General features: G+C 39.0%; 1 protein-coding gene across 1 annotated transcript; it reads right to left on the bottom strand.

Moving 5' to 3' along the window:
• Nucleotides 1–23,442: 23,442 nt before the first annotated feature.
• LOC138081850 (mucin-2-like) lies at nt 23,443–33,030 on the bottom strand. Its single transcript, XM_068974964.1, has one exon. It carries the CDS (start codon nt 33,028–33,030, stop codon nt 23,443–23,445), a length of 9,588 nt encoding a protein of 3,195 aa, XP_068831065.1.
• Between the last annotated feature and the right edge of the window lie 39,059 nt (nt 33,031–72,089).

The following is a 72,089-nucleotide window of genomic DNA, read 5'->3' as shown; positions in this document are numbered from 1 at the left end:
TGATGAGGTTGACAGTAGTCCTTTGTGCATCAGTGTCTTCCTGATGGACACAGTGACAATAAGAGGTTCTCAATGAATAATTTACCTGATTGATTAGTATGATAGTGATTGATGACACTTAAGGAGACTCGAACAACCATGGCCAAGGTCTTCCAAGGAGGAACAAATCTTCCACTCCTTCCTGTTTTCCGGCCTATCCAAGTAAGCAGAGGGATTGTCCTGACAGTTCATGTGACAGAACACCATTTTTCTCCCATCAAGAAATACAATTTAACAAAGTAGGATTTAAAAAAGCAACATGATGCTAAATGCAGTTGACCTTGAACAACTTGGGCATTATGGGCGCTGACCTGCTCAGTTGGAAATCCATGTGTAACTTTACATCCACAGGTTCGGCGACCACAGATCTTCTGGTGCTATAGCATAGGTTTTTTTTTTTTATAGTATAGCTTTTATTAAAAAAAAAAGTCTCTGTATAAGTGGATCCATGCAGTTCAAACTCATGTTGTTCAAGGGTCAACTGTACTGGTGAAGGACAATGGGTTCAGAGCTGAGAGATAAACAGTGAATTTTATCATATGAATAATTAAAACATTTTTGCCTTTTACTTTGAAAAATATTCAAGCATACAGAAAAGTGAGGATAGTAGTATAATTCACAACCATACACCCACAGATTTCACAGTAGTTAACATTTTGCTATTGATGCTTAATCGATTGCTTTACTGAAGTATTTTAAGGTAAATTATGGAAAGCATGACAGCTTGTCTATAAATATTTCAGTATTTATCTCTAAAAATCCATTCCTTTATTATACAACGTAGCAATGTCTAACAACATTAATAACTCACACATTTAGTCTAAAACTCAGTCTGTATTCAAACTACCTGAATTTTGCCAGAAGTATTTTTAGTTGTTTTGTTTAAACCAGGACTCAAGTAAAGACTATGTGTTACATCTACTTGCTACATCTCTAGTTTCTTTTATTCTAGAACTTTCGCCTCTCTTTCCCCCATGATATCGATCTCTTGAATAACTAGACTAATTGTCTTATGAATATTTATTTTCAGAAAGAAATTTAAGGACCATTTTAATAGAAATTTTAGAAATTAGATATTTCTACTATAAAAAAATCTTCAAACTGGAATGCAATTTAGACTCCTAGCCATTTTTTCCCCCCACCTATGGCCTCTGAGAGCAGGTTTAGCACTGTTTGGGTTTGACTTCTTGTTTCTCTACTTAGTAGAAATTTAGCTTTTGGCAAGGTATCTGATTTCTCTAAGCCTTACTTTTCTTATGTGCCAAATAGTGGTAGCATCTACTTTCCAAAGTTGTTGTGAGCATAACATTAGATAATTTAAAGAGTCTGATATGGCACTTTGAAATTGTATGCTCTCAGCTATTAAATTGCCATCAGTGGGAAGTAGAAGTAATTTTTGGCATAGCACTGAGTTTGTGTGTGTGGATATATCAATTCCCTCTTTTTTGACTGTTGTTGTTTAGTTGTTAAGTCATGGCTGACCCTTTGCCATCCATGGACTGTAGCCTGCCAGGCTCCTCTGTCCATAGGATTTCCCACGGAAAATACTGGAGTGGGTTGCCATTTTCTTCTCCAGGGACCTTCTCCACCTAGAGATTGAACCCAAGTCTCCTGCATTGCAGGCAGCTTCTTTACCACCGAGCCACCAGGAAAGCCCAAGTAACCAGTCATATGTATTTACAATATGCTTATTGTCAAAATCAACTGTGGAATAGAAATTTTATTGATGTGAAACAAGTTTTTCTGAGTCCATGGCATCATCAGAGCAATTATCAATCATCTTGAGCTATTGCCCACTTAGTTGTTGATATCTAATGATGTTCCAGAAATATCTAATAATTTCCAGTCTTGATTCATGCCTGGAGATAGCAGATTCAATTTTTTTTGAATATTGGAAAAGCATAAAATAACATATTATAACACATATTATAACATATTATAACCTAGTCCATGTCTTTCATATTTTATTTTTCAATAAATAACGACTATTGTTTGTTCTTTTAGTATCTTGCAGTGAGTGTTGTTGCCACTTGACATTTTAGGAACTCATGATTATACAGCAGCATATGTCAATCATACAAAATTTGGAAAATAAGGAAATTACCGACATATAGACTATAAATCATCCACTCCAGTGTTTTTGCCTGTAGAATCCCAGGGATGGCAGAGTCTAGTGGGCTGCTGTCTATGGGGTCGCACAGAGTCGGTCACGACTGAAGCGACTTAGCAGCAGCAGCAGCAGACTATAAATCACCATTATGCCGTATTTTGGATTAGCACCAGGTGTTTTGATATGTTGCATAAAATGATAACCTTACAGTATTCTGCCCATTGAGTTCTGCTCTTTTGAAATAGAAAAGCCACAGTTGATTTTCTGGTCCTCAGTACATTCTCACTTCCATACCAGACTGCTTCATAGTCAGGAGGAAGAAATCTTCTTACCTGATTCAGTCAGGACAGATGTTGAAAAGCCCATTAAAATACAATTCATAGTAAAAGACTGTTGTTTTTTAAAGATCATTTTTTCCACAGACCAGGGGGTGCAGGGGCTGGTTTCAGGATGATTCAAGTGCATTACATTTATTGTGCCCTTTATTTCTATTATTATTACATCAACTCTACTTCAGATCATCAAACTTTTTACCAACCTTCTTTCTACCCTGATCCTTTTATACTTTCTAAATAGTTTATGAAACATAATTAGAATATGTAGATCATCAATTATTTCAATCAATATTTTAGGATTTGTTTTTGGTGTTTTAAATGTACCTTATATTTTTACTAAAATTGACAGTTGACTTTCGTTAGAGTTTTCAGAACATTCTTAGCAGGATGGGAGACACTGTGGAATCCATTTCAAGGTTTAGAGAAATAATTTGGAGTTAGGAGCAAAAGAATTTGGTAATGACACTACAAAAGACTGGCCTAAAAAGTAGTGGAGAGCAGTATTTTAGCTTTGGCTAGCCCTGGCAGGAACTATATAATCACTTTTTGTCTGTATATGCAAGGAGAAAAGCAACAAAAAGTACGTGCTTCTTCTTTAGTTTTTGATTTTTTCTGCTACTACCTATTTTATCTATAGTATCAGTCCTGATGTCTTAAATGTGCCTAAATCCTTTCACTTTCCATGTATTTCTGTATAGTTCACAATTAACCATAATCTAGAGCAGTTATCAAAAGCAAGCACAGTGTTCTGGAAATCTGTGGGGGCATTCATTTTGCTTAACAAAACAAAGCTGATAGATTAACAATGGATAATGGTAACATTGAAATCATCTTAATACTGCTTTCTTTAAGTATCTTTATTAGAGGAAGGTTAAATAAATAGTATGTTCTTTCCAATAAAATGCTTCATTTGGTATTTTCCATTTCTCCCACTTAAGTTAGCTTGTCAATCTTTCTTTGTTATGACTACACCTTTTGTATCAGCTATGTACCTCTGGCTTCAGTTTTCTAAAACTAACCCTTTTTAGCACAGAAATCTTTCTTTTTCCTTCTTTTTTTTTTTGATTTCAAGATTTCATTTTGATTATTTCCTTCTGGCTTGGATTCAGCAAAATGTAAGCTAACTCATTCCACTGAGTAAGGTTCTTCTTCATTGAGAGAAATTACAATTACTTTCGTGATTGCCGTGTCTGCCTCTGAAGTTTTATGGCTACTTTAAAGATGGGGTTCTGTATTAGAATAGAAGAAAAAGACATAGGATAAAACAATCTTGGACTTAATGGACAGGGAAAGAAACCTGCTTTTAGAGGATAGTGAGATCTGTGAATATTCACAGCAAAAAGTAGGAGAGGTGGTTCTTGGCATCTTTCTATTGTTGGTAGGCTTTTCCATAAAAGAATTGCTCAGTTGGAGTTGGGAAGTTAATTAACAGCATTTGTATTTCATTACCTTATCATTTTAATGCAGATATGTAATAAATAGAAAAGTAGTTGGAGGTGGCAGTGATCATTCTGGCATTTTCTTGAATCCTATGAATTAAAAAATTTTATTATAGTATAGTTGATTTATAATGTTGTGTTAGTTTCTGCTGTATAGCAAAATGAGTCAGTTATACACACACACACACACACACACACACACACACACACACATATATATATATATATATATATATATATATATATATATCCACTCTTCTTAAGATTCTTTTCCCAGATAGGCCATTATAGAATATTGAGTAGAGTTTCCTGAGCTATGCAGTAGGTCCTTATTAGTTATCTACTTTATAAGTAGTAGTGTATATATGTCAGTCCCAACCTCCTAATCTATCTGCCCTCCCTCGCTTTCCCCTCTGGTAACCATAAGTTTGTTTTCTACATCTGTGACTTGTGAATTTTTGTAAAGGGTAGAATTTCACTTTCTGAACACAAGAAGAGGGTCAGTTGACAGCTATGATGAAAAGGGCTTTTAAAATGCAGTATGTCTTCTAGAAGACTTGCTTGAAACTTTTTTCCCTTTAAATGTCAGGTTTTTTTTTTTTTCTCAAGGAAAAGATAAAAACCTTAACAGAAATGTTATGAAATATGTTAAATATATTAAAATGCTTGTAATTTAACTTTGGTGTAATAAAATATTAAAATAAATCTGATCCTTTACCTAACAATTGCTGAGAAAAATATTGTTTTTAAATTTCATCTGATTTAAGAGACGGATAAGGTAAACATTACAAAGGAAGTAGAGACTCTCAGAACTGCTGTCCAATTAAAACAAAATAAAACAGGGGCCTCTACTTAGAAAGAAAGTCACCGGGCAACTTGTGTGGAAATGCTGGAAATCCATAATTTTTCTTTTCTTTTGTGCTAAATAGAAGAAAGGGACCAAGAGAACTCTGAACATGAAGAAATATTTTCTTTGATTAGCTGAACATAATCAAAAAAGAAAAGGAAAGGCATTGGCTCAAGTGAAGTCAATTTGCAATGATTTTAAGGTAGTTTCCCTGCAGTCATAGAAAGATGGACCCTAATATGTCTCACACAGGAAATCTGTATTCTGAGTAAAAAGTATGAATAACAAGAAAGGTCTAATAGACTCTATGGAGACAGTTATACAGTAAAATGTGTATTATAATTTAGGTTTAGTGAAAATTGTAAATAATTTATTGATACTGCTGGAGTGATTTGGTCATTTTAGGTTTTTGGTGAGCTGCTGAATTTCTGGGGCTTTGAATTTGTTGGCTACTCTGTGGTGCAGGAGATTTTTCATGAGGATTTGGTAGACTATGTGAATGAGGGCTATGCTTGGCTATCACTAAGCTCTTTTGTCCATTTGCTTTAGTTTGCGGTTTAGAGCATCTGGTTTTTGTTTGTATTTCACTAGCGTTGAAACGATATTTTCTCTGCTCATTTTGCTTTCTTGTAGGATTTTTTACTTGATGCAATTGTTGTTTAATAGTTGTATTCTTATGATGTTTTGGTTGGCTGGAGAGCTTTGACTAGGTTTTATCTTTGGAGATCCCTTTGGACCAGTGCGATTTAAATAGGGTTGAAAGTCTCCAAGTTTTTGTCAAGCAGATGAATTTAGCTGTGTGGTAATCCAACCATTTTTTGCCAAGCAAGGTACAGGCTGAAGTGAATCTGATGCTTGTGCAGATGAATTCACATGTAGTCTGTTTTTTTTTTTTTTTTCAGCCTTTTTGTCTCCCTTGTTTCATACTTGTCTATAGCATGAGAAAAGAAAAGTATTTAGCTTAAATAACCTCTCATTTAAAATTTCATGAATTCAAAATCTTGAATAAGTTTCTTATACATTGAGTAAAACTCTATTATTATTAGATGATAGGAAAAACTCTTTTCTCTGAGACTACTACTGTATTGGAAGTAGAGTTTTATTTCAAGAGGACTCTCCAAATGTCACATGGTGGCTACCAGCACAAAGTCACAAAGCGTGCCACATCTTCTGCCCTTGACTGGTGCAATGGAGGAGAATGAGAAGCCTTGAGTTCTCTATTAGTCAGCAATACTTCCAACTCATAGAAGACAAGGCAGAATTATATTCAGAGCCTTTAACTAGGGGACTTGTGCATTTTAGGTGCTCAATATATGCTTACTAGAGAACATATATTAATAAATATAGAAAACATAAATATATATTTATAAACTATATAAAATACAGTTTACATGTTTATAAAATAGTATATATATTTTTATAAAGATGATATAAAGAGAAACAGACTATTGTACAATACTTTTCCATATAACATTTCTCTACTACATTTTCTTTAATCCTTCTAGGCACATCTTCCAGACAAATTACTAATTAATCTTTACAATAAGATCCTCTAATCTTAGAAGTTTCATTGCAAAAATACTCCCATTCTCCAATTCAAGAATTTGTTTTTTGAAATTAAATATGTTGAATTTTCTTAGAATCCAGAATTGATCATGTCTCTCTCTTTATGATTCCATCCAAGTCTGTAATCTAAACTTTTAAATTCTGCATTTTGTATGCTTCATTTTGGACATGCTTTACTAGCTCTGTATGTTGCTTTAGTAACTCTCTGGGTGTGAAAGCTGTTGGTTCACGTCTCTGACTGTCAGAAATCCTGCACATCCTTTGACACTATAGGTATTTCTGATTCTTCTTGATAAAAGTGATTTCTTATTAGGGAGTGATATCTATTTTATTTTGTATTAATATTTTTATTGAAGTATATTTATTTGTAATTTTGTATTGAAGTATAGTTATTTATTTGTATATCATATTATTTTACTCCATTAAAATTTAATTCCTTGCCAGAAATTATACATTACTGTCTCTTCTCATCAATTACAAGGCCTTTCATAAAAAACGACCACAAAAATATTCACTGATTGAACAAGTATTTGATAGTCCACATCAGAACCATCTTAAGACTTCTCTGCTTTAGTTTAAATATTAATATCAATATATAAATATTAATAACCTTGATATTAATATTGTTTCCTTACCATTCCTTTGCCAGATAAAAATGTTTTCAAATCACATTCACCTCTTTGATTTTTTTCTACTGAACATTTTTAGTTTTTTTAGTGTTCTCTGTTAATGTGTTCCTGGATTTTATTGCTATTTTGTTATTGTGTTGATGCTAATGAAGCTCCCATACTTTGGCCACTTGATGTGAAGAACTAACTCATTGGAAAAAACCCTGATGCTGGGAAAGACTGAAGGCAGGAGGAGAAGGAGATGACAGAGGATGAGATGATTGGATGGCATCACCGACTCAATGGACGTGAGTTGGAGTAAACTCCAGGAGACAGTGAAGGACAGGCAAGACTGGTGTGCAGCAGTTCATGGGTTCGCAAAGAGTCAGACACAACTTAGAGACTGAACAACAGCAGCGTTTCATGAATGTTTATTGTGTGCTAAGATAATTTCTGAGCATGTTGTGTTATTAATTCACCTTCTGTCAATACAGTCTTTTGAGGTGGATGTGCACAGACCATTGTAGCCCTCAGCAACCCTGTTAGCACAGGCTCAGTCAACTTCATTTGTTTGAACAGCTGCCCACACTATTGACTCACTGTTGACTAATAACTAAAATGATTTGTAGTCAATGTTATGTTCCTTTTTAAACAAATTGACTTTGCTTTATGATGTTTCTTATATGTTTCTTAAGTTGACTTCGAAAAACTGAAATAGAGAACTATTTATTACTGAGAGATAGAGAAGGAACATACATACCTCAACATAGCAAAGGTCATATGCAATACTAAGCCCACAGCAAACATTATTCTCAATGGTGGAAAACTGAAAGAATTTCCTTCCAGATCAGGAATAAGACAAGAGTGCCTACTCTTACCACTATTATTCAACATAGTTTGGGAAGTCCTAGCCATGGCAATCAGAGAAGAAACAGAAATAAAAGGAATTCAGATTGGAAAAGAAGAAGTAAAATTCTCCCTATCTGTAGATGACATGGAACTATACATAGAAAACCCTAAAGATACTATCAGAAAATTACTAGAGCTAATCAGTGAATTTAATAAAGTTGCAGGATACAAAATCAAGACACTACAATCCCTTGAATTCTTGTACACTAGGAATGAAAAATCAAAAAGCAAAATTAAGGAATCAATTACACTCACCATTGCAACAACAACAACAAAAAATACCTAGGGATAAACCTACCTAAGGAGACAAAAGAACTGTATACAGAAAACTATAAGAAACTGATGAAAGAAATCAAAGATGACATGTTCTTGGATTGGAAGAATCAATATTATGAAAATTACTATAAGCACTTACCCAAAGCAAAATACAGAGTCAATGTAACCCTTATAAAATCACGAATGGCATTTTTCACAGAACGAGAACAAAAAATTTCACAATTCATATGGAAACACAAAAGACCCTGAATAACCAAAGCAATCTTGAGAAAGAAGGATGGAGCTGGAGGAATTAACCTTCCTGATTTCAGTTCTATGTATGTTAATATTTAAAAGCACAGACTGGTACCAAATGCATCTGGCTTAGCATTATGGTTTTGCCACTGACCAGTTGTGTAACCTTGGGACACTTTTCTTTCTAACTAGTCCATAATTCAGATCATAATGTATAAATTGTGGAGTTACAATAATGGTATCTCTTTTTAAGGTTCTTGTGAAGGTTAGATGAAATAAAAATGTAGTTAGGATACAGTAGACGCATAGTAAGTATTTCACAAAAGTTGGCTACTAGAATTGATTTTTTCTATATCATATTGTATCAATTCTGAACCATTTTTCAAGCCTTTGCAGACATGGCAGCCTTTGGTCCAAGGAGAGAAGGTAAAACAGTCCATGAATGCATGCTAAGTCACTTCAGTTGTGTCTGACTCTGTGACCCCATGGATGGCAGCCCACCGGACTCCTCTGACATGGGATTCTCTAGTCAAGAATAATGAAGTGAGTTACCATGCCCTCCTCCAGAGGACTTTCCTGATCCCAGGATTGAACCTGAGTCTCATGTCTCCTGCATTGGCAGGCAGGTTCTTTACCACTAGCGCCAGCTGGGAAGCCCCGTAAAACAGTGAATGAGGGTAAATATGTGAAATTTTTGAGAAAAACTGGTTTTGCTGCCTATTCTTTGTGTCCGTAGATGCGTTTGAATATAACTATCTTTGAGTAGACAGTTTGGAGCAAAATCATTATTAACATACCATACCATATTACTTTCATCACTAGGGCATGGGCATCTTCAGGTTCTGGTGGCTGTCTTATTCATAGTTTGTATACTGTGGTATACACTTATTAGTGTAGTGAGAAAGGGAGATCACAGAAATAAAGGACAAATATAGTAAACAAAATGATGAGCAGTAAGATGAGTAGGCAAAGAACTAGTTAGTTTTGACTGAGAAAATAAGCAAATATTCACAGAAAATAAATCACTTGATATTTTGAACAAAAAATAGAAGCAATGACACTTTCTGGAATTATGAACATAAAGGGGGAGATTATCCGGACCTGACACAAAACGTATTATGAAATGCCAAGTAGAGGTCACTTTTGGCAAGAAGGATCAAGAAGGCCTATAGGATCAGGAGATGTATAGATTTTCTAACAGGCAGAGGTATGAACCAATGACTTTCAGATCAAGAGAATTACTAAAACAGAATACAGAGTGAGTCTCTATTGTAACAAGATGGAGCTAATCTATTGAAGGGCAGCAAAAACGTCAGCTAACTAGATACTTGGTGCTGAGTAAAAAAGAGAATAGTAATGTTGAGAATTTGGAAGACAAGCTGCCACTCTTATGGTTTTGTAGCCTTAATTTAAATTTCTTTTCTGAAAGAATTTATCCTCATTCCAGGCCACAAAGAACGAGAAGTTCATAGTCAAAAATAACTGACCCCACATGTACACAAAGCATGTCAAGGAGAATCGGCAGAAACAAATAGCTGTATTAGACCTTCAAAAGACTTCAGTTAATGGAATTCCCAGACACAAATGTAAAAATGTATAGTCTTGAAAAGACATGCAGGAACAAAGCACCATGAAAAAAAACAAAGTAAATTTTAAAATGAGCAAATTATCTTCTAGAAATGGAAAAAAAACCCCATAAATTGAACTAAAAAAACTCAGTGGATGTATTTAACTTCAGATTAGGTGCAAATCAAAAGTGAACAAAAGAAAAGTATGAGGAAGCTACCCAGGATGTAATATAGGAGAAAATAAGTGGATTATATAAAAACTGTTAAAAGACATAGAAGATAGAGCCACAGGGACTAGAGTAATGTATCTTTTTTGGAATCCCAGAAAGAAAAGAAATTGAAACTGGTAGAGATATTATTTGAGAGATAATGCTGGAAATTTTGTAAAACTGCTAAAAGACACGAACCCTTAGATTTATAAAGGCTAATGCCAAATAAAGGAGCCCCTGGTGGCTCAGACGGTAAAGAGTCTGCCTGTAGTGCGTATGTATTATATAATTATATATTATAGTGAAACTATGAAACAACAAATACCAAAATGGAAGTTATAAAAATAGCCTGAAAATCATAAAAGAAAAAAGATTCCCTTAAGAATGAAGAAAAATTTAATCAATGAATAATATTCTTTATCATGTTTCTTGTCACATATTTTACAAATATATATGAACAACAGCCACACTCTCTGCACTTTCATTAAAAGCATATCAGAAGTTCATTCTATCAGAGTGCTTAAAAATTTTTCCATTAACTGAAAAATTCAAAGTTTAAAGAACTGAGTCTGGGTCTCTTTTCAGATTTTGGAAATGACCAGTACCTACCCTTGCGGCTTCTTCTTTCTCAATGTGGTTAAGTTATTAGTTAAATGGATTCTGGTCCATTACTGTGCTTGAGCATGTTCACAATCCAAGGGTAAGTGAAGACTGAGGACAGGAGTAAGAAGAACCAGGGCCTCAACAATGGTTTTTATAACCTGCCATTTTCCCTAGTCAGTTCTTTTTGAAGATAGCAAATATTCTGCTGGAAGAGAAGGTCATGACTGGATTGAAAAGTTCTGCTTAAATGAGAGAATAGATAGTTGTCATTTACTGTGTTTGACAGTTGTCCTTTGTCTTCCTCCAGAGGAGCAACTGTGCTGTGATTTACTGTGCCAGGTTTTTCTAAGTGCCTGAGTTCAGTTTTCTGGAAGTTTAGGTAATCTATGTGCCACAAGGGTCTCAAAGACTGAGCTTTCCATGCTTCTTAAAAATGTCTAATGGTTTTAATAAAAAAAATACCCTTTATAAATCATGCCCATTTTATCCAAGATGTAATGTGCACAAGGGGAAAGAATAATAAAAAGATTGAAGACATGACAGACACTATAAAATATTAGTGAAAGGAGCCCATTTTGCTTGTTGTATAAATCCCATTGCACTATCTTATTTTGCACCCACCTCAGTATGCCTTTTATTACAGTAACGTGGATGTCTGTCTGACTTGCCCACTTAGTTAGGGACATATTTGGTGTTTTGATCACCTTTGTACTGACCATAGCTTCCAACATAGACTATTGTGAAAATCAGGTACTTAATATCTGCCTGCTGAACCTGATTTTATTCTGTTTGATGGAAGACAGAATTTCTTTCGGAAATGAAAACTGTAACTTCAGGTACTGTTGACTTGGTCACATTCCACCTTCCTATATTTCAAAAATATGTAGAGGAATATGTGAAATATTAGATGTGCAATTTAAATAGGAATTTTTCACAACTTTTATGCATATCACTCACTTCACTCTTGGAGGGAGCTCTGTCACTTCTTTTTGATTCTGCTACTCATGTAATATTTGTCTACTTATCCATCAAAACAAAACTTCTCACATTTCATTCCTTTATGAAGCCATTCTGAGCTTTGATTATTGTTTAAAATCTCATGATTTAGTCCTTTGTTATACTCTGCTGTGTTTCTCTTGCTTTCTTTTTCTCTTGCATCGAGCCGTTCATGGTTTGTTATCTAAGCTTCTTAATATTAACTTCTAGGAAAGTGAAAGAACCAGTGTGACATAGTCTCTATTACGTTTTGAGAGCCTACTTATAGTTACCAAAAGAAACCTAGAAACTTAGTTTGGAAAGTTTTTGTGTTCTGAAGTCTTTGAACTCGGGTGTATGCTTCTGAGATTTGTTAGTTTAGAATACAAATTTGCCTTGTTTTAATAATGTTCAGTTCAGTTCAGTCGCTCAGTCATATCCAACTCTTTGCGACCCCATGAATCGCAGCATGCTAGGCCTCCCTGTCCATCACCAACTCCCAGAGTTCACTCAGACTTGCGTCCATCGAGTCCGTGATGCCATCCAGCCATCTCATCCTCGGTCGTCCCCTTCTCCTCCTGCCCCCAATCCCTCCCAGCATCAGAGTCTTTTCCAATGAGTCAACTCTTCGCATGAGGTGGCCAAAGTACTGGAGTTTCAGCTTTAGCATCATTCCTTCCAAAGAAATCCCAGGGCTGATCTCCTTCAGAATGGACTGGTTGGATCTCCTTGCAGTCCAAGGGACTTTCAAGAGTCTTCTCCAACACCACAGTTCAAAAGCATCAATTCTTTCGCGCTCAGCCTTCTTCACACTTTTAGCTTCACAGACTTTTAGCTGATTAGCTAAAATGCAAACTTTTATTTCAGCACAGGTAGTGGATACACGGGATCAGCAGCAAGTATTATTTGACATGATTTTAGGAAAAAGATGACAAGTGAAGCATATTAAATTATGTTATGCCTTAAATTATGCCTCTGCTCTCCAAAAGATATGTTGAAATCCTAACCCCCAGTAACTCAGAGTGTGATTTTATTTGGAGGTAGGGTCACTGCAGATGTAATCAGTTAAGGTGAGGTCATACTGGAGTAGGCTTTATTATTATATGTCCTCATGAGAAGATGGTCACATACAGACACAGGGAGAATGTTGTCGGAAGACAGGCAGAGATTAGAATTATGCTGCCATAAACCAAGGGATGATTTGAGCTACCAGGAAGTGGGAGAAGCAAGCAAGTATTCTTTCCTCAGAGGGAGCAAGGCCCTGCCCACACTTTGGTTTTTGAAGGTCTAGCCTCCAGAACCGTGTCAGTTCAATTCAGTTCAAGTGCTCAGTCGTATCCGACTCTTTGTGACCTTATGGATTTCAGCACGCCAGGCTTCCCTGTCCATCACCAACTCCCAGAGCTTACCCAAACTCATGTCCATCACGTTGGTGATCCCATCCAACCATCTCATCCTCTGTCGTCCCCTTCTTCTCCCACCTTCAGTATTTCCCGGCATCAGGGTCTTTTCCAATGAGTTGGTTCTTTGCATCAGATGGCCAAAGTACTGGAGTTTCAGCTTCAGCATCAGTCCTTCCAATGAATCTTCAGGGCTGATTTCCTTTAGGATTGACTGGTTGGATCTCCTCGCAGTCCAAGGGAGTCTCAAGAGTCTTCTCCAACACCACAGTTCAAAAGCATCAATTCTTTGGTGCTCAGCTTTCTTTATAGTCCAACTCTCACATCCATACATGACTACTAGAAAAGCCATAGCTTTGACTAGATGGACCTTTGCTGGTAAAGTAATGTCTCTGCTTCTTAATATGCTGTCTAGGTTGGTCATAGCTTTCCTTCCAATGAGCAAGTATCCTTTAATTTCATGGCTGCAGTCACCATCTGCAGTGATTTTGGAGCCCAGAAAAATAAAATCAGCCACTGTTTCTCCATCTATTTGCCATGAAGTGATGGGACCAGATGCCGTGGTCTTAGTTTTCTGAATGTTGAGTTTTAAGCCAACTTTTTCACCCTCCTCTTTCACTTTCATCAAGAGGCTCTTTAGTTCTTCTTTGCTTTCTGCCATAAGGATGGTGTCATCTGCATATCTGAGGTTATTGATATTTCTCCTGGCAATCTTGATTCCACCTTGGGTTTCATCCAGCCTGGGCTTTTGCATGATGTACTCTGCATATAAGTTAAATATGCAGAGTGACAATATACAGCCTTGAAGTTCTCCTTTACTGTTTGGAACCAGTCTGTTTTTCCATGTCCAGTTCTAACTGTTGCTTCTTGACCTGCCTACAGATTTCTCAGGAGGCAGGTCAGGTGCTCTGGTATTCCCATCTCTTTAAGAATTTTCTACAGTTAGTCGTGATCCACACAGTCAAAGGCTTTGGCATAGTCAATAAAATATAAGTAGATGTTTTTCTGGAACGCTCTTGCTTTTTCGATGACCCAGTGGATGGCTCTAACCTAACATGAAAAGCTCTAACCTAACAGCCTGGTCTGCTCACAGAACAAAGTATTGGGTGAATACCAAAGGAGAGCTAGCTGGCTGTGTATTGGCTGCTCCCCACTCAGAGGCAGAGGCAGGCTTGTGACAGCCAGAACCGTGAGGCTATACATTTTTGTGTTTTAAACCACCAAGTGTGTGAAGCATTTTTTAGGATAGCTCTAGCACACTAATACCAATAGATACAGTATTTCTTAATAAGTAATATCTCCATGAGGTTTCAAATGCTTTTCTCTTACTTTTTTCTCTTTCACATTAATATGTATGTGTCTAGCTCCTTGTTTTTATAGTTTAAACATCCCAGATTCATGCCCTGTGAAGTCATCCATCTCCAGCATGTTCTTTCTAGTTCCTCTTCCTCTCTTTTGTATGAAATTACATACTCTGTTTAAATTAGGACAGAACACTATTTACCTCTGTTTTCCTTTATTTTGTTTTCGGCACTGTATCATGTGTCTTAGATTTGTTTCTCAACCTAGGGTAGAGTGTCTGCATGAAAAATTTTCTTTCCTTCCAAAAGAACTGTACAGTTTGCCAACACCTTGGGTACAGATACTTTGCAAAGTTGGCAAATTGATTTGGAAGTATCTTTTATGCTTAAGACCTCATCTGTTAGTTAAAACTCTATTGGTGGTTTAGTTGCTAAGTTATGTCCAACCCTTGCCTGCCAGGCGGCTCTGTCTATGGGATTCTCCAGGCAAGAATACTAGAGTGGATTGCCATTTCCTTCTTCATAAAACTCTATTACTTAAAATAAAAAGAAGATTTTCATAATCTAATGCTTGGTGACACAGGGAGTTGAGACATTTTTTTATGTTGGGATAACAATAGAGTTTTTGGGAAGTAAAAAAGTCTATAAAGTTGATTCTGTCTCCAGGTTAATATACTTAAGAGTTGGCATCAGAAGGTTAGAGAAATTGTATTTAGCAGCAAAAGTCTCCTTTGATATTTTAATTCCTTCTCTTTCAATTAATCTAGCAGACAGTTGACATCACCTGTGTCCATGAGAGGTGAGAATCTCTGAATTGTCATATTTTAAGGATGTATCATTGTTTGGATTATTTTTTGCTTTCTAGAAAACTTTATTCTTTGGGATCTTAAATTTGAAATTATTTAGTGGTTTCTTTTGGCAGGCCTTTTCCACACCAGTCTTCAAGGCTCATAAAATACTGTCAGTCAGTTGAAGCAGTTTCCTGTTTTAGCAGAAGCATCTTGTTAGGATGAGGAATAAAGCCTTTGCTATGTTCCACAGCATGCAACTTCCTCGTTTTATAGCTAACAGACAGAAAGCCCTTCAGGTTGCTCTTTACTTCTTGGGCCCTTTCAATACTCTTTTGGAGTATTCAATGTGTTTTTTTTTTTTTCTAGACTTTGGATTAATCTCTAAGTATTTTGGAGAAGGACCTAAGTGTTTCATCTTTCACTGCATATCCTTTCAGGTGTTGTTTATGGTGGCTGAATAATGGAGATTAGTCTCCAGGCCATGAGCTTCCAAGATTCAGGCTTAGGAAAAGCAGAGAAGTGTACCTGACCACAGTGATCTCAGCTATCAACCAGGCAATCACATTAGTGTATGTACAAGGGAATACATTTCCTCTTCACCAGGGCAGTCAGGGAAAGAGGGAGAGCCTAGGTATGTTCTCTCCTTCAGTTTTGGTCTGTGATGTCCAAAACTAATACGATGAAAGTTGAGATGCCATAGTCATCCTCTGGTCATTATTGACAATATCAAGTCTGCCAATATGCTTGTATGAGTTGCTCACTGATCAAAGGTGCCCAGAAATAGGAGTAAGTGAGAGTTGAAATCTAGCCTTCTTCCTGCTTACTAAGTCATGAACTTTTGTAAAGAGTTGTATTAAATTGGTAGAAGGAGTAGTAGTTTTTTATTTTCACAAAGATGCTTTATGTTTTATTTGCAACCCTGAGACATAGTGAGGAGGTTTATATTTAAGACAATCAAACTTAGCTGTCTATCAGGTGTCTGCATGCTCTTTACTTCAAAACAGTATTTGAAAAGTGGGAATGATTACAGTCTAGCATTTCAAGTGGTCTCCCTGTAGTGAGGGTGACTTTCCTAGATATTCATATTTTTCTTCTAATCATTTCTGGAATCAGCACACACAATTATAAGATAGTTGTAAGATGTGTAGCTCAGGTAGGAATTCAATGTTTGGCTTTTCTGTATATGGAAGCCTTCAATTCCATAGAGCTTCCCTAGTAAGGTGAATCTGATGGATAATGTCTTGATCTCTAATTATTTCTTTAAAAAATAATCAAACTTTTTTCTTGAATGAAGATGAAGTAATTGGGATCCAGCTAGACTCCTTGATCTCTTGGCATCAACTCGTTGCATGAGTTTGTGCCGTATTTTAGGTTCTCTTTACCTTGTCTCTTAGTCTTCCCTGTTATGTTGCCCTTCATGAGCTGACATTGGCAAATCATAGAAATCAGTCAGTCAATAGATGCAACATAAAATTAAAAATAACAACAACAAACTAAATCATGAAGTAAAGATCAAGATTGGGTTTGTATCAGGTGACAAATTGGAGTCCAAAAGATAGAGACCAGGATTTAGCACACAGAGATCAAATATGGGATATTTCCCAGTGAGTCAGTACTTCCTATCAGGTGGCCAAAGTATGAGAGCTTCAGCAACAGCATTACTCCCTCCAATGAATATTCAGGACTCATTTCCTTTAGGATGGACTGGTTTGGTCTCCTTGCAGTTCAGAGGACTCTCAAGAGTCTTCTCCAACACCACAGTTCAAAAGCATCAATTCTTCAGTGCTCAGCCTTCTTCACAGTCCAACTCTCACATCCCTACATGACTACTGGAAAAACCATAGCCTTGACTAGACAGATACTCAGTTGTGTCCCACTCTTTGCAACCCCATGGACTGTAGCCCACCATCCTCCATTCCATGGAGAGGCTCCTCTCTCCATGGAATTCTCCAGGCAAGAATCCTGGAATAGGTAACCATTCCCTTCTCCAGGGAATCTTCCCCACCCAGGGATAGAACCTAGGTCTCCCACATTGCCAGCAGATTCTTTACTGTCTGAGCCACCAGGGAAGTCTTTTTTTTTTTTCTTCTTTGCAGTACTTATAGTAATAAAATATTTAACCATGAAAGGTTAAGACTAATGTCTTTTTTCCTCTTCAATTCTTCTTCTGTCTCATTTCCTTTTGTGTCTAGAGGCACTGGAGAGGGTGTTGCAAGCCTTTTGGAGAATATGTTATACGGAACTTGACAGGGTGGATATATTTAATTTGGAAATAATAGGATATATTTATGTGGGTCACAGTCACTTTTAGATACAGTTAAGTTATTACTAGGCTTCTTGGTGTAAAAGCAGCTTTTGGAAATAATTATGTTACTTGGCTTTGTGATGTGAATCAGTTCAGTTCAGTTCAGTCGCTCAGTCGTGTCCAACTGTTTGTGACCCCATGAATTGCAGCACGCCAGGCCTCCCTGTCCATCACCAGCTCCCAGAGTTCACTCAAACTCACGTCCATCGAGTCAGTGATGCCATCCAGCCATCTCATCCTCTGTCGTCCCCTTCTCCTCCTGCCCCCAATCCCTCCCAGCATCAGAGTCTTTTCCAATGAGTCAGCTCTTCGCATGAGGTGGCCAAAGTACTGGAGTTTCAGCCTCAGCGTCAGTCCTTCCAATGAACACCCAGGACTGATTTCCTTTAGGATGGACTGATTGGATCTCCTTGCAGTCCAAGGGACTCTCGAGAGTCTTCTCCAACACAACAGTTCAAAAGCATCAATTCTTCGGCGCTCAGCCTTCACTGCTGCAAGTGGCTGCAATCACTATCTGCAGTGATTTTGGAGCTCCCCAAAATAAAGTCTCACACTGTTTCCACTGTTTCCCCATCTATTTGCCATGAAGTGATGGGACCAGATGCCATAATCTTAGTTTTCTGAATGTTGAGCTTTCAGCCAACTTTTCCCCTCTCCTCTTTCACTTTCATCAAGAGTCTTTTTATTCACTTTCTGCCATAAATGTGGTGTCGTCTGCATATCTGAGGTTATGATAGTGTGGATAGTCAATGCAATATTTGTCTCATCCTCTTCTTCCCTCTCTTTGTCCACAAATTTATTCTCTACGTCTGCATCACTATTCCTGTCCTGCAGAAATAGGTTCATCAGTACCATTTCTCTAGACTCCATATATATACAATAATATACAATATTTGTTTTTCTCAGTTACTTCACTCTGTATGACAGACTCTGTTCACTCACATAACTACAAATGACCCAATTTTGTTCCTTTTAATGACTGAGTAATATTCCATTGTATATATGTACCACAACTTCTTTATCAATTCTTCTGTTGATGGACATTTAGGTTGCTTCCATCTCCTGGTTATTGTAAATAGTGCTGCAATGAACATTGGGGTCCACTTGTCTTTTTGAATTGCGATTTTCTTAGGGTATATGACTATTGGCCTTTTAAGGAGGTATAACATACTTCCAGTAAAGTGTGCACATCTTAACCTTCACACATGTTACATCTTGAATTTTTACATGTTACCTATGCATACACATGTGTATCTAGAGCCCAGATCAATGTGCAAAAGATTGCTAGCTCCTCAACAGCAGAGTTCCTTTTACTTCCTTGTAGCTGTAACATTCCAAGCATAACTCATTTATCAGTTTTGAACTGGGTCTTTCAACCCCACAACTACTGACGTTTATGGGGACTATCCTGTGCCCTGTAGGATGTTTAGCAGCATCTCTGTCTTTCACTCATTTGCTTAGGCAGAATAATACACTCCCCAGATGTCTGTGCCCTAATCCCTGAATCCTGTGAAGCCTATTACATGATGAGGGGGGTATTGAGATGGGAGATGAAATTAAGGTTGCTCATCAGCTGGCCATATTATAAGCCAATTAGCCTGAATTATCTAGATGGACCAGGTAATCACAAGGGTTCTTAAGTATGGAAGAGGGAGACAGTCATGCACTTTGATGAGGGAGGAAGAAACCACAAGCCTTGGAACTTAGGTCACCCCTAGAGGCTGGAAAAGACAAGGAAGTGAATGTTCCCCTAGAACCTCCAGCCTTTCTGACACCTTAATTCTAGCCCAGTGAAACCCATTTGGGGTTTTTGAACAGAATTTTCTGGTTGATCTGTAATGTTTTATACTTTGGAACTTGATGTTGAAATTGTTGCTCAGTCGCTAAATAATGTCCGACTCTTTGCGACCCCATGGACTGCAGCATGCCAGGATTGCCTGTCCTTTAGTTTGATCAAATTCATGTCCACTGAGTCAGTGATGTTATCTAACCATCTCATCTTCTGACACCCTGTTCTCCTTTTGCCCTCAATCTTTCCTAGTGTCAGGGTCTCTTCCAATGAGTTGGCTCTTCGTGTCAAGTGGCCAAAGTATTGGAACTTCAGCTTCAGCATCAGTCCTTCTGTTCTGGGCCATCAGTAACTTAGGGAATTTCACTTAACATAGGTTGCTTCCTTCCTATTTGATCACACAGCTTTCTGCTTTTGAAAACATTTGCAATATTTTTTTAAATGTTTGTCTTCTCGGCCAAATAGTAGGCTTTGTGAAAATAGCAACCCTGAACTTTGCTAAAACTCAAGCACCAAGCACAATGCCTGACACATGGCAGACATTTCTGAGGTGAATGGCATTGAATTGCATGAAGCATCTTAGGTGAAGCAGTTTTCGCTTTCCAACCACAACCCTGTGTCATGGTGACTGTTGTGTGTATCACACCCACTGTGTCCAGCCACTGCAGCATAGTCAATGTGGCTCAGCTCTTTCATTCAACAGAACTTTTTGTCAAAGCTTATCCTCTTCACCCAGCCAAGTGGATATGATGCAAGACATGCACACATATGCTATCTGATGATGCCCTGAAGTGGTTGGAAATTCTAAAAAAAAATTAATAAGCTGTTCTTAGTAACCTTTTATGATTATAGTATGGCCTTTTTCCTAGGAGCTGTGGGCTTGGTTATAATGGCAGTAGTGTCTGATAGGTATGTATTCTCCTTTGTGATTAAAGAGAAATTTGGAAAGTAAGAGTGCCTTTTTCTTTTCCTTTAAATAGAGATAAAGTTGTACAGAACATTTTAAGACTTCCGGAAGCTTATAACTTAATGTTGCAGAGGGCTTATTCAAGGGCTTATACAACTATTCAGTTGTGATTTGAGAAAACATGTTCTGTCTTTAGGGCTTCCCAGGTGACTCAGTGGTAAAGAATAGTCCTGCCATGCAGGAGACATGAGTTTGATTCCTGGTTTGAGATGATGCCCTGGAGAAGGAAATGGCAACCCACCCCAGTAATCTTGCCTGGAAAATCCCAAGCACAGAGGAGCCTGGCGGGCTATGGTCCATGGGGTCACCAAGAGTCACACATGACTGAGTGACTGAATAGCAGCAGTAGCTCTGTCTTTTGGGTGAAGCCAGGTTCATTCATTTCACTCTTCAAGGGCAATCTCAGGATCTAGGGGAAATTTTCTTCTGAAAGAACAGGAACTTCAGATGGCATGGTGAAAGTGTTTAGCATATTAATAGAAGATCAGTTGCCTGTAGGGAAGTCGGGCAGACTTACTGGATATGGTGCAGCTGGTGGGCAATAGCCCTCCTAAAACCATATAGGGTACAACTTGCAGAATGTGAGGGGTAGCTCTGGAAGTGTGAGTGACAGGGAATAGGTTTTGGGAGGGAATGGGTGTGGGGAGGGCTCTAAGTCTTGACTGGAAGTTGTACCTAACAGGAATATGGGAAACAGAAGCTTGGGAGGAGAGGTATGCTGAATGTGAAATGAAGTTAATGGCAGACTTTCATCGCCAATGAGCCCTTACATTTCACTGGAGTGTCAGTGTGATGTCACCCAACATGTCACTCTTACCATGGGCTCATGGAAGAGAGGAGAAGAGTGAGCAAGTGGCCAGCCTTGCTTGGTGACTGAAATAGGGCTCATGGCAGAGATGGCAGATTGCTCCCATTAAAAACTTTGTTGAGGGATGAGATAATGCATGCCTAAACTCAAAGGGATATAAAGCTCCTTGATGGTAGGAAATGTTTTTGACTAGGAATGCCTAGTAGTGTTTATTTAATCCTCAAATTGAAGATTAAACTGGAATTGGCATAGATCTGTTCAGTTGCTACTAGCAGGAACAGGCAAGGGAGCAGACAGCTGATGTTGCAGAGACCCTGATGATCCCTCATGCTTATGACGATCCCTTATGTAATGCTTAAATATTATACAAATTTGCAAGCCAGATTATGGTAATGACAGCTGACAAGGAGACTAGGGCAATCTGGCCATAGTAGTGCCTTAAAGTAGGAGTTCACAGTTTTTCTTAAAAGGCTAAATATACAGAGATACAAATATGCATGCTCCCAGACATTTTATACATTCCATAAAAAGTTGGTTAATCTTTTGTTTAAAACAATTTAAAATTTATTTTTCAGGAACAAATGTGATTTGAAATGACCTTAATATACCTGATATACCTCTAAAAAGTGTTTTCCTGCTATAATCAAATTTCATTTTAATTCTATTTTATTAAAATAAATAAAATTTTGCCTCATGTCTCCATTTAGACATTTAGATTTGCTAGAATGGATAGAATGGACTTTTTACTCCCCAAATAAATGACACTGTCATTATTAAAAAATGATTACCTAATTTGAGAGATATTTTGAGGGGAAGTAAAATGATACATTTATTAGAATACTGTTTCATTTTTTATATTTATTGGCTTGTGCTAATGTACTCAAGACAGCATGTTAAAATTTAATAATATATTTAATTTATATTAATGTATTTATGCATGCATTATTTATATTTTATTATTTTACATTTATTTAAAAAATTTTGTGTTGTAACATATTTTTACTATCTCATTGTCCATATTGGTCGGTACATTTCTGGGAGAAAGACAGTAAAAAGTTGATATAATTTTATAATTTACCTTACTGCTAGCTCTCTCCCTGTCTATGCAAGAAATCAGGAACTCATATTTTACCTTACCTACTTGTTCAATTTCAAGATGCTGAACAGGCTGCTACTGATATGTGCTAATAGTTCCTAATGAGCAGTTCACTCTGCTCTGCTTAGCTTTCTATCCTGGTAGGACAACCATACAAACTTGTCTCTCAGATTTTTGTTGGAGTCCACTGGTGAAAGAAATAGGAGAAGGAAAGAGGAAGGGATATTATACTGCTCTCTTCCTGTTGTGGGCAGTAGTGATGACCCTTCACAGCAACAGATAACATTCATTTCATCCACAGTCCTCAACTCTCATTCAGGTTCTGGTATTGCTATTTGCTCCTTTGTCCCAACAAGTTGAGGCACACAATAAGCTCCACTGTTGTTAGACTTTGTATGCCTCAACACCCTTTGGCGGTTCACTTAATACTGTCCATTCTCTTTAAGCAGATCTTTTATTAAAATGCTTTTTTTCCCCCCTTATAAAGTGTGTCTGTTTCTTTCTCTGAAACTCATTTTATCAGCTGTAGGTAGGTAATAAAAATAGGAAAGGTGATAGTCATCAAGACAGCAGTAGGTGCATATAATTGCTTGAACACTTTATTTGCTTTGGTCAGAACAAGTTAGGTTCCATTGAAATAATTGAAGTTCATTTCATGTAAGATCTCAGAGCAGTTTAGAAAATAATTTTTCACAACTCCAAACAAGAAATTAAAGGAATTTATTCCCAGAGCTCTTTAAATTTATACAGGTGGATGTAGTTTGGGAGTTGTAAACACAGACAGTTGTATTGGGCAATATGGTGGAGGGAGGGCTGATTATAATTTGAGTAGTAACTTTGGTAGGAACTGTGGAGGTAATTTCTGCTGATATTGTTGGTGGATGGGCTCTTTTGCTGAAGTCATGGGTACTGTTGAAGAGGTGGTGAGTTCTGTTGTGATAGTGGGTTCTGTGAAAATGCTGAAAGTGGTTGCTGTGGTAGTGGAGTCTGTGAAAATACTTGTAGTGATTGTTATTGTGATGGGTTCTGTACTAGTGTTGATAATTGCTGGAGTGGGAAAATCTGTATAAATAGTGTTAGTTGCTGTGGAGGTGGATTCTGTAGAAGCAATAGTTGCTGCTGTGGTGGAAGTGATGATGGTTGCAGTACTGGGGAATTTTGTGGAAGTTGTGTTAATTGGTATAGTAGTGAGTTCTGTGGAAATGCTGGTGGTTGCTATTGTGATGGGTATGTGCAAAGAATGATGGTTGCAGTTGTGGTGGGAGGTTCAGCAGAAGTGGTGGGGTTTTGTAGTAGTGATGATGGTTGCTGTGTTGGGGAATTTTGTGGAAGAGGTGATGGTTACTGTAGAGGTGGGCTCTGTAATGACTGCTGCTGTGATGATGGGTTCAGTAGAAATAGTGGTGGTGGTGACTGTGGCTGGTTCAGTAGAAGTTGTGTTTGTTGCTGCAGTGGGGATTTCTGTAGAAGGAGTGGTGGTTGCTATTGAAGTAGATTCTTTGGAAGTAGGATAGAACTCAGTGGAAACAGTGGTTGTTGCTGTGGTGGTGCTGCCTTCATTAGAAGTTGTGGCGGTTGCTGTGGTTGTGGGTTCTTTGAAAGTGGTAGTGGGTCCTGTTATGGTGGTGTCTTCTGTGGAAATAGTGGTGGTTGCTGTGGTGGTAGTAGGTTCAGTGGAATTGGTGGTGGTTGCTGGGGTGGTAGTGGCTTCATTAGAAGTTGTAGTAGTTGCAGTGCTACTGGGTTCAGTTAGGGCAGTCACGGTTGATATGGTGGTAGAGTCTGTAGAACTGATTGTTGTTCTTGTAGTGGGTTCTTTGGAGGTTGTGGTAGTTCCAATTGTGGTGGTAGGTTCAGTTAAAGTGGTGGCAATTACTTTGGTGGTGAGTTTTGTAGTAGTGATTACTGTTGCTGTGGTGTGGGACTCTGTGGAAGTGGTTGCTATAGTGGTGGGCTCTATGGAAGTAAAGATGGTTGCTGTGGTAGAGTTGACGGTAGTTGTATAGGGTTCTGTGAGAGTGGTAATGGATGCTGTTCTGGTGGTAGATTTTATGGGAGTGGTTGTTGCTCCTGTGGCAGTGAGTTGGGTTGAAGGGGTGGTGATTTTTGTTCCAGTGGTTTCGGTAGTATTGATACCATTTGCTGTGGTAGAAGGTTCTGGTGAAGTACTGGTGGCTGCAGCAGTGGGTGATATGGAACTGATGGGTGCTGATGAGATGGTGGGTTCTGTCAAATTGGTAGTGGCTGCTGGTGTCATGGTAAGTTCTGTTGAAGTAATGGTGGTGGCTGCGGTGGTAGATTCTATAGAAGTGGCTATTGCTTCTCTTGTGGTTGATTCTGTGGAAGTTGTGGTGGTTCCTGTTGTGGGGAGAGGTTCATCTGAAGTGGTGATGGTTGCTGTGCTTATGTGTTCAGTGGGAGCAGGAGTGGTTGCTGTTGTGGTGGGTTCTGTTGTACTGATGATGGTTGCTGTGTTGGGGAATTCTGTGGAGGTAGTGATGGCTACTGTAGTGGCAGGTTCTGTGGAAGTGATGGTTGCTGTTGTGGCAATGGGTTCTGTGGAAATAGTTGTGCTTGTTATTGTGGCAGGTTCTGTGGAAGCGATGGCTACTATTGTGGTGGTGGATTCTGTGGAAATGGGGATAGTTGCTGTTGTGTTAAATTCAGTGGGATTGGTGGTTGCTGTGATGGTGGGTTCAGTTACAGAGGTTGTGGCTGTGGTGGCAAAGGATTCTCTAGATAAAAAGATTGTTGGTCTGGTGGTGGGTTCTGTGGTGATGGTTCCTGCTGTGGTGGTAGGTTCAGTTGAAGTGATTATGGTTGCTGGGGATATGTACTTAGTGGGAGCAGGGGTGGTGCCTGATGTGATGGGTACTGTAGTACTGATGATGGTTGCTGTGTTGGGTAATTCTGGGGAAGTAGTGATGTCTACTGTAGTGTCAGGTTCTGTGGGAGTGATGGTTGCTGTTGTGGCAATGGGTTCTGTGGAAATGGTGGTAGTTGCTATTGTGGCAGGTTCTGTGGGAGTGATGGGTGCTGTTGTGGTAGTGGATTCTGTGGTAGTGCCGTAGGGTTCTGTGGAAGTGGTGATAGTTGCTATTTTGGTGCTAGGTTCAGTGGAATTGGTGGTTGCTGTGGTGCTGGGTTCACTTATAGTGATTGTGCCTGATATGGTAGAGGATTCTCTAGAAGTGAAGATATTTTCTCTGGTGGTGGGTTCTGTGGAGGTGGTGGTGGTTCCTATTGCAGTGGTAAATTCAGTTGAAGTGGTGGTTCTTGCTTTGCTGATGAGTTCTATAGTAGAGATGAGTTTTGCCCTGTTGTGGGATTCTGCAGATGTAGTGGTGGTTGCTGTGGTGGTGGGCTCTATGGAAGTAATGGTGTTTGCTGTGGTAGACTCAGTGGAAGTGGTGTAGGGTTCTGTGGAAGTGGTGGTGGTTGCTGTTCTGGTGGTGGATTTTATGGAAGTGGTTATTGCTGGTGTGGTAGTAAGTTCAGTAGAAGGGGTAGTAATTGCTGGCATGGTTGATTCTATAGTAGTAATGCTGGTTGGTGTGGTAGAGAATTCTGGTAAAGTTGTGAATGTTGCTGTAGCAGTGGGTGCTGTGAAACTAATGGGTGCTGATGTGATGGTGGATTCTGTGAAAGTGGTGATGGTTGATGTTGTGGTGGTAGGTTCTTTTGAAGTGATTGGGGTTGCTGTGGTGGTGGGTTCTGTAGATTCGATGATTACTGCTCTTGTGGTTTGCTCTGTGGCCATTGTGGTGATTCCTATAGTGGTGAGAGATTCAGTTGAAGTAGTGATTGCTGTGGAAGTGAGACTGGTGAAATCGGTGTTGGTTTCTGCTATGGTAGGTTCTATAGTAGTGATGGTTGTGATGGGGGATTCTGGGGATATAGTCATGGTTGGTATAGTGGTAGACTGTGTGGAAGTGATGGTGGGATAAATGGAAGTGTTAGTGGTTGCTATTTTGGTGGATCCTGTGGGAGTAGCATAGGCTTCCATGGAAGTGGTGAAGTTTTCTGTTGTGGTGGTAGGTTCAGATGAAGTGGTAGTTGCTGTAGTGGGCTCTGTGGAAGTAATTGTTCCCATTTTGGTGGTTAATGATGTAGAAGTCATGGTGTTTGCTATTGTGGTGGGTTCTGTAGAGGTAAATATGGTTACTGTGGTGGATTCTGTGGATGTGGAATAGGGTTCTCTGGAAGTGTTAATGGTTACCATTGTGGTGGTAGGCTGTGTAGAAGTGGTGGTGGTGGGCACAGTGGAAGCAGTGACTGCTCTTGTGGTGAGTTCTGTACTAGTATTGATAATATCTGTGGTTGGAATTTCTGTGGAAGTACTGGTGGTTGCTATGGAGGTGGATTCTGGAGAAGTGAATATTGCTGCTGTGGTGGTGGACTCTGTGGAAGTAATCATTGAAACTGTGGTGGTGGGTTCTGTGGAAATGTTGGTCATTGCTACTGTGGTGGGTTCTGTGGAGGTAATGATGGTTTTTGTGGTTAATTCTGTGGAAGTTGTATAGGGTTCTGTAGAAGTGGTGAAGGTTGCTAATGTGGTAGGAGGTTTATTTGAAGTGGTGCTGTGCTCAGTGGAAGCAGTGGTACTTGTTGTGGGTTCTGTAGTAGTGATGATGGCTGCTGTATTGGGCAATTCTGTGGAAGTAGTGGTAGCTACTATAGTGGTAGGTTCTGTAGAAGTGATCATTGCTGTTTTGATGATGGGTTCTGTGGAAATAATGGTGGTTGCCAATGTGGAAGGTTCTGTAGATGTGACTATTGTTGCTGTGGTGGGGGTCTCTGCGGAAGTAGTAGTGGTTCCTGTGGTGGTAGAATCTGTGGTAGTGATGGATGCTGTTGAAGTGGTGGGTCCTGTGGAATTGGTGGTGCTTGCTATCATGGTAAATTCCATGGAAGCAGTGTAGGGTCCTATGGAAGTGATGATGGTTGCTGTTTTGGTGGTAGGCTCAGTTAAAGTGGTGGTGGTTGGTGTTTTGGTTGAATCTTTGGAAGTGACAGTTGTTTCTTTGGTAGTAGGTCCTATGGAAGTGGTTGTGATCTGTATTGTAGTGGCAGGTTCAGATGAAGTGATGGCAATTGCTGTAGTGTTGGGCTCTGTGGAACTGATTGTTGCCATTGTGGTGGTGGGTGATATGGAAGTTGCAGTGGTTGCTATTGTTGTGGGTTCTGTCGAAGTAAATATGGTTGCTGTGGTGGATGGTACAGAAGTGATATAGGGTTCTATGAAAGTGGTGCTGGACTCTATAGAACTGATATTTGTTCCTATGGTGGTGGTGATATCCGTGGAAGTTGTTGTTGATCCTGTTGTGGTGGCAGATTCAGTTGCAGTGGTGTTGATTGCTGTGGTGGTGGGTTCTGTGGAAGTAATGATTGTTGCTGTGCTGGTGGTATCTCTAGAAGTTGTGGTTTCTGTTGTAGTAGGTTCAGCTAAAGTGATAATGGTTGCTATTGTGATGTGTTCAGTGGAAACAGTGGTGGTTTCTATTGTGGCAGGTTCTGTAGTAGTGATGATGGTTGCTGTGGTGGGAAATTCTGTGGAAGTAGCAGTGGTTATGGCAGTGGAAGGCTCTGTGGAAGTGATGGTTGCTGTTGTGGTGATGGGTTCTGTGGAAATGGTGGCAGTTGCTATGGTAGTGGAATCCGTGGAAGTGATGACTGCTGTGGTGGTGGTGGTGGGTTCTTTGGAAGTGGGATAGGGTTCTGTGGTAATGGTTGCTGTTTTGGTGGTAGGTCCAGATGAATTGGTGGTGGTTACTGTGGTGGTTGGCTCTTTAATGTTGGCTGGTATAGTAGATTCTGTGGTAGTTGTATAATGTTCTGTGGAAGTAGTAATGGTAGCTGCCTTGGTGGTGGGTTCTATGGAAGTGGTGGTAGTTTCTCTGGTGTTGGGTTTGGTAGAAGTGGTGGTTCCTGTGGTGATGGATTCTGCAGAAGTGTTGATTGTTGCTGTGGCTGTGGGTTTTATGGAAGTTGTAGTGGTTCCTGCTGTGGTAGTAGATTCAGTTCCAGGGGTAGTGGTTGCTGTAGTATTGAGATCAGTGGACGTGGTGCTGCTTGCTAATGTGGTGGATTCTGTAGTAGTGATGCTGATTGATGTGGTGGGGGGTTCTTTGGACATGGTGATGGTTGCTGTAGTGGTAGGCTTTGTGATTTTGTTTGCTACTGTGGCTGATTCAGTGGAAGTAATGATGGTGGCTGCTGTGGATTCTGTGGAAGTAGTATAAAGTTCAGTGTTTGTTTTGATGGTGGCCATTGTGGTTGGTTCAGTGGAAGTGGTGTTGATTGGTGTGCTGATGGATTCTCTAGAAGTGATGATTGTAGCTCTGGCACTAGGTTCAGTAGAAGTTGTAGTGGTTCTGTTTGAGGTAGTAGGTACAGTCAAAGTGATGGTAGTTTTCTTGATAGTGGGTTCTGAAGTAATAATGGTTGCTGTGGTGGGGGTTTCTGTGGATGCGATGGTTGATGTTGTGGTCATAGGTTCAGTTAAAGTAGCTGTGGTTGTTGGATTGGTGGGCTTGGTGGAAGTGATAGTTGATGTTATGGTGGGTTCTGTGGTGGTAGATTCCATAGAAGTGATGATTGTTGCATGAGTAATAATGTCTTTGGAAGTTGTGGTAGTTCCTGTTGTGGTGGTAGGTTCAGTCAAAGTGATGGTGATTGCTTGGGTGGTGGGTTTTGTATTAGTAATGTTTGTTGCTATGGTGTGGGATTCTGCAGAAATATTGGTGATTGCTGTAGTGGTGGGCTCTGTGGAAGTAATGGTAGTTGCCATGGCAGATTCTGTGGAAGTGGTATAGGGTTCTGTGGAAGTGGTAATGGTTGGTGTTCTGGTGGTTGATTCTATGGAACTGGGGGTGTTTGCTGTGGTGAGGGTTTCAGTGGAAGCTGTGATGATTGCTCTTGTGGTGGGTTTTATAATTGTCATGATAGTCGTTGTGTTGGGGGATTCCAAGGAAGTAGTGGGTACTGCCATAGTGGTGGGCTCTGTAGATGTGATGATTGTTCTTACGGAGGTGGGTTCTACAGAGGTGTTGATTGTTGCTTTGGTTGTAGGTTCCATGGAAGCTGTAGTGGTCGCTGTGGTAGTCGATTCTGCAGAGATGTTGATTGTTTCTTTGGTTGTGGGTCCTGTGGAAGTTATGGTTTTTGAAAATGTGGTAGGTTCTGTAGAAGTGATGATGGTTGCTGTGGTGGGTGATTCTGTGGAAGTAGTGGTGGTTACTGTGGTTGTGGGCTCTATGAAAGTGGTGGTGGTTGCTGTTGTAGTGGGTTCTGTGGAAACAGTAATGGTGGCTGTGGCATAGTCTGTGGAAGTTGTATAAGGTTCAGTGGACATGGTGATGGTTGCTGTTGTGGTGGGAGGTTCAGTGGAAGTGGTGTTGGTTGCTGTGATGGTGGGCTGTATGTAAGTGATGGTTGCTGGTGTTGGGGTAGGTTCAGTTGAAGTTATGGTGGCTGCTGTGTTGGTCAGTTCTGAAGAAGTGGTGCTGTTTGCTATAGTGGTGCGCTCTGAAGAAGTGATGATTATTGCTGTGGCGGCAGGTTCCTTGGAAGTTATAATGTTTCCTGTTGTGGTAGTTTCAGTTGAAGTGGTGGTAGTTGCTATGGTGGTTGGCACTGTGGAAATGATGGTTACAGTTTTGGCAGAAGGTTCAGTTGAAATGGTCACGGTTCCTGAGTTGGTGGACTCTGTGGAAGTAGTTGTTGCTGTTGTGGTAGGTTCTGTGGAAGTAATGATAGTTGCTGTGGTAGATTCCGTGGAAGTGGTAGTAGATTCTGTGGTGGTGGATTCTGTAGAAGTTATAGTTTTTCCTATTGAGGTGTTAGGTTCAGCTGAAGTGGTGGTAATTGCTGTTGTGGTGTGTTCTGTGGGAAGTTTGGCTGCTGTTGTCCCTGTAGGTTCAGTTGAAGTGGTGGTGGGCTCCGTGGAAGTGATGGTTGCTGTTGAGGTGGTAGGTTCAGATGAACTGGTAGTGGTTTCTGTGGTGGGCTCGGTGGTAGGAATAGTTGGTGTTTTATCAATGAGTTCTGTGGAAGTGGTGGTGGTTTCTATTGCAGCACGCTCCATGGAAGTAACATTGCTTGCTGTGGAGGATTTTATGAGAGTAGTATATGGTTGAGTGGAAGTGATGGTGGTTGCTATTGTGGTGGCTGGTTCAGTTGAACTTGTGGTTGCTGTGGTGGTTGGTTCTCTAGAAGAAGTAGTGGTTGTGGGTTCTGTAGTAGTAGTAGTGATGGTTGCTATGGTGAGCAATTCTATGGATTGTATAGTGGTAGTTGTAATAGTGTGTTCTGTAGAAGTGATGGTGGTTGCTGTGGTGAAGGGATAAGTGGGAGTAGTGGTGGTTGCTATTTTGTTGGGTTCTGTGGAAATAATGATGGCACCTGTGGTAGATTCTGTGGAAGTTGTATTGTTTCCTGTTGTGGTGATAGGTTCAGCTGAAGTGGTTGCTGTGGTGGTGGGTTCAATGGAAACAGTATTGGTTACTATTGTGGTAGGTTCTGTAGTAGTGATGATGGTTGCTGTGGTGGAGGATTCTGTGGAAGTGATATTGGGTTCTGTGGAAGTCGTGATGCTTGCTGTGATGGTGGCAGATTCATTTGAAGTGATGGTGGTTGCTCTGTTGGGCTCTGTGGTAGGGATGGTTGCTGTTTTATTGGTGGATTTTGAGGAAGTGGTGGTAGGTTCTATTGTGATGGGCTCTGTGTAAGTAATGAAGGTTGCTGTGGAGGATTCTGTGGAAGTAGTGGTAGTTGCTGTGGTTGCAGACCCTGTGGAAAGAGTCGTGGTTTCTATTATGGTGGGCTCTGTGGATGCAGTCATAGTTTCTGTCACGGATTCTGTAGAGGTGATGTAGGATTCAGTGGTAGTGGTTATGATTGGTGTTATGGTAGTAGATTCAGTAGAAGGGACAGTTGCTGGGGAGGCAGATTCTGTATCAGTGATTGTTGTTGCTATGGTGGTGGGTTCTGTGGAAGTGGTCGTAGTTGTGTTGGTCGGTTCAGAGGAAATGATGGTGAATGCTATAGTGGTGGGCTCTGTAGAAGCGATGGTTGCTGTTGTGGTGATGGGTTCTGAGATGGTAGTGGATTTTGTAACATTAGTAGTAGTGGGTGTGGTTGTGGTTGTTTTAGTTGCATGAGGAAAGTGCCCTTTTGTACCAGGAGGAGGTGGAAGGCACCCTTTTGTAACAGGAAGGGGAAGGCGCCCTTTTGTGCCAAGTGGGGGAGAGGGAGGATGCCTTTTAGTGCCAGGAGAGGGAACGGGAAGACGCCCTTTTGTGCCATGAGGGGGAACGCGCCCTTTTGTGCCAGGAGGAGGAACACGCCCTTTTGTGCCAGGAGGGGCAGGGGGAAGACGCCCTTTTGTGCCAGGAAGAGGAAGGCGTCCTTTTGTGCCATGACGGGGAGGGGGAAGGCGCCCTTTAGTGCCAGAAGAGGGAGAGGGAAGGCGCCCTTTAGTGCCAGGAGAGGGAGAGGGAAGGCGCCCTTTAGTGCCAGGAGAGGGAGGGGGAAGGCGCCCTTTTTTAGCAGGAGGGGGAAGACGCCCTTTTGCGCCAGGAGGGGGAAGGCGCCCTTTCGTGCCAGGAGGAGGAACTCGCCCTTTTGTGCCAGGAGGGGGAAGGCGCCCTTTCGTGCCAGGAGGAGGAACGCGCCCTTTTGTGCCAGGAGGAGGAGGGGGAAGACGGCCGTTTGTGCCAAGAGGGGCAGGGGAAAGACGCCCCTTTGTGCTAGGAGGGGCAGGGGGAAGACGCCCTTTTGTGCCAGGAAGGGGAAGGCGTCCTTTTGTGCCATGAGGGGGAGGGGGAAGGCGCCCTTTAGTGCCAGAAGAGGGAGGGGGAAGGCGCCCTTTAGTGCCAGGAGAGGGAGGAGGAAGGCGCCCTTTTTTAGCAGGAGGGGGAAGACGCCGTTTTGTGCCAGGAGCAGGAGGGGGAAGGCGCCCTTTTGTGCCAGGAGGTGGACGGGGAAGATGCCCTTTCGTCCTAGGTGCAGGAGGTGGAATGCGCCCTTTTTTAGCAGGAGGGGGCAGACGCCCTTTTGTGCCAGAAAGAGGAGAGGAAAGGCGCCCTTTAGTGCCAGGAGCAGGAGGGGGAAGGCGCCCTTTTGTGCCAGGAGGTGGACGGGGAAGATGCCCTTTCGTCCTAGGTGCAGGAGGTGGAATGCGCCCTTTTTTAGCAGGAGGGGGCAGACGCCCTTTTGTGCCAGAAAGAGGAGAGGAAAGGCGCCCTTTAGTGCCAGGAGAGGGAGGGGGAAGGCGCCCTTTTTTAGCAGGAGGGGGAAGACGCCCTTTTGTAACAGGAGCAGGAGGGGGAAGGCGCCCTTTTGTGCCAGGAGGTGGAGGGGGAAGACGCCCTTTCGTCCTAGGAGCAGGAGGTGGAATGCGCCCTTTTTTAGCAGGAGGAGGCAGACGCCCTTTTGTGCCAGAAAGAGGAGAGGAAAGGCGCCCTTTTTTAGCAGGAGCAGGAGGGGGAAGGCGCCCTTCAGTGTCAGGTGGAGAAGATGAAAGTTGCCTTTCTGTACCAGGAGCAGGAGGAGGTGCACGGTTCCCTTTTGCGCCAAAAGGAGGACTTGGAGCCAGGGGACGTGTGGTCCCAGAAGTAGGTGGTGCACCTTTCCCGGTTCTAAACAGAGGGGGAGGTAGCACAGGCCCTTGTGGTGAAATAAGTCCTAGGCCGTTGGCAGGAGCGAGCGGAGGAACATCTCTTCTTGGCTTGTAAGGTGCAACCGATGATAATCGCTCTCTGGATGGATGCGGTCCCCTGGGAATGCTTTGACTCTCGCCGGGCTGTGGGGATAAAAACCAATAAAAACCCAAAAGATTTCCAAATCTTATCATTTAAAGTTCAAAGACTGATATATGTACTTTTGAAACTCATGCAGTCATTTATTTCACCTAGAAAATAAGTTAGATAAAAGAAGTAGAGAATTTCCCTTCTCTCCGGGAAGTCTGGGTACTTGATGAAACCTAGAATAGCAATAAATGCAAAAAACAAAACAGAAATAAACTTACTCTCTCACCTATAGATTTCAGAGGAGGCCAAATCACCTTGGTTGCATAATCAAAGAGACCATCTTTGGGCTTCCCTGATGGCTCACCAGTAAAGAATCTGCCTGGTAGTGCAGGAGACCTAGATTTGATCCCTGGGTTGGGAAGATCCCCTGGAGAAGGAAATGGCAGCCTACTCCAGTAATCTTGCCTGAGAAATTCCATGGACAGAGGAACCTGGTGGGCTACAGTCCATGGGGTGTTGAGAGTTGGACATAGCTTAGCGACTGAACAGCAATCTTTGGAAATAGCTTTAGTTGGAGGGAAATGCTCCAAATGAAACTACCTGGAGAATTCCTTATTACTCTTCATTCCAAGGATTCAGTGAGAGTCCAGGTTCTGAGCCATTAATTAATTGTGCAACTATTTGTTGAGAGCTGTTTATATGCAACACACATTTTTAGGGGTTAAGGGAAAGATATTTAAGACCTGAATCCTTTCTTACAGAAGTCTGAAATCTAGAAGAACTATAACCTCCTCATTTACAATATAAGACAATACAATAAAAAGCCTGTGGGAAGTTGTGGAGTGTGTTGGTTAGGACAAAGACACTGGAGTCTGATTGCTAGAGCTGTTCCTTCTGTCGCATGCTAGTTGAGATGCTTATACTGTCTCTGCCTCTGCTTCTTCATTTCTAAAATAGTTCTAGGAAAAAATCATGACTTATATACTGTTGATATAACTATATATAATCAATGGAAAGTACTTAGACATGGTGAAGTATGGTAAGGAAGACTCAATATTAATGTGAGCTATTATTTGTTGCCTTTTCTTTTAAACTTTTTATTTTGTATTGGAGTATAGCTGATTAACAATGTTGTGATAGTTTCAGGTGAACAGTGAAGGGACTCAGCCATAAATATACATGTATCCATTCTCTTCCAAATTCCCCTCTCATCCAGGCTGCCACATACCACTGAACAGAGTTCCATGACCTATACAATAGGTCCTTGTTGGTTATCTGTTTTAAGTATAGCAGTGTATACATGACCTTCCCAAAATTTCTAACTACCCCTTCCTCTCGGCAACCATAAGTTCATTTTCTAAGTCTGTGAGTTTCTCTGTTTTGTAAGCTCTTTAGTATCATTTCTTTTTAGATTCCACAAATAAGTGGTATCTTACAATATTGCTCCTTCTCTGTCTGACTTCACTCACTATGACACTCTCTAGGTCCATCCATGTTGCTGCAAATGGCATTATCTAACTTCTTAAATGGCTCAGTAATATTCCATTGTATATCTGTACCACATCTTCTTTATCCATTCATCTGTTGATGGACATTTAGGTTGCTTTCATGTCTTGGTTATTATAAACAGTGCTGCAATGAACATTGGGGTGCATGTATCCTTTTGGATATTTTTCTCCAGGTATATGTCCAGGAGAGGAATTGCAGCATCATATGGTAGCTCTATTTTTAGTTTTTTAGGAACCTTCATATGGTTATCCATAGTGGTTATACCAATTTACATTCCCATCAACAGTGTAGGAGGGTTCCCTTCTCTCTACACCCTCTCCAGCATTTATTGTTTGTGGATTTTTTTGATGATAGCCATTATGGCTGGTGTGAGGTGATATCTCATTGTAGTTTTGATTTGCATTTCTCTAATAATTAGTGATATTGAGCATCTTTTCATGTGCCTATTGGCCAACCATATGTCTTTTTTGCAGAAATGTCTGTTTAGATCTTCTGCCCATTTTGTATGTGTAGGTTGTTTGTTTTGATGCTGTTAAGCGCTTTGTAAATTTTGGAGACTAATCCCTTATTGGTCACATCATTTGCAAATATTTTCTCCCAATCTGTGGGTTTTTTTTTTAAATTTATTGTTTCCTTTGCTGTGCAAAAGCTTTTGAGTTTAAGTAGGTCCCTTTTGTTAATTCTTGGTTTTTTTTTTTTCCATTATTCTGAGAGATGGATCAAAAAAGCTGTGATTTGTCAGATAGAGTTCTGTCTGTTTCCCTCTAGGAGTTACATAGTATCCAATCTCAATGTGAGCTATTTTGTCTTCTGTGAATACCAGCTGCAGTGATTTGTGGGTCTGATAGCAGGTCAAGAAATAGTTGATAAATAGTGCAAAAAATTCTGATGCAATAACAATTTTAAGGCAAAGTTTAATTTTGGTGAAAAAGAGAACTAAGGATTGTCTTGTAAAAAGATAACATTTAAAATGAAGCTTAAACAATAAAGTTGAAATGAAGAAGATGAATTCAAATTAAAAGAATGTTGTAAGCAAATAAACAGGGTCAGGAAATAGAATTCCTAGTCTAGGGACAGTCAGAAGACTAGTTGGCCTGCAATAGAAGTTTCAGGAAGGTGCAGGACTCTAGTCACTCGTTACTTTCAGTGACTTGCTTTTGTGTCTTTCTGCCCTATTGACCTAGGAAACATGAAATACTTGGATCAACTCTGTACAAACTATTTCCACTGCCAGAATGGTGAACATTGCTGGAGAATGCCACAAATCCCCAAATATTAGATTTATAGTGTCCATCCTCATCTAGCACCCCAGTGATACTAATCTGTTCTCCTCTATTTTCCCCAAAATGCTGTCTTCCAAGCATCTACACCTCTTTTCATTTCCTCTTGCGTCCTATCCCCAAGAGAAGATGGTCGTGTCTTCTCTTTCACAAAATTGATGCTACTGCATGGAGAACTTTGCTTTTCTGCCCACATGCTTATAAAACGTCCCTGTCTCCAGCTGTTTCCTCTTCCTGTTTACAGTCAACTTTTTCATCTGTACCTGTAACTATCTTCTCTCCCTCCCCAGGGCTTTTTCTCTTTTAATTATCACCTTTCACTTTTCAGAGCAACCTCTTTTTAATCCTTCACTGTATTCTCCCAGTCCATAATATCAACTCACATCTCATGTATTAAAGAATCCCATTTTCAAACAGAGTACCTCTGGTTGTTAACCTCCACAGTACCTCTGTAGCTGTTATCACAAGTTTATCCTGTTTCATTCCTAGCCATATGGTGAGGAAAGCTAGACTAGATTTTCTGTTCCTACCTCCTAATTTCTATTTCCTATTTATCCTGATGCCTATTACCAACACACAGCTGAATCTCTTTTACAAAGACTAGTGATCACTCAAAAATTCTAAGTCATTTCACAGGGAGGGGAAGGAGAGGGTGGGATGAACTGAAAGAGAGTAGCACTGAAACATATACATTACCGTATATAAAATTAGATAGCCAGTGGAAAATTGCTGTATAATGCAGGGAGCTCAATTCTGGTGCTCTGTGACAACTTAGAGGGATGGGATGGAGGGGATGGTGGGAGGCAGGTTCAAGAGAGAGGGATATACATATACTTATGGCTGATTCATGTTGATATATGGCAGAAACCAACACAATATTGTAAAGCAATTCTCCTCCAATTAAAAAGAAATAAATTAAAAAAGTTCTGTCAAACAATTCATCCAATCAAAACATGGGCAGATGACCTAAATATACATTTCTTTCAAAGAGACATACAGATGACCAATGGGCACATGAAAAGATGCTCAACATAGCTAATTATTAAAGAAATGCAAATCAAAACCTCATACCAATTGGAATGGCTATCATAAAAAAGTCTACGAACAATAAATGCTGGAGAGGGTGTGGAGAAAAGGGAACCCTCCTGCACTGTTGATGGGAATGTAGATTGGTGCAGCCACTATGAAGAACAGTATGGAGGTTTATTAAAAATCTAAACAGAGTTACCAGAAATTATCCAGAAATCCCACTCCTGGGCATATATCTATAAAAGACAAAAACTAATTTGAAAAGACACATGCATGTACCTCAGTGTTCATAGCTGCACTATTTATATTACCCAAGACAGAAGTAAACTAAATGTTCATTAAAAGGTGAATAAAGAAAATGTTATATATATATGTATATGTATATATATGTATATATATATACACACACACACACAATGGAATGTTATTTAGTCATATAAAAGAATGAAATATTGCCATTTGCAGTAACATGAATGAACTTAGAGATTATCATACTGAGTGAAGTAAGTCAGACAGAGAAAGACAAATGCTATATGATATCACTCATATGTGGATCTAAAAAATAATACAAATGAATGTATTTGAAAAACACAAACAGGCTCACAGACATAGAAAACAAACATATGGTTACCAAAATGGAAGGACAGAAAAGGGATAAATGAGGAGTATGGGGTTAACAGATATACACAACTATACATAAAATACACAAGCAACCAGGATTTACTATATAGCACGGGGAGCTATATTCAATATCTCATAATAACCTATAATGGAAAGGAATCTGAAAAAAAATATATAACTGAATCACTTTGCTGTACACCTGAAACTAACAGTATTGTAAATCAACTATGGTTCCATAACCCCCACCCCCCCAAAAAAATTCTAAGTCATTTCAGAAGGATCCATAGCCATGTTTTTTTAGCATGACTGATTTTTCTCTGGCTACCTTTATTTGAATTATTTCTGGATTATAGACCAAAGATCTTCCAGAGTGCTTGCCATCCAGGATACTTTGACTTATGGTCAGATGAAGGAAAATAAACCACATTTACAAAATTCTTTCTCTGTAACTTGAAATTGCCTAATGAATTGGGGACTAAAATATGAATATTGGGGGTTAATATGAGCTAGATAAAGACTGGGATTTTAATAAAAGCCACTTGTAAACTAAATTATGGGGACACAGAAGCTATGAGTAAAGAGAACACATCTCTTCTGAGAGAGAGAGCAGTGCAAGGATAGGAGGTGTGCCATGAGATAGGGACTGTCTTTTAGGGATGCCTGAATTTATTGTTCCAGTTCTAATTTACATTCATTTCTTGCATTGACTTATCTTTTCTTGAGCTATCCATAGTGGGTCCCTGTCCTTTGCAACCAACAAGATAGCCTGTTATACCATCTAAGCTCATCTCTTGTCATTCCCTTCTCCATCCTTGCTTCGACCACATAGAACTATTGCTTGCCTTGATTGTACAGACCATATAGAACTATCAACACAAGGAGCTGTTTCTTGCCCCTGTGCCTTCGTACAGGCTCTTCTTCTAGCTGCGAATTCTTTTCTCCCTCCCTAATGTCTACCCACTTGGGTGGCCATTGCCTTCCTTCAAAATGTTTAAGTATCTTTATGCACCCTCAACACATTAATTTGAAAATTAAAAAATTGTATAGCAAATATCTTTATATAATATATAATCAACCAAAATTTTACTTTTGTGAAGCCTTCTCTGGAGTTCAAAGCAAGCATCATTACTTTGTTCTTACAGTGATAGAAACCATTTGTTTTGATATTTCTCTCTCTTTTAATATCATAAGCTGTTTTATTGTTGCTGAAGAAAGAGGTGGTATCTTCCTCAGTTTTGTATCTCTAGCATCTCAATCCGAATTCAACATCTTTGGGGGAGTGAGGAGGAGGTAAGTTAGGTGTCCTTGGCCTTTTTGTTGCTTTAACACTTTTTTTTTTCCCCACAGGCAGATTCTTTATTTTATTTTTTTTTAAATTTTACTTAACAATACTGTATTGGTTTTGCCATACATTGACATGAATCCACCATGGGTGTACATGAGTTCCACTTTTATTATAATACTTATAATCCCTTATCATTTTGTATAGTAATTGCTTGCCTGTGTGCTAAGTCACTTCAGTAATGTCTGACTTTGTGACCCTATAGACTGTAGCCTGCCAGGCTGCTCTGCCCATGGGATTCTCCAGGCAAGAATACTGGAGTAGGTTGCCAGTTCCTCCTCCAGGGGATCTTCCTGACCCAAGGATCGAACCCTCATCTCTTACTTCTCCTGCATTGGCAGTCAGGTTCTTTAACACCACCTTTAGCTTCTCTCTTTTCCCCCAGTACCCCTCAAACAATGTCTCTATTTTGTTTATCTTTCTATCTTCAGTTCCAGCACCTTCCAGACTCTCAGTAAATGTTTTTGAATGAATGAATAAAGACTCAAATAAAATCCTCAGATCTTAAGTCGTGGTCCCTGTCATTAATGAAGATAAACATGCCAAGAGGGAAAGGGGTCAATTAAGTTGTAGTCATTTTGAATTTGAAAAGGCATGAAGCTTTGTAAATGCAGATTAAAATCTCAGAGCTGAGGTCCTATAATCTTTTAAACTAGAAAGAATTTAAGTTGTATTAGTTTTACAGTACAGGCATCTTGAGTAAAAATTTGCCTTTAATTCATTATACTCTTCAAGATTGGTGATTTGTATTAGGTTTCTCAGAAGTTACTTATTCTCAGTATGAAACAGATGGTTGAAGGAAGGGGACCAAAGATCGCATTTTCTCTGTTATTGTCTCTGAAAAGTGCTGTAGTAAACCAAGTTGTAATTAATTGTATTTGACTTTCCTAAATTATTTGTCCAGGGAGCTTCCCTTATCTTCCAACTGTTTACATTTCCAGGGAAATCACATTTGTCACAAAGTTTGGGGAATGTTCCCAAAAAGGGGGTTTGTTCTAGCATTATAAATCTGATAATTACATATAATCATTGACTTAAGACTTTTTCATTTTATGTATTGATTTCAGTTACATTTATCTTAAAATTCTCTTTATATACTTCATGTAACTATAACAGAATAGCTTGAGAAGTTAATTTCAATAAAGTCTATTCGAGTAGTCGCAGACTTTAGCATGCATAAGAATTCTCTGGATTGTTCAGACCTCAAAGTCAGATGTTCTTTTCTCAGGCCTGGGCCAGGGTCTGTAAATATACAGTCTTAAGAGTTGGATCAGGTGTTCCTGATACAGATATCCCATGGAATGAAACATTGTTCAACTTCATATTATAGATGAGAAGCTGAGCTAGGTGAAAATAAACCACTTGTCCAAGAATATTTACATAAAATCATTGAATGTATCAAAATAATACTTCTACTTTATCTCCTTGTATTATTGTTAGACCCTATTGACATATACCTAAGATAAACTATTTAGAAAACAATCTATACTACACATATATTTGCTCACTGTGTAGTATGGATTGTTTTCTAAATAGTTTATCTTAGGTAAGTATAAGAAATGAGAACTTAATCTATGAGGACCCCAATTTCAAATTTAACATTGGTGCTTTTTGTACCATCCAGCAGGACTCAGTCCACAGTGGATTGTCAGTAATTATTAAAAAATGGAACATATTTTGAGCTTTCTCTCTTTTCTCTAACTCCCACATCAGCACCAAAGTATACTAGCATAACTATCCTTTCTCTGGGGTTCAAATTAATCTATTGATGCTTATGGCTATGGAATTTATCACTTGTTTCTTTGTATTATATATATTTTAACTCTTCTATACAGCTTAGCCAATGCTTTTCAGAAGTCTGAAGTAACATAAGTGTTTCTTGAGTGAATGGCCTTTATTTTTGACTGTTCTTTTAAGTAAAAAGGTAGAACTTTATTTCCTAGTCAATTAATAGAAACATTTTAGCCCTAACCAATGTGTTTTAAGACATAAGAAGAACTTTCTAATTTTAAAGTCTTTACAATGCATTTATAAATTTTAGAAAATTTATCTTTGAGACCCACTTTCTGTTTTCCTATTTCCTGCAGTCTTAAAGCTCTTAGTAAACTTACATTATGTGTTTCTGACAATTTGATTGTAATACTTTTGAAAAAGAAAAAAAAAGGAAGAGATGTTTCTGGATAAGACAAAACTCTTCCAGATTTTCCCTGGCCTCTGTTCCTTCAAGCCCATGACCAGTGCTCAGATGAGTAGTCATATGTAAAAGAGAAAGAAAAAGGAAAATAAGAACAAGTCTATAATGATTGACATTTGGACACTCTACTGTATATGAAGTAGCGTGATATCATAGATATCAGAATTTTATTTGAAGTTATAATTAGTAAGAAACATATGAAGAATAAGACTGGGAGAACTTACCATAAGATGTGTGACAAGAGCCAATAGGCTGAAGATGAAAGTTAAGTTTTTCATTCTTTAAAGTTGCCCCTGAAAGCAGACCAATGATTGTCCAAGATTAGTCAATTGATTAGTTATTGTTTTCAAAATTTAAAATAAAAATTTAGTAAGGACTCTAGTATATGTTATATGATACAACAAAGAAATGGCACTGCAGCCTTTCAAAGGTGTGTTTGACATTTTGGGGAAAGGAAGCAGCATGTATGCACAGCAATATTGTTGTTTGTGATATTTTATAACAAAATAATGGGACTTGTATTTAATGAAAGGCAATTCCCAGATAGGTGTTCAAATACATTTTGAAAATAAAAGTATTTTTGGAAAATCCTTGCTGCCTACAGTGGTGACTACTTTTAAGAGACATAACTTATTTGGGTGTACTTTTGATAGTAGTAATAACTGATAGATTTCTGTAGATTCATGACCTGGATAATGTCAATGTGACCAGATTGTTGTAAAAAAAATCAATTCTTCATATAATTATTTTTTTAAAAAACAAAAAAAGTAATCCCTCTTGGATTTATCTGAAGAGAAAATATTGTGCAATGTGTATCTTCTCTTTAACAACACTACAAGATATTATTGCCATATATTTTTCCACAAGTGATTCCTAAAAGCCAATTATTTATTGTCCATCAGAGTCTGAATTAGGAAAAGGAGACTTTGTCCTTAATTTGGTTACAGTTTTCAGTAATATAGCACAAGTACATGACAACCTGTGTTCTGGGAAGGCAAATTCAATCACCACCATGATGACAGATTGCCCTGGGATCAGAATGGTGTCCATCATCTGTACTAGCCTTGAAAATGACCGAGGACAAGAGGTCCACAGGTTCTACAGTTGTAGGTTGGTGAGGCCACCCCTTTAAAATTATCTTTCTAATATGTTCTCTTAAAAGGCAGTTTCAAAATGCATTAAAAACTCAACTCAAACAAAAAAACAGAAATATAAATATATCTTTGAGTTTAAGACTCTTCTATTCATGATTAACTTTAGAGACCATTAAAATATGTCAGCAGAAAAGAGTCAATAGATTTATGAAGTTGGATGTAAATTGTGCAACCAGTCAACATGAATGTTCTCAACACACTCTTTCAGAAATTTTAGACTTAATGAGCTTTACCACTGACAACACTTTTTTTCTTAAAATACATCTGAGTTTTTCAGGTAACATGACTATTTAAATTTTTTAAGCTTTATTGAGATGTAACTGACAAATATAACATAAACTGTGTAATATTATTATTTGATATGTATACATTGTGAAAGTACTCTCCTCATTGGATTAATTAATGTGTCTATCACCTCACCTATTTATTTATTTTTTAATGAGAACATTTAAGTTCTGCTCATCAAATTTCAGAACTGATTGTCAACTATAGTCACTGTGTTATACATTAGATCCTGAGACTTTATAAGTGAAAATTTGTTCCCCTTACTAACCTCTCCCCATTTCACTCTCTACCCCCTATCCTGTTTCTACTCTCTGTTTCTATGCGTTTGGCTTTAAAAAATTTTTTTACATATAAGTGATAGCATGCAGTATTTGTATTTTTCTCTTTGGTTTATTTCATATAGTATAATGCCCTCTAGGTACATCTGTGTTGTTTCAAATGACAGTATTTCCTTCTTTTTAAGGTTGATTTCTATTCCCATATATATAATATTCCTGGTATTATTTCATGGTATCACACCATGGAAATGGTATGATTGAGAGTATGAGTAAAAGTTAGAATTCCAAAGTCAAAATCCTTACATCTATTTTCTAAGTACCTACCTTGGCAGGAGGTTCTTCTTTGGAATAACGAAACTGTTGTTTAATTTTTTTTGTCAGATACTCAGCTTAGATAGCCACAATTTGAAAACACAAGAAGAAAAAGAACTTCCACAGAAAAATCTCTCTCCTTAAATACCTCTCTCTGGATTTCTATTGGAGTTATGAGAAAGCTTGAGGGAAGGTAATATGTGTTGATTTTCTTTATGTAAACAAAGCAATGGCAGTTGCAGTTACCAGTTTGGCAGCTTCAGCCATAAAACTGTGATCCAATCATTGCCTAGCAAGCCTTGAGGAAGTATGCTGAATGCTCTAATATAGTAGTTTTCAAACTTGACTGCACATGAAAATTACCTGGGGAACTTTAACAATATTCTCAATTTTCAGACCTTACTCCAGAACAAGTTATCAGAATCTATGGAATAAGAGGACACGCAAAAGTATTTTTAAAACTTCTTTGAAATTATTGCAAAGTGAAAACTTGTGAATTACTTCTTTAAAATGGTATGGTTTCTAGAATTTGCACATGTCTTGGAGAAGGCCATGGCAAGCCACTCCAGTGTTCCTGCCTGGAGAGTCCCAGGGATGGGGGAGACTGCTGGGCTGCCGTCTATGGGGTCGCATAGAGTTGGACATGACTGAAGCGACTTAGCAGCGACAGCAGCAGCAGATTTACATATCAGAACTGACATGTATATGGTAAGCGCTGACTTATTTGGGAAGAAGCATTTTGAAGAACAGGAAAAGAAGGCAGTTGAAATAAATGCCTTGTTTCAATTTTGGAAGTGAGAGGAAAGATCTTATGGTGAGAAATAGAGAATTAGGAAACAGAGACTTTATAGTTTCTTTTTAAAAAAGTTTCTTTATTTATTGAAGTATAGTTGACTTACAACATTGTGTTAGTTTCAGGTGTACAGCAAAGTGATTCAGTTATATATATATATATATAATATATATACACACATGTATACATATATTTATATTCTTTTACAGTCATCTTAATTTTATATTTCCTCCCTAGATGTGTACTTTTATCTATAGATATTGCATACAGGTATTTGAGCTACTTAAAATATTAAATATATGGAAATGGCTTAATATATTTTTCCTATAGCTAATGAATAATTGGATTACTTAAAGAATAAGAAAATACTCCAAAATATATTCGGTTCATATGTAAATGGATAAAATATACACTAGCCTACCAAAGATGGTAGGAATGGGAAAACTACTAATCTATTTTTAATTGAATGTAGTAAATCAGATAATTTTATGTTTAAGATGAATCCAGGCACTGAGAGATTTATCCATATGAGATAATGTTTATTAAATTGAGAAAAAATTGTGCTATCCTGGAAGATATTATTCTTTATTCTCTAAAAGCTATGGTGTGCTGGGTCTTTGCCACATCCTGGACTGTGTGCTAATTACTTAATGTGGATTAGATCATTTAATTCTCACAATAATCCTTTGAAATATATGTTATTACTGCCATATTGAAGAGCCCCTGGTGGCTCAGATGGTAAAGTGTCTGCCTGTAATGCAGGAGACCTAGGTTCGATCTCTGCGTTTGGAAGATCCCCTGGAAGGAAATGGCAACCCACTCCAGTAATCTTGCCTGGAAAATTTCATGGACGGAGGAGCCTGGTAGGCTACAGTCCACGTGGTCACAAAGAGTCGGACATGACTGAGTGACTTCACTTTGACTTTCACTACCAGATTACTCACTAGGAAAGAAATCATAGGAGAAATAAAAAAACTAGTTCAAGTTTGCATGAATATTTAAGATAGGAATTGAACTTAAATTTGACATATTTCAAAGACTGAATCTTTTCTATTGTGCTATTTTGTTTTCCAAGTCCAGTTGGTTTCCTGTCACCTAACTAACATGCTTCAAAAAAATGACAACACTTATTGAAGTGTGGATGCAACCCACTATAAGTGATATCAATTTAGAAAATAGGAAACAGAATTTAAAAAATGGATAGAGCAGAGTAGAGAAAAAATATCAGATTGCATTATGCGTAAGTATATTTTCAAGAAACATTTTATGTTTATATAGGTGGATATACATTGGGTTACTTTGTAAATTGTGTTTGAGTTGCAGTCAGAAAAATGTGAGTCTTTTGTTATACAGCAGTTTAGAGGTGTGTGTGGGATGAAATCAGGTAGCCTGATTGAAATCCCAGCTCCTCTCTTGTATATAGCTGTGTGTTGTATGGCCAGCGACCTAATCACTTGTATCTCACCACTGTTGTCTACAAAATAAAATAGTACTAATCTGCTTTATAGAATTTGTTCTGTAGATTAAATAAAATTGGACATATAAAAATCTGGCCCATGTGACAAATAAATGATAGTCTTTCAATAGCAATTTCTTCCTTCAGTTAAGTCACTCAGTCGTGTCCGACTCTTTGTGACCCCATGAATCGCAGCACGCCAGGCCTCCCTGTCTATCACCAACTCCCGGAGTTCACCCAGACTCACGTGCATCAAGTTGGTGATGCCATCCAGCCATCGCATCCTCTGTTGTCCCCTTCTCCTCCTGCCCCCAATCCCTCCCAGCATCAGAGTCTTTTCCAATGAGTCAACCCTTCGCATGAGGTGGCCAAAGTATTGGAGTTTCAGCCTCAGCATCAGTCCTTCCAATGAACACCCAGGACTGGTTTCCTTTAGGATACACTGGTTGGATCTCCTTGCAGTCCAAGGGACTCACAAGAGTCCTCTCTAGCACCACAGTTCAAAAGCATCAGTTCTTTGGTGATCAACTTTCTTCACAGTCCAACTCTCACATCCATACATGACCACTGGAAAACTTTAAAATATCCTGGTATGATGAGTCTATAGTAATTGAAGGGTGTGTACATGCACGCTAAGTTGCTTCAGTTGTGTCTGACTCTGTGCGACCCTATGGACTGTAGCCCACCAGGTTCCTCTGTGCATGGGATTCTCCAGGAAAGAATACTGGAGTGGGTTCCAATACCCTCTTCCAGGAGATCTTTCCGACCCACGGATAGAACCTGCGTCTCTCCTGTCTCCTGCAATTACTGGGAAACCCAGTAATTGAGGGGTATTGTGTATTAAATTTGTAAAGGTGATTTGAAAGCTTTTAGTGGTGACAGGGAAATTGAGTTGAAGTTGATCTTAAACTAGCAAGCTTTATTTGCCTTATCACGTCTTTGCTAATGATTTCATGTACCTGAACTCATACACAATTTATTAGTTTGCTAATTATTTTTGACACAATTCTGTTGCTATACATTTATATGAGCCAGTAAATCATCTAAGTTATTGCTGAATACTTCATTAATTGTTACCCATTGTTACCTTTTCCAGATACAAGGGCTTCCCAGATGGCTCAGCAGGTAAAGAATCCACCTGCAATGCAGAGAGGACGGTTTGATCCCTGGTCAGGAAGATCCCCTGGAGGAGGAAATGGCAGCCCACTCCAGTATTCTTGCCTGGAGAATCCCACGGACAGAGGAGCCTGGCAGGCTGCACATGGGGTCCCAAAGGGTCAGGACACACTGAGAGACTAAGCACGCCGACTAGTCACATACTCACTTTATGGAAAAGCTGACTTTTCTTTCTCCTTGGTGCTATAATTTGTTTTGATGCCAAGATATATTTTCAGTTAAGTGTTTTAAATACAAGGTTAAATTTATAGTTCAAATGGAACACTGGCTGTGAAGGATTTAAGAACTCTGTCAAAACTGAAACAATTTCTGCATGGGTCTTAGCCGACAAAGGATTCAAGTGTCCAAAGCAAGCGGAAGCACGCTTATAAAAACAAAAACTCTTACTCAAGAGCAATTTTAATTGCAACCTGACTTTAAAAGATTTTGACTAGCTGCTTTCTAGAACAGTACCTAAAGTAGCAATTGTCTTTTGTCACAGGGAATTCAAATTGCAGGTTGAGACTGTTGGTGAATAAAGTTATTTGACAGATTAAAATTTTTTCTAAAGAAATCTGTATCTATAATAATTAAATTCAGTGATGTATTTGCTGCACTGTTATAAGAGCCCTTTTTATCCTTTAGTTCTATCAGTTCTTGCATTGTATACCTAGAGGCTATGTCTTAAATTTAAAATGGTTAGTTTATTGTTGAATTCATTCTTTTGTGTTAGGAAATCTGCTTTCTCTCTAGTAATACTTGTCTTTAAATTTGTCTGCTATTAGTATAACTACACCAGGTTCCTTTTGAATAGTGCTTTTGGTACAATATACATTTTTCCATTTCCCCCTCAAACATTCGGGGTTGTCATGTTTAAAGAGAATCTTTTGTAATAAATATATAATTTTTAAAAATTAGGTCTGACTATCTTTGTCTTTTAATTAGATAATCTATTTGCCTAGATTAAATGTTAAGTACTGATATCTTTGTGTTTAAATTTATCATTTTACTGTTTGTTGTCTATGTCTCTTTATATGTTATATTTTCTTTCTTTGTCTTTGATATTTATTAGCTCCATTTTTCTTATTTTATTTCCCTTCTATTCATTTGTTAGCAATATATTTTATTATTATTATTTTAGTTATTATCCTAGAGATTAAAGTATGCCTCCTTGGTTTATTAAAATCTATCTTAATATTTTTATTACTTCCCAGGCAGTGTGAGGCTCTTACAGCAATTTAATTCAATTTACTTTCAACTTTTATGCTGTTACTGTAATGAATTCTGGTTCTGCATATACATATACTAAATACATCATTAACATTTTTGAAATAGCTACTTATTTAGATATAGCCATATGATTATTCTTTATAGTTCTTATTTCTTTCTTCCTGTATTTCGTATTTCCATCTAAGATCATACTCCTTTAGTTTGAATAACTCTCTTTAGAATTTCTCTATTGTGAGTCAACTGGTGACCCATTTTCTCAGATTTTTATCATCTTCAAATCTCTTTGTTTCATTTTTGAAAGATATATTTGCAAGGTTAAAAAAGATATTTTTACAGTGTAGAATCCTAGATTTCTAGTTACTTTCAGCACTTTAAAAATGTCAATACAAGAAAAGAATATTATACTTATTAACTTATATGCACCCAATATAGGAGCATCTAAAGACGTAAAACAAATACTGCTGCTGCTAAGTTGCTTCAGTGGTGTCCGACTCTGTGCGACCCCGTAGACGGCAGCCCACCAGGCTCATCCGTCCCTGGGATTCTCCAGGCAAGAACACTGAAGTGGGTTGCCATTTCCTTCTCCAATGCATGAAAGTGAAAAGTGAAAGTGAAGTCTCTCAGTTGTGCCCGACTCTTAGCGACCCCATGGACTGCTGCCTACCAGGCTCCTCTGTCCATGGGATTTTCCAGGCAAAAGTACTGGAGTGGGGTCCATTAACAAATACTAACAGGCATAAGGAGAAATTGACTGGAATACAATAATAGTAGGAGACTTTAATGTCCAACAGAAATCAATGGACAGATCTTCCAGATAGAGAATCAATAAGGCAACAGAGATCCTAAATGATACAATAGAACCCTCAGACTTCATTGATACTTTGAGGACATTACAATCTAGAAAACCCAGAATAAACATTCTTTTCAAGTGTACCTGAAGCATCCTTTGTTGTTGTTCAGTCGTTAGGCTGTGTCTGACTCCTTGTGATTCTATGGACTGTAGCATGCCAGACTCCTCCTGGGTTACTATTACCCTAATACATTCCACATCTAAATCATTCATTCAGATATCTCAGTTGGTGGGGGAGGGCCACAACCACCCTCTTTCAAGCTTTCATCCTCAACTATTCCCACTGGCATCTCACTTGGAACACCAGTCCATTGACGTTTTGGCTTCCTCGCAATCCATCAACTCTTTGTCATTTCCCTTTTTATTCAGTACAGAGTTAAAGGCAAAATATTAAGGGAATATTCTTTCATATATATTAAATCAGTATTTAAAAATTTAAATTATGCATAGCAGTTTTTATGCATGTACATAGAAATACATTGAACACTATGGCCCAGTATGCACATATGTAACAGAACAAGGGATTATGAAGTTCACTCTGTTCCAGAGAAGGAAGTGGCACCCCACTCTACTACTCTTGCCTGGAAAATCCCATGGACGGAGGAGCCTGGTGGGCTACAGTCCATGGGGTCGCGAAGAGTCGGACGTGAGTGAGAGACTTCACTTTTCACTCTATGCATTGGAGAAGGAAATGGCAACCCACTCCAGTATTCTTGCCTGGAGAATCCCAGGGACAGAGGAGTCTGGTGGGCTGCCGTCTATGGGGACACGACTGAAGCGACTTAGCAGCAGCAGCAGCAGTACTTTGTTCTGTTCCATTCTGTCTTATTCCATTTTATTCTAGACTATCTTGTGTGATTATATTTCATCATAAATCCTACCTATCCAGGATGGAGAATATATTCCCTGGTATAAGAAAAAAGTGAGACCTCTTCATAATCTGCTGCAGTGGTCAAAGTAATATTAAAAAAATCATTATTATATGTTCAGTTATGACTCTCTACAAAACACCTAAGAGGATTCAGAAAATAATATAGGTATTTCAGAATCTATTTACATATCTATCTAGAAACTTTCAATCTATTTAGATAATATTATTAAAAAACATCAAAATATAATAAAAACATATTTAAAGTTCAAGTAATCTGGCACCCATATAAATGTTGTAAAGGAGGTGGGAAAGGAAACACTAGGTTTTTTCATCCACTGCCCTAGAATTGCAGGCTCAGTGGGCATATGGATGGCTTATCTTCCAAGTTGTTGCAACGGTTAGTTTTACCTTTCTTTTTACTGCCTTATACGCTGTCATTCGTTTTATCCTCTTTTATGCCTTAAACCATGCACCATTTGATTAGCAAACCATTGCTTAGTGCCCTCTCATTCTCCTTTATCAGTATAGTCCCCTACTTCAAAATAGGATACTGATTTCTTTGTTAGAGTAGCAAAAGGTACAAGAACATATACCAAAACCATAGTAACTTAGAACAATGGTATTTAATTTCTTGCTTATACAATGTTTTATTGACATCATAGGTCATCAGGGTTAAAACTGGGGTGGCTTGTTTGCAGGCCGCTATTTAGAAAACAAGAATGATGGCAGCTCTGCTATCCTCAGCATGTGATTATAAAGGTTTCCCTAGGGATCAGCATTCCAGTAGCAGGAAGGGGAAATCCTGAAGGAAGACACAGGAAGAATTTATGGCTGTGTTTAGAAGTGACCTTGTCCATTTCTGTTTTCTCTTTCATTGGCTGAAATTCAGACACATTGCCATGTCTAAATGCAAGGAAGCCTGGGAAATATAATCTAGCTGAGAATTCAAAAGTAGGTAAGAAGATGGAAATGGCTTCTTCTCTGAACTTTTAGGGTTCCTGTTATAGTCTGAATTGTTTTGACAATAAACTTTTCCCTTCATTTTATGGATTGTCCTAGAGGTTTGGCATTCCTTTGAAAGGACACTTTAGAATAAATATTTTTATAAAGGACTCTTTCATTTCTATTCATGCAGGATTTTTGGTATTTGTGGATTTCTTAAATCCCAAATTTTAATCATATGATTCTTCAATTGGGCTCATTCTGAAGCTTCATCCATCTTGGTACTGCTACAACCATACTGTTTGTAATTGACAGAGATGGATGACATCACAATAGAGCATTATCCACGTGGAGGGGCACCCACAGAAAGCTGGCATTATGAAGTGAACATTACACCACAGTACTGTCAATATATGAAATCAGGAGTAACTATCAGCAACCAAGGTGAGATCATTTTTCATCTTTGTGAGCAGATTCATCAAGGTCCTGTGTACTCAACTGGGATAGAAGGAATACATATATACTAGGTGTCTTCTTTATATTGTCATTATATCTTAGCTTAAGGTGTAATTTTATTTTCATTGACAAGACACTTGAGATTTGAGTTTGCATATTTATATGGATGAGTGGTCTGTACTTGCTCTTAGGTTGCTCACCATGTAAGAGGAGAGGTAGGTAAAATTGCTTACAGTAGTGGTAGGAACATGTAGCCTGTTCAGACAGTATAGACTGGTTATCTCTCTCAGCAGTGTTCATTGACCTAATTGTGGGAACAGAGAAAGTAGACAGTGGGAGTTACTCACGACATAAAAATAGAAATAGGAATGGTAAGCATTTGTGTACAGAATATAGATGTGGATTTGGATCTGCTTGAGTTGAATCCTGTCTCTGTCAGTGAGATGCTTGTTCTTAGCCAAGTTACTTTACTTCTCTGAGCCTCATCTGAATAAGGAAAATGTGAATACATATTTTTGTAGAACTGATATGTATATAATGTATATCTATCATTCTATCTATCTTTCTAGTGATCTAGCTGCCTATCAACTATCTAGGTATGTCAGTACCTAGATATGTATGTAGATATACCCAGTGAAAGTGAAAGTGAAGTCGCTCAGTCGTGTCCGACTCTTTGCGACTCCATGGAGAGTGTAACCTACTAGGCTCCTCTGTCCATGGGATTTTCCAGGCAAGAATACTGGAGTGGGTTGCCATTTCCTTCTCCAGGAGATCTTCCCGACCCAGGGATTGAACCCAGGTCTCCCGCATTGTAGGCAGACACTTTACCATCTGAGCCACCAGGGAAGTCCCAGATATACCCAGTAGTGGATATATATATATATGCCCATATTCTACATCTATCTTTCTCTCTCTCTTTACTACCTAGGTATATTGGATTACTTTTCAATACCTGTAATTTGCATACTGATTTTCAAGCATTTTGTAGATTTACAATACTCAATGTGGTTATTGTTATTAAGTGTTGTAGTGAATTTATTGTTAGCTTGAAAATATTTACTGAATAGCATGTGTAACTATATGCTATTTTTCAATATAAGAAACCAGGCAGAAAATGTAAACAAGTGAAACTCAAATGTTCATTAAATACTTAGAAGTCAGGAGGACCTAAGGAACCTAGTGAGATTGCAGAGGATATTCAATAAAGGAAGAAAAAAAAATGCAATTTAGAACACAGAAAATGGCTAGAGAGGAGGATTCTAGATTACCAGAGTTGAGATGGAGGAAATTAATGAGATATCTATATATTGGAATGGCTTTTCTGGGGATTGGCTTAAGTGATGTTGGTGGGCCAACAAAATGGGCCATGAAAAATGATGTGGTCAGAAACTAAGAAACTAGGAATCAATTGGCGTGAAACATGGTGCTGAAAGTGACAAGGCAGAGCAGCAGGAAAAATGGAGCAAGCTCTAAAACTCAGAAAGATGGGTGCACATTCTAGTGGTTGGTTTATGGCTTTTATGAGGATATGGAAGTAATCCATGACTTTCATTTTATTTATTTTACATTTATTTATTTGACTGTGTTGGGCTTTAGTTGGGGTATATGGAATCTTTGTTGTGGTGCACGAACTCCCTAGTTGTGGCACACATGTTCTGGAGTTCAAGATTCAGTAGTTGCAATGCTCGGACTTAGTTGCTCCTCTGTATGTGAAATGTTTCCCAACTAGGGATCGAACCCACATCTTCAGCATTGCAAGGCAGATTCCTAACCACTGGACCACCCGGGAAGACCCTATCCATGACTTATGAGAGAAGGAAATTTTTAATGAAGTCAGCAGTCTGCTGTTACTGAGGGCATGAAGCAAAAGTTCCTGGAGGCATATAGTCAGTCTATAGAGAGTGGGATAAGGAGTAGTTTTTTGTTTGTTTGTTTTATTGAAATGAATGTGTGTATGCTATTGTGAGGAAAGCACCAGATATTTAAAATTAAAAAGAGAACCGAAATAGGGGGATATTTGCTCTTAAAAGAGCAGGGACCCTTATTAGATAGTAGAAAGGGCTGATTCAATACAATATAGACCATGGTCTGCTTCCAGCTGACCCAGTCACCTATTCCTTGTTTCCCATTCTTTTGTCCTTGCCAGGGTTCTATACAAGGAAAGAAAGCATTCTTTTAAGTAGAAAGGGGATCCATAGAGATAACTGTGTGCTTACAAAGCATTAGTAAGAGGATTGAAGAAAGAGAAGTTAGGGGGCTTCCGCTGTTTCTTCGTCTTGGGGTTGGATGGTTAGAATTGTGACTCAGAAAGTATAGAACTGTCTCTGCTGCTCCACTGCAGTCAAAGTGCCTCACACACATGTGGCAGTAGTGGTGCTTCAAGCGTATCTATCCGATTTTGCTTGGTGGCAGTCAAAGCAGGAGAAAGGGCTTCTGCCCTATTTTTGCCTTCCTATTCCCATGTCACTGTGTCCTGCTGGATTGAATTCAGTCACATGCAGAAATCAAGCTGTGTCTTGGAAACAGAAATTTTAGTTTTATCTCCTCTTCCACATAAGAAGTTGCATATAAATGATCAGGATTTGAAGACAAATGGTAATAAAGCTTGGGCTTCCCTGGTAGTTCAATTGATAAAGAATCTGCCTGCAATGCAGGGGACCCCAGTTCAATTCCAGGGTCAGGAAGAGCCCCTGCAGAAGGGATAGGCTCCCCCCTCCAGTATTCTTGGCTTCCCTGATGCCTCGGCTAGTAAAGAATCCACCTGCAATGCAGGAGACCTGGGTTGGGAAGATTCCCTGGAGGAGGGTATGGCTATCCACTCCAGTATTCTTGCTTGGAGAATCCCCATGGGTAGAGGAACCTGGCAGGCTACAGTCCTTGGAGTCACAAAGAGTCGGGCATGACTGAACGACTAAGGACAAGCACACAATAAAGCGTATTAAAGATACTCCCCAAATCCTTTTATTTATTTATTTTTTGTTGTTGCTGTTATCTATGTTTCTATAGTTCATTCCTGTAATCTTTTCTTGTATACTGTTATCAACCAGGTCCATGCTCAGTAACCTTAGTTAAACTTGATAGCACATTAAGAAAAAGCATGCAAAACAAGCTACTTATTTTGTTTGCTGCTGCTGCTGCTAAGTTGCTTCAGTTGTGTCCGACTCTGTGCGACCCCATACACGGCAGCCCAACAAGATCCCCCGTCCCTGGGATTCTCCAGGCAAGGACACTGGAGTGAGTTGCCGTTTCCTTCTCCAATGCATGAAAGTGAAAAGTGAAGTTGCTCAGTCGTGTCTGACTCTTCGCGACCCCATGGACTGTAGCCTACCAGGCCCCTCGGTCCATGGGATTTTCCAGGCAAGAGTGTTGGAGTGGGTTGCCATTGCCTTCTCCAACTCTGCATAAAATCCCTTAAAAGGCAATATAGTGAAACTTTCAGTGTGATGCATGTTTCCCCTATTTAAAAGGTTCAAAGGTCAGTTCTGGGTCGTGTGATGGGGTAGACTTTTCCATCTACCCTGACTACTGAAACACCCCAAGTTTGTCTGTGCCTGCAGGAGGAAGAAGGGAAGTACTAGGCAGCCCCTCTGCTCACTCACTGGCACCACATTTTCCTGATCTCATTTCAAGCACATCATTTTCTCTGCTCATTTAGATGCTTGATAATAGTATGAAGTGGAGGTGTACTTATCCAAGTCTCAGTTATTTGTAAGTCCAGTTTGTAAACTTTTACTTGTCTTTGTTGTATGGCTTAGCTTACATGCAACTCTCATTCTCTGAATAGCTCCTGTTCCCTACCTAGATTTCCCCTTCTAACTTTCTCCTGGCAAAACTGGGATCCTGGCTAAACTCAAACCTCCCACTTGAACTGCTCCTGCGTATATATCCTGCCTGCTCAGAATCTTTACCTAGAAGTTGTGGTAGGCATGTTTCTAAGCATCTGCCCTTCAAGATTTCCATTCCCTCATTATTCAATCAAGCTCTCATTGATTGTGTGAAATGAAATATTACTCTGCAATGTACTATTTCTGTGAAATGAAGTATTTTCTTATACCAGTAACAAGCCATGACATAGCCATCTGAGCCCAGGTAAAACAATGCCAGCTATTCTGCAGCCATCAGCCACTTCCTCCCCCATAAGTGCTGAGGACTTGGCGGGGGTAGGGGGGCAGATATGGGAAGCACAAGAAGCAGTTATCCGCCACATCACCAGCTCTTATGGTTATACAAGGAATTAGGATGTGAACAATCAAAAAGCAGGATTTGGCCCCAGATAGCTGAGATGCATATGAAAGAAATGATTTCAGTAAGCCTTGTGTGTCTTCCCATACATAGAAGAGCACTAAGTCTCTTCAAGCAAGAAATCTGATTTTCCTTAATTAACAATAATCTTTTAATACTCAGATTACCTGCCCCTTGCTGCAAACTTGCATATAGCCTGGCTCCTTCCCTTGCCTTCTCAGAAGCAGCTCTCTCCAGGTCACCTGAGATACTGTTTACTGGGCTTGGAGTCTTCATGATTCCCACCGAATAAACCTAACTCTCAACTTTTAGGTTGTACATATTTTTTCAGTGGACAATTGAATAATGAGGGGAAGTAAATGCAACTTTTCAAAGAGTTATGCTGTCAAAGCGCTTTCCAGATATTATTACGTTATAAGTGCGTGTGCGTGTGTGAGTGCTCGATTGTGTCTGACTCTTTGCAATGCCATGGACTGTAGCCTACCAGGCTTCTCTGTCCATGGAATTTTCCAGGCAAGGATACTGGAGTGGGTTGCCATTTCCTACTCCAGGGGGATCTCCTCAACCCAGGAATAGAACCTAAGTCTCTTGTGTCTCCAGCATTGGCAGGCAGATTCTTCACCACTGTGCCACCTGGGAAACCCTTTATTATGCTATAATTCTTTCAAAAGAGAAATTATCCTCAATTTTTTTTTAGTAGGTCCGCTCTAATTAATTGAGCTCTTCATAGTAGATACATTGCTCTGGCTGGAGTCAGAGGTTGTAGCAGAAGAAGAGTTAGGCAAGAGAGATGTATAGAGAGATAACTGAGCCTTGAGACAGGTTCACCCCAGAGCTTCTAAAAAGGATTGCAGCCTTGATGATACCTTTATTTCAGTCTTGTGAGACTCTAAGCAGAGAAACTATGTGACTCGGCCATTGTGTACACTTCTGATACATTGAACTGGGAGATAAAGCATTTTCCCTATTCCAGGATGCTAAGTCTGTGGTGATATGCTATGGCAGTAATGAAAAATAGTACAGAAGTTAGACATCTCCAGCTTAATATATCCAGTTCAGAACTTAGTATATTCCAAATCCTTAAACCTGATTCCTCTCCAGTCTTTCTTGTCACTAAAAGACATCATTATTCATATATTCACTTGGGTCCTAAATATCAGAGTTATTTCTAGATTGTTTTTTTTGAAATCCACATCCACCATTTTTCAAATACCTCTGGGTATTTCCAGCATTTCTATATCTGATCCCTTCTCCCCTGGGAGCCTGATCCCAGCCTAGTCTAAACCATCACCTCTCTCAACAGAAGTTTTGAAATAGACTTTACTCTTTTATTTTCCTAAACAGAATCGTACTCACAGGATAGTCATAGAAATGAAAATTGAAAATGCCAATCAGATAATGTTATTTTTTTATTTAAAATTTTAGTTACCTCCCATACATAGAATGGAATTCAAATCCTAGGTCCTCTATGATGTGATCTGTCTGCCTCCTTGATATTCTCTTCTTTCTTACTAAGTTTGAATCAGATTAATATTCTATGGTTCTGATACACACAGAATTCATTGCCACTTCAGGCCTTTCCATCTTTGATTTCTTCTGCCTTGAGTGTCCTTTTACCAGATATTGTAATACTTTGCTCTTAACATTCTTCAAGTCTTTGCTTAGGTATCATTTCATCAGAGATTCTGCCAGATAAGACAGCCAATCACCATAGTTTTTTATCACCTCACCCTTCATCTTCCCTGGTGGCTCAGGTGGTAAGGAGTCTCCCTGCAGTGCAGAAGACCCAGGTTCGATCCCTGGGTTGGGAAGATCCCCTGGAGGAGAAAATGGCAACCGACTCCAGTATTCTTGCCTGGAAAATCCCATGGCTATTTGAGAAGCCTGGTAGATTATAGTCTGTGGGGTCGAAAAGGGTTTGACACGACTGAGCTACTTCACTTCTGAGGAAAATACTTTTTCCTTCTCAAATTACATTTACATTTGCTTACTTTCTTTTCTTGTTATACTAGAATATAAGTGCCATGAAAGCAGTGATTTTGACTGCCTTCATTATTACTGATCTCTCATTCACTATAACAGTCTCTGTTTCATGGCAGATTCTCAATACGTAGTTGTGGAAGAAGGATAGCATTAAACATCAAGAAACAAATTTTGGCTTACTTCAAGTATCTTTGAGAAGTTTTGATTCAAATGTACTTGGTGGAAATGTGGGTAGTTAAGTAAGTGTACTGCAAGAAAATGGAGGTTTATATTTCAACAGTGAAAAAAATCTATGAGAGATAATTGCTTTCATGATACAGTGAGGCCGTGATGGTCATAATACTTTTTTTTTCCAAAATGGTCATAATACTTTTGATTAAAATCTTACCTAATAATAGGAAGCAATGGAAATTTGGATTTCTCAGCCATCTTCCTTTTATTATTGATGTCTGAAATGATCATTATTTATCAAGTCCTACTTTGGCTGGAAAATGATTTTTTATATGACATTTCAAGATTTGGGCCTTGAATGTACCTCTTTAGATATTTAGATTTGCTAGGAAGACATCTCTGCTCTGGAATTGACAGATCCTGAAAAAAGCTGCAAGAGCTAAGATTATTTAATTTTAGTATCTTTTAACATGTTATGTTGTGTTTTGTAATTATATGATGGGTTGAGGTACCCAAGAAAGGATCCTGTTGCCTATTTTTCCAACTTTATCACTCTAAGCTCTGAGTCTAGGTATCTCATTGTATTTTTCCTAATTCCCTCCTTGGTTTCATAGTACAAGGGCAGGTTTCTGGTAGCACTAATTTTCAAATGGGTGGCATAAATGCGGACAAACTGATGGCTCTCCTGAGGACACTGGAGGCTTAGTATCATTGCTCAATTCTTTATTTTCACTTTGTTGGCATACTGTTTTCATAACTTGTGCTTTCTTTTACAATTTCTAAGGTTATTTCTCCCCAAAACTCAGAGGTCATGGGCTATCTCTTCCATATCCAAAAAAGAAAAGAAGTTTTTCTAAAAATCTCTTAAAGGAATTTTGGGTATTGGATGATGTAGTTGTGGGGTTGATGAATTTGGTGGTGGATTCTGCTGTGTTTGTAGTGGAGTCTATATTGTTTGTTATGGGGACTGTTGTTATAATGGAGTCTACTGTGTCAGCATTGGGGACTGGTGTGTTGACCTCGGGGACTGGTGTGTCGGCGTTGGGGACTGGTGTGTTGACCTCGGGGACTGGTGTGTCGACCTCGGGGACTGGTGTGTCGACCTCGGGGACTGGTGTGTCGGCATTGGGGACTGGTGTGTCGACGCCTGGGACTGGTGTGTCGGCGTCGGGGACTGGTGTGTCGACGCCGGGGACTGTTGTGTCGACCTCGGGGACTGGTGTGTCGGCGTCGGGGACTGGTGTATCTGTAATGGAGTTTGTTCTGTCGGTAATGGAGGCAGTAGGGGAGTCTGTTGTAGTTGGTGGTATTGGGGGCAGAGGTGGAAAGAAGGGAGGATAAAATGGAGGATATGGAAAGAGCTGTTGAGGTCTATATGGATAAGGTCTTGGTGGATTTGGATAACCTGGGAAGAAAGGACGGCGTGGTGGAATTCTCCCAGGACCAGAGGGTAGAAAAGAGTGTTGAACAAATCCTGGGACAGAAGGAATGCGTCGTGGAGGAAGCCGAGCAGGTGGCAGTGGTCTAGGCACTGGCAGGCTGGGGCCTCTGTGACTCTCTCCAGACTATGGGAAAAAAAAGAAGTAAACAGTTTTAAATTAGATATTTCAGTGTCAAGCATAAGAATGTGTATTTTCTGTGTTAGGCAGAATTCTTAGGTGCCTCCCAAGATTCCTATTCCCTGCTGGCCCAAGCTGGCCTGACTTATCAGTTGAGCTCATTTATTGTAAAATAGGTTCTACAGGTCAGAGAGAGAATTCAGAGAGACTTGAATGTCTTCTGTTGACTTTGAAGCAGAGAGCCACACACCATATGTGGAGATGATGACTTGAGTGTGAATGCCTTGGGTGGAAAGAGCTAGGATTGGTCTCTGGTTCTTAGCCAGAAAGCAAGTGGGGACTTCAGTCTTACTGACAAGGGACTGAATTCTGTCAACATCCATGCAAGTTGAAAGACGACTTGGGCTCCAGAATGGACCATAGCCCTGGCTACACCTTTCAAAATTTCTAAAAGTATGAGCAAGAATCCAGCTGAGCCAAGGCCAGAGTCTGACCAAAGAAACAGCAAGACAATAAATGCATTTTTAAAAAACTACTAGTTTATGGCAACTTATTATGCAGCAATGAAAAACTCTTACATGTATCTAAAGTCTTTGTCAGAGAAAATGTGGAGTTTCTTTTTTACTCTCTGAATGCCTAGTCTCTCAATGAAACCTGAGATAATACTGAGTGGAAAAGAGTTCAGTCAAATCATTTTGTTTGCTTATAGTAGGACGTGTGCTTGCAATCATTCCAAATGGGGAAAATATCTCTTTATTCAGGGTTGTTCCAGGCTTTGAACACTAATAAAGTGTGAAATATATTACTACTTTTTGGTCTGCACTAATATAGGAGAGGTAGAGACACACTCCTGCCTTTTGTGAGTCTACAAACCAAGTGCCTACAATCCACAGCAGTTCAAAAATGGCTGAAAGAGAGGCAGAAAGCTAGTCTCTTGCAGTTTCATGCCCAGGTTTAAATTCTGCATCTGCTACTTAGAGATTGTGTGAATGTGGAGTCCTTTTGGAGACTCTCTTTCCTCATTTGGAAAATGTCAGTCCTAAAAGTATCCACCTCCTAGGGCCATTGTGAGATTTGCTGTGAAATGGTGCCTGTCAGGTACTTGGACCACGCTTGGTTCAGGTACAGTGCTCAAGAAATGTTACCTGCTACTCTGAAAATACAACTTTTAACAAATAGTGCAGGAAACAAATGTTGATTAGGTTCCACTAGAGGAAAGATTAATGATTGTCTCACTAAAAGGCCAGCCTTTGTAAAGAGGCTTAAATAATACAAAATGGGGAGAGGGTGTGCAAGTGAAGGGAAAATATGGCAATGCTCTAGGGTAAGAAAGTACAAGTCTTCCTTTACTGAGGATTTCTATGGACACACAAGCACATTCCCTCTTGCTCTCCTCAGGCCCTCCACCTATTTGTCTGTCTGTTGTTTCCCCTTTGATAATTCCTAACTTTAGAATTGGACTTCCCAGGTGGTGCAGTGATAAAGAATCTGCCTGACAATGCAGGAGATTCAAGAGATGTGGGTTTGATCCCTGGGTCAGGAAGATCCCTTGGAGAAGGAAATGGCAACCCACTCCAGTATTCTTGCCTATAAAATCCCACAGACAGAGGAGCCTGGTGGGTTACAGTCCTAGGGCTTGCAAAAAGTCGAGCATGACTGAGGATGCACAACTTTAGAATCACCTTAAATTGTCCATGATTCCTTGTCATGAGCTCTTGAACAGGGCTGGCAGATAGTGAAAGCACTGTGCCACCACAGATTATGGTCCTTCAGTGCTCTCCTACAAATCTCTCAAGTATTTGAGGTTTGCTTTTCATCTTCCTTAGTGGTCTGTGATTTTCCCAAGTGGATGCTGATTTCATTAAAATTCTCTACCTCTTTCTGAGCCCCCATCTTCTCCACCAAGATGATTTTCCTCCCTCTTCTCCACAATGATGCACACAATTGGAAATGAGTCACAGATTTGCCAGCCACACAACCATAAAGTCATCAATATCTAGATATTTCCTTTCGTTCACAAGTAACATCTCAGAGCTCTGCCAATTGTCCCGTTTGCTTCCTGCACTTCACGTATGTGCCTTTCAATTGTCTTGTTTTTCTCAGGAAACTATCCCTTATGTTCAGTTTATCTTTTTGAAAAAGGTCCACTTTCAACTGTGCTTTCCCTTGCTGTGCTAGCTCTCTGCATCTCTTTCTTTTATAGCAATACTTTCAGAAAAGGTAGTCTAGGTTTGCTAACCATACTTCTTCATTTCTATTGACTCTTCAGTCAGGCTTCTCCCCGCAACATGTCAGTGAAATTCTTTTATTGATGTACCAATGAGGTTGTAAAATGCCAAAACTCTTCTCTATATCAGCACTCTTGTTTGCCCTCTCTAGCTAGTGATATTTGACTGGAGTTTGGCGGATACTTGACTCAAAGGCTTGACAAGCCAAAAACTAGTCAAGGTGTTTAAAAAGTTTCAGATATAATTTTTAATTTTCCAGAAAACAAATTCTTAGTGTAGGGAAAATATTTAACATCATTTTCATTGTTGACATGAAGAATTAGGTAAAAGTAGCCTTGTCTCCTAAGGATATTCTGATTATAGATCCAAAGGTTAGGTCTAATGAAAAATCTTCATAGTAAATGCCTGTTCTTTTCCTAATCTCTTAACCCAGCCACAGTGATTGGTTATTTTTTCACCTTGGGGTCAAGGTAGTGAACTTGGTAAAAATGATGACAATACTATGTCAGTAGAAGAACCTGTCCTCTCACTGGAATATAATTGGAGCTGATCCTTTGGACCTAAATTTATTGGTATTTTAATAAAATTAATAGTAAACCATTTGTCTTTCTTTGAGGATTATGAGATAATGTCTGTAAATTATTTTAATTTATGTAAAATTCTGTATAATAGAATGAACATGCAAAAGATTTCATGCCCAATATTACTATTTATCTTGCCCATATGTAAAAGATATTCTACTCATTGCATTTCTAAAATTCAGTAGTTGTTAATGATCATTAGTCTCATAATTAAGCTGAGAAAAGACTTATTTCTACTTGCTTCTGCTGCTGAGTCACTTCAGTCGTGTCCAACTCTGTGTGACCCTATAGACTGCAGCCTACCAGGCTCCCCCGTACCTGGGATTCTCCAGGCAAGAACAGTGGAGTGGGTTGCCATTTCCTTCTCCAATGCATGAAGGTGAAAAGAGAGAGTGAAGTTGCTCAGTCGTGTCTGACTCTTAGCGACCACATGGACTGCAGCCTCCCAGGCTCCTCCGCCCATGGGATTTTCCAGGCAGGAGTACTGGAGTGGGGTGCCATTGCCTTCTCACTTAGACTGCTTAGATTATTGAACTCAAATTTATTTTGCAAAAAAATCATTATTTAGATAATCAAAATATGATCCTTTAAATTAAGAAAATGTTTTTTCTCATATTCTGAGGATATAAACATATTGAAAATCATCTTTAAGATTAGGTCAGTAAGACATGATATGAACTTTTAAATATGTCTGTATGTTTAACTGGCTTATCAAAAATTATATCATAAGATACTTAATAATATAATATGCTTAGTGATATAATGCACTAATATGTACTTAGGCCAATGTTGGACTCCCTGAGTGACCTATTGAATGGCCTGGTCTTATTCAAGTTTCTGAGAGTAGATGGAAGAAGCATTATTTGATGTTTCAGAATGATTTAATTTTATGTTTCCTGTTTTTTGAAAGTCCTAATGATCTGAAAAAAAGTTTTCTTTTTCCAGTTGGTATAAAGGATCTTACAGATCTTTGGCAGAAATTACTCTGGAATTAATCTCCTCATTCCTATATTGGAATTCATCCCTCCCTCCTTGGAGATTATCATTTCACTACTTAAGAAAACCAAAAACTTGTGGGTTTTTATCTTTTGCAATTTAAGATATTTAGAAGCTTCTACAGTCTTTTCCATGAGATATGTTGGTACAAATGTTTATAGTTTCTCAAAAGTTAGCATGCATAGATTCCCCTGAGTGCTTGACAAAATGTAGATCGCTATATCCTCCTCTCTGGGCTCTCTTGTTTGTTCTGGGATGAAGTACAGAATATATAGCCTATTTTTAATAAATGAATGTGTTTACTCTGATGTAGATGATCCATGAACACTATGCATATGTGCTGAGTCCTGTCCAACTCTGTGATCTCAGGGACTGTAGCCTGCCAGGCTCTTCTGTCCATGGGATTTTCCATGAACACTATGATGACCATAAATGTTATTTTTTAACTATCTCATTTTATAGATTAGGAAATAAAGTCCCAATAACATTAAACAACAGTGTTAAATATCAATAATATTCAAATATTGTCTTTCAGTATGTTGGATCAAAGACTTGCAATCAATTTGTTTCAGCTACTTGTGAAATTGCTAATGTGTGGGACCCACATTTGTACGTGTCTGTATAAAGTAGCCTGATATTGTAGATCCAAACTTTCCCAAATAGCAGCCATGAGCAATGTGTTGCTTTTGAAATTAAGTTAGCTTTTAAATTTAAGGCAGATTAAAACAGTAGAACAGTGCTTCAACAATGATTGCTAACTACTAATATATAAAGTATAATGCAAAAAGAAATCTGAAGTAGTAGTTGTTAGAAAAATATACAGATGTGTGTAATGAGACTTACCGAGAAACATGTTACAAAAGCCAAAAGGCCCAAGGTCAAGCACAGTGGTTTCATCCTTATGGTTATTCCTGAAAGTGAGCACAGTGGTTGATCAGCATTACTTTTTAATAGTACTATTCGGAAAGTGTCCCAACACTTGTATATGACTCATACAGGAATACTACTGCAGCATTTTAAGAATTTTGTCTAATATTATTTTGGGCTCACAATTAATGTCAGTAGGCTGTAGTAACATTTAACTTTAGAATGATGAAATTAGTTTTAACTTTTGACTTGTGAATGGCAAAAAAGTTGTTCAGAAAGCATTTATGCCATAGAAACTTTTATAACTAAAGTTTTGGATTTCAGAAGTTGCTACTTTGAAATGGACAGCTTTTTTGGATTTGAGTATCTTGGTGTTTTTAAATAGTGATTATAGGGCTTTGTAGATTTCTACAGACTTGTATTTCAGATATTAATTTCTTAACTAGATCCTATGTTTTAAATTTAATTTCTTGGTACAACTGAAAAATAAGGAAAGAAACAGTATCACCCTACTAGATACAGTCTAAAGGAAAATTATGACATACTATAAATCCTTTCCTAGTTTTAGTAACAGTCTACTAAGGTGTTTCAGTCTGTGATGAGTGGTCACAAAAAACTTCAAAAAATCCTCACGTGGTATATTAAAGACCTGTGCATAGAAAAGGGAGGTGTCCAGGTATTTTACTCTCAGTTGGCTCAAAACTGACAATATATTTGAAGTACATGAGCTTGAGTTGTGGGAAAGCAACCTCATGCACCTTTGTGCAGTCTAGCTTTTGGACAGTTATCTCTGCCCATCAATTAAGTGTGTTTGCTGAACAATCTGAGTCTTAAAATGATCTAGGGAAAAAAATTCATTGAATATATATGCATATGGTTATATTTTTAAGCATCATTTCTCCTATGACACATTCTTAAAATCTCAGGAAAGGAAAGTCAAGCAAATAATAACATATTGTGCAATCATCCTCTCAGAGCACATCTGACAGTATTTTGGTCATTATGAAGGTCAAACATCATTAAGGTACATCAGAGGGGAAGGTTGATTGATTGTGTAATTGGATGGATTAATTGTCCCAGGGGCCTAAAATAATGCTCTTTTTTTTTGATATATGGAATTTCTCAACATTTAATATGCTTTATGGTAACTAAATATTATGTAAGCCACATACTATTTTTTTGTTGAAAATGAACATGCTAAAAAAAAAAACCCATGAAATTATGTCTTTGAAAGTCTGAGAAAAATTTAAATTTCAAAGTAAAAGTCCTTTAGTTTATATTTTTATGTACTTACCGCTGTATGAGAGCCTTTTCAGGGCTGATTATCCTGCTGGTCAAATTAGTCCTGCCAAGGACTCTTTGAAAGATGGCAAATGAAGTAGAGAAAGAATAAGAAATTTCAGCTGTTATATAGATGCAAGGGATACATAGTGATAACAAGGAAAAGCCTAGTTGAGATTTGGTTGATGTTCTTTAAACAAAGGTAGGAAATTGTCATTGCCAATTTGGCAATCTTTTCCGGCAAGTTTTTTTTTTTTTTTTTTTCATTTCTGAGGAGGAGCTTTGATCCATTCAATATTTGGTGCTTCCTGAGGAAACATATATTATATAATGAATCACAATGCCCTTTTGTTTCAACAAAATAGTCTGGAGCTTCAAGTGAACCACTGCTTCTTTATTTTAAAGAGAAGCAGAAAGTGTATTTCAAGTAATTTTAATGAGTCATTTTTGATTATGTATACTATCATGACCACTTTCCTGGTAGCTCGGGTGGTAAAGAATCTGTTTGCAATGCATCAAATCTGTCTGGTTTGATTCCTGGGTTGGGAAGATCTCCCTGGCAAAGGGAATGGCTACCCACTCCAGTATTCTTGGGCTTCCCTGCTGGCTCAGATGGCAAAGAATCCACCTGCAATGTGGGAGACCTGGATTCCATCCCTGGGTTGGGAAGATCTCCCTGGCAAAGGGAATGGCTACCCACTCCAGTATTTCAGACTATAGGGGCTTCCTAGGTGGGCACTAGTGGTAAAGGACCTGTCTGCCCAGGCAGGAGACATAGGGAAGTGGATTGGATCCTTGGGTCTGCAAGATCCCATGGGGGAGGCCATGGCCATCCACTCCAGTATTCTTGCCCGGAGAGTCCCATGGACAGAGCAGCCTGGCAGGCTATAGTCCGTAGGGTCACAAAGAGTTGGACACGACTGCAAGGACTTAGCACACACATGTACACACTATCATTATATTTACTATGCTATCTAAAAGTTAAATACATTATGTGGGAAGTTAAAAAATAAAATTATTTTAAAATTAAACTCTAACTTGATCTAGAGAGTTTGGGGGAATGATCGAGAATTAAAATTAGAAGTCATTATTAAATAGATGTTGCTAAATAGCAAACACATTACCATGGCCAGTTAGATTCAGAGCATTTCCAATATGTCTCTTGACTGTTGGAACTTGACTTTTGGACTATCTTATGTGTTTATGTTTCTGTTGTTTTTCAGTTGAAATTATGAAACTATAACTATTTTATCCTTGGGTGTTTCTACATGTCTGAATCTATATATTTTTTCTTTCATTTATGTAACATGGGTTTAGTTGAATCAGTTTTTTGAAAGATGAGAAAAGTGGATGCTTGGAATAGGATTTTGATCAAAGTTTTGGAAATAGCAAGAGAGAGAAATCTAGTGGTGAAAGAGGCCAGATTTGTGCAGTTGCTGAAATTGAACTATATTTTAATTCTCTGTGCCTGTAATTACTTCATGATATTTATGTCATTTAAAAGACTTAAATGGACATTTTAAAGGAAGCTTCTTTTGATCCTTAAAGAACTAAAATAGTTTTCTGAGAGAATGTTCTAAAAGGTTATGTGGTGCTCACAGTTATTAAGATGGGAAATCACAAGACAGGGTAGGGTGAATTGAGTTCTCTTATCTCTATTTTACATGTAGGCACTACTGAACCTAAGTCTGCTCACTTCAAGGGCTGAATACTGAGTTAGCAAGGATTTCATGTTGGTTTCTCAATCTACATAACCTTCATCAGCTTCATGAAACTACATGTCATAGTGTGCTGCAGAGATTAATCAAGTGAATTTACAGTTAGATATTTTTACCTCAATTCGCAATATCAGCCTTTATTTCTTGGCTTATCCCAGACTAGCTATTTAATCTCATTTGCCTCAATTTTTGCAGTTGAAGAATGTTGGTATTTATAATTTTCATGTCATGGAGTTTAGTTATTCTTTGGTTCTTTCATTTACCCATTCACCAGTTGTTGAATCCCTACTGAGTTTTTGACACGATGCTAATTGTTAAAGTCACAGAATATTGAAATATTTGTTCTTAAAAATATTTTGGAAATTGTAGGTGGTTTGGAGACAAAGAAACCCCATTTTGAGAGTTGATCTTAGTTTTAAATCACCATACTTCATTTCATTTCTTTGTCTTAATTGCCTTAAAATTTCTAAAGACATAATGGAGTATATTGTTTTGCTAATTTTAGCATCTAGTCAGCATTGAACAAAAACATGCCCAAACAATGAAGATGGTTCTACATTCTAGGTTTACATGGAAAGTTCAATAAACCTCTTTTTTCTCTGACAGTAATCTAGCTTGTCAGAAGATGAGTATCCTTTCTTTTTTGTTTAGATGCCAATATATTTATTAGCCAAGTGTTTCAAATCCAGGGGTGATCTATGTTGGAATGGATCACTGACTCTGAAGGACTTAGAATGAACACTGGCAAAACTGAAAGACAATTCCTGAGGGGGTTGTGATTAACAAAGTATTAGAACAAGACAAGTCAATAGAAGCACATGTCTGTTAAGAAATAGAGACTGTTACTCAAGTTAAACTTTAATCAATCATGGCTCGAAAAGTTCCTGAATGAATGGTCTCTAGAACAGTACCTAAGTGAGCTAATGTCTCCGGTCACAGGAAAGTCAAGGTGACTGTAGTGTCACACTATTGTTAGTGCAGAGACTTATTTGGACAGATGGAAACTATCTCCCTGATATAAATAGATTTAGCAGAATTATATTTGAAGTCTGCTGCTCTCCTGCAGAGCAGTAAGCTTTGCTTCTCTGGAGTTATATAAACAGTATCAATCAATATGAATCAAAGATATTAGTTTCCCACTTGAGATCTCTCTTGGGCATTGTTTCTAGCTTCATCTTAATATCCAATATATATATATTTTCTTTGTCACGGTTTCACTTTATTAAGAAATCTGTGTACAAGTTTTCTCTGAAACTAGACCCAATACTTACAAAAATTTAAACTATAAATGTGAGATTTGTTAGTGTATAAATAATGTTTTATTTTAAAATTTAATATGCAAAATAACTCTAGGACATTGTCATCAAGAAATTAACATCCAGCTTTTTAAATGATGAAGCAACTGAGTGGTAGTTAGTACTAAGATCTTACCAGGCATGTTCAACAATGTTTTTTCCTAAAAAAAATTATTCATACGGTGTTGATAAGGATGTTACTTAAAAATAATAAGAACTAAAAAATTAAGTATATTAAAAAGTAATGATAGTTACATGTGTCATTGCCTGAAAACTAGTACAAATTCTTAAACAACTTTCAAATTAGGGGGAAAATGGTGTATTGTGTTCTGAAATTCAAAAGACCTTAGTTCCAGTATTGACTTTGCCATTTATGCATAATATTATCTTGTGATAAAGCTCTTTAATCTCTCAAAGCTTTCTTTGTAAAAAGGTAAAGTAAAATTGAATAAATCTCTATTATCCTAATTATAGGCTGATCTAGGTTTTCAGAAACCTAAAGTTTATACAAGTTTGGGAATTGATTCTAAGACAAAGAATGCAAAATTATATTTCCTAAATACCTGCTGCCACCCCAAGACCATCTTATAGGAGACTGTGAGGACACAACAGTCTGAAGCACAGAGAGAACATCATTAAATCATCTCAGAGATGCGGGTTCCCACCTTCCAGCACCCTGCTGTATCAGACCAGGTCTTGAACTAAAAGGACTCTGTCTCTAAAGCTCAGAGAAACCAGCACCAGCCAAGTTCTGCTTTTCCATAGATTGGCATTTCATACTGCAGGATCCTTCCTGCGAGATTCTAAGTTTTAATTTCAAACTTACCCTTTCTTCCCTTGACCTAATGAATACTGGCTTTTTATTTTTTCAGTCGCTTGGTACCTTGGTCTTCTCATTTTGCCTCTTCAGTTACACATTAAGAATTCATAATGTCCAGTTAATGATACTTACATTAAATTCCATGAAAAATAACTGATGTCTCCTGACAGGACTGAGTGATATGACTGCTGAGTGACTAAATGGCTGTGACACCTACTCTGCTCTACTGGCAGCAGTGGTCTTGGGCTGAGAATGATGTTCAAACTTATAGGACAAAATATTCTTCAGCAAGTATCAAGTTGACTTAAAAACTATACAAAACAAGTAACAACATAGCATATGGTAATATCCTGGTGGGAATTTGGTGAAATTTTGGTACAGCTTCCTATGTCCCAGTTACTCTGAACCTGGAAAAGGTGTGATCATGAGAAAGAAGTCTGAATGTGAATGGAAAAACCTTTAGACAAGTCATAAGACTATACTGATTTCAAAGGAATTTGTGAGTTAATGAGCTGTGGTTGGGTGTTCTGGTGGTTCAGAAATATTTTTGTGGGAATACTATGGCCACCCTAAACTGTGGCAACATGTCACTTGTAGATATGATCTCTCTTATTATGCCTTCATAGCCAGAAGTCTGAGAATCAAGGCTAAAATTCATATTTGGAAAATAGTAATCCTTTAGCTGGGAAAGACCCTGCTGCTGGGAAAGATTGAAGGCAGGAGGAGAAGGGGACAACAGAGGATAAGATGGTTGGATGGCATCACTGACTCAATGGACATGAGTTTGAGTAAACTCCAGGAGTTGGTGAGCCTGGCGTGCTGCAGTCCATGGGGTCACAGAGGTGGACACAACTGAGCGACTGAACTGAACTGAATCCTTTAGCTTCTCATGTTATACATGCTCATTTAAAGCTAATTCCATTCAGTTCCACACACTGACTTTTTGCTTTTTGTAGTCATTTCTTTTGTCAATGACACTGTCACATGGCTGAAGTTATCCTTGGTGACTGAAATATTCACTTGAGAGTCCTATCCATGTAGTGTGTTACTGAAAATGCAAGTCTGTGTGCCCAATGCAGAATGAGACCAAACAACACTAAAACATTGGCGTTTGGAACAGAGAAAGGTTTATTACAGGGCCATGCAAGGAGATGGGTGACTCATTTCTTAAAAACCGCAAACTTCTCAAAAGCTTTCAGCAAAGCCTTTTTATAGTAAATGTGAGGGAGGCGCATGGCTAGTTCTTGCAAACTTCTTGGTGTCAGATCTTTTGTTCTTGAAGTCAGGTCATGGTCAGGCAATAATGTTCCTGTAAATCTCTACTAAACGAATGTTATTCTCTACCCTGACAAGAAAGGGCAAGGTCCTAAGGCACAACTTTTGCTCTCCAAGGTCCCAGTCCTGGTTAAGAAGATGCAGATCTCAGTTGGCAGCTCCCTCAGGGCTAGGTTCCCAGACCCTGCCCAGCTGTCATCATTGAGGGAGTCAGGTGGCCAACCCAACTGACTCTCAGGCTCCTAAGGCCACCCAAATGGGATGGGGGGAAAGCCAAGTCCCACTGACTGCAGCAAGGCAACCTGCCACTGCTATTAGGTTGCAAAGATGGGGAAGGGACAGAGATTCAGTGCTGCCTCATGGCCTGCTGCCGGGCTGAGTGTACGGCCCTGATGAGGGCTCTAGAGTCTTGGAGTCCATAGCTCAGTCTGTTCTTTAAGCCCTCTAGCTCACCCACTGGCCCAAGGCTGGGTGAGCTGGAGAGTCTCTGGGAGAAGGCCTGAATCTGCCTCTTTCCTCACTCTTCACCTGATGACCACCACACTTTCCACCATTGGCTGAATCACTTCTCTAATAGTCCCTCATTGACAGTTCATTGCTTGTGGCTGGAGCCAACTGAGATGCCAACCAACGGCTGAGCAATACCTATTTCCTGGCAACAGGAATGGAGTAATGATGCACAGCAGTTGCAGCCTGGTAAGGGCTGTGCTCAGTGCATTCTGTTATAGTGTCTTCTTATCTCTCATTTCCAATTACCTTTCTCTTGTCCACTTCAAGTGTCAAATTTAAGGTTGCTATTAATTTGATGTATTCTGCTTCTAAGTCATTCATTCAGATATCTCACTTGGCAGGGAAGAATCACAAACACCTTCTTTTAAGCTTTTCTACCCAAGTATTCCCACTTGTATCTCAGTTGGAATACAAGTCCAGTGAGCTTTTGTCTTTATTGAAATCGATCAACTCTGTCCCTTCTCTCGGAAGCCAGTATAGAGTTAACGGCAGAACATAAAAGTAATATTCTTTCAGATATGCTGTCATTGCTTTGAAAATTTAAGATTGGTGCATAGCAGTAAGAAATACATTATTGGCCCAGTACAATATGGCCCTGTATGTACCTACATACACATATGTAACAGAATAAGGAGTTACAAAGCGCAACGTACTCAGTGTCCTATCCAGTCCGTCCCATTCCATTTTATCCTGGACTATCTCATACTATAATATATAGTCTATCAAAATCCTTCTCTTTAGGATGGAGAATATAGTCCCTGATGTAAAATAAAAGGTGAGAACCCTTCAGAATCTGCTCTATTGTGAAGAAAACAATACAGTCAATTATTGATATATATAGTTCTGATTTTTTCCCAAATATGAAGGAGGATTCAGAAAATAATATATATGTACATTTTAGAATTTATTTACTTGCCTCCCTCCCTCCCTACATTTGTACCTGTCTGGGAACTTGAAATTTAGCAAAGTTTATAAAAACCCACAAAATACAAGAAAATATATACTTACAGAATAAATGATCTGACACTCATTTAACTGATGCAAAGGAGATGGGAAAGGAAGCACTAGATTTTTTCATCCACTACCCTAGAGGTATAGGCTCAGTGGGCACATGGAAGGTTTGTCTTCCAAGTTATTGCAAATGTCAGTTTTACCTAATTTTTCACTGCCTAATATGCTCTCATTATTTTTATCCTCACCTTACCAATGTTTAGTAAATCATTGCTTACCTTCCCCTCACTCTCCTTTGTCAGTGTATTAGTTCAGTTCAGTTCAGTCGCTCAGTCGTGTCCGACACTTTGCGACCCCATGAATCGCAGCACACCAGGCCTCCCTGTCCATCACCAACTCCCGGAGTTCACTCAGACTCACATCCATCGAGTCAGTGATGCCATCCAGCCATCTCATCCTCTGTCGTCCCCTTCTCCTCCTGCCCCCAATCCCTCCCAGCATCAGAGTCTTTTCCAATGAGTCAACTCTTTGCATGAGGTGGCCAAAGTACTGGAGTTTCAGCTTTAGCATCATTCCCTCCAAAGGAATCCCAGGGTTGATCTCCTTCAGAATGGATTGGTTGGATCTCCTTGCAGCCCAAGGGACTCTCAAGAGTCTTCTCCAACACCACAGTTCAAACGCATCAATTCTTCGGTGTTCAGCTTTCTTCACAGTCCAACTCTCACATCCATACATGACCACTGGAAAAACCATAACCTTGACTAGACGGACCTTTGTTGGCAAAATAATGTCTCTGCTTTTGAATATGCTATATAGGTTGGTCATAACTTTTCTTCCAAGGAGTAAGCGTCTTTTACTTTCATGGCTGCAGTCACCATCTGCAGGATGATCAATTTTTCTGGAGGTCTTTAAGCAAATGAATTACTCTC

The sequence above is a fragment of the Capricornis sumatraensis genome, chromosome 7, assembly GCF_032405125.1.
Source record: "Capricornis sumatraensis isolate serow.1 chromosome 7, serow.2, whole genome shotgun sequence".
Lineage (NCBI taxonomy): Eukaryota > Metazoa > Chordata > Mammalia > Artiodactyla > Bovidae > Capricornis > Capricornis sumatraensis.
This window is presented reverse-complemented; position numbering and strand designations above follow the sequence as displayed.

Coding starts and splice junctions, on each gene's coding strand:
- LOC138081850 (XM_068974964.1), bottom strand. CDS start 33,030: ATGATAAGATTTGGAAATCTTTTGGGTTTTTATTGGTTTTTATCCCCA.